Raw genomic sequence first — 70,671 nt, forward strand, 5'->3', positions numbered from 1 at the left:
GAGGAAAGCGTGGGGTCCCTCCTCCCACCCCAATCCCTGGGACCCTCAGGATCGCTGTGGAAGGCTCTCCTTTGACTTGTCCTGAGCCAGGCTGGGAATCTCACAGGATGGAGATGGACTGCTGAGTGCCTTCATGCTTTGCATTTAAGTCTAAAACCCCTGTGTGTTTATTTTTGTACAAGATCCAAAGGAGTAGGTGGGGGTTTGTTCGAAAAATGGGATATTGAAATATTCTTACACCATTTGTTGAAAAAAGTATCCTTTATCCACCAAATAGCAATCTTGACCTCCCCATTTGGTCGACCTCACCACCAGGTCCTTTGTGCTTTCCACTCATTCATTTAATAAATACTGAGGGACAATCAGACATTCACATGCAAAAAAGAGGAAAAGAAGAGGAAAAAAAAGTCCCTTGATCCCTACCTCACACCCCATGCAAAAATCGAGTTGCAGTAGGTGGCGGGGTCCTGGTGAGCTATGCCCAACTTAGGGAACGGGGGAGGACTCTTGGGCACTTGGCTTAGCAGAGTTCTGACTCAGGACCAGAAAGCAGAGGTTATGAGAGACAGAATTGACACATTGTACTTTATCATGGTGAAAGACTTTCTCCAAGGAGGGTCCTGCTATGAGAAGGAGAGGCTAACTCGCAGACGGAGGAAATGTCTGCAAATGACAAATCTGAAGGAGAGTGTCCAGGGTACATAAAGAACTGCCTGACTCAACCTGCAAAAAGGACTCAGCCAAGAGGGGGCCGCAGGCCTGCACAGTCCCTCCACCAGAGAAGAGAGGCGAGGCAGGCACGAAACCGGGGAAAGGAAGACCAAAGCCAAGCTGGTATTCCAGACCCTGACACGGCTCAATAAAAAGAGGACATACCGAGGGCTGACGAGTCCACGGAGCAACTGGAACTCCGGAGCCCTGATGGAGAGAACACACCACGGAGTGGCCCCCGGGTGCTCTTAGGAAGCCGGCCGCCCTCTTGCCCGCTCACCACAGGACTGGGCTGTCCCGCTCGCTCCCGGGCTGAGGTCTGTGCGGGACCATGTGGCGGGCCCTGCAGCTGCTTGACCACAGTCTCACACAGAGCACAGCCTGGTTCTGGCGCAGGTGGAGGCGCCACCTGGGGTCCATCTGTACAGGGGACTGCGAGTGACACCAAGGGGCAGGACAAAGATCTGTGTGACCTCTCATGGCTCCTCAGGCCACGGTGCTGGGTGAGAGAAGCCAGTCCTGTCTTGCGAAATCCTGTTTATATGATTTTCTCCAAAAGAGAACACTGTAGTGAACAGATCAGTGGTGGCTGGGGTGGGGGGGCTACAGAAGGCCAGACTGAGGGGAAGTGGGGGGGACCTGTTCCGGACCCTGATTGTGGCATCAATTTACACAGATTTGAATAAATGAGGAAACTCATAGAACTCTTTCCCCAAAAAAGTGGCTATGGGTGCGATTTTTAAAAAGATGACGCAGGGGCTGGAGTTTTTGGATAGTTTCTTCCTGTGACCCACACAGGCCACCGCCTCCCCTCGGGTGCCTTTGAATGGATGAGAAAAGGGTACCACCTCCCATGTGGGATGAAGCCTGGGCAGGGCCCCGAGCCTGGCCCGTGGAGGGCTGATGGCATTGCAGCTCAGCTCACCCCCAAGCAGCATCTTTGTGCAGTGAACAACCTACACGACTGTCCATGTGGGTCCTGCAGCCCCCATGTTTTCTTCCCAGACTCTCTTCTTTCCCTGCAGATGGAGCTCTGACTGGCAGTCTCGGGGGGGGGGGGGGGGGGGGCGTGCATTAGCCCTGAGTAGCCAGGCTGGGGCTTCTAGCTAATGGCTGCAAATGTGCTCAGTGCTGAGGCTGCAGGCTGGGGCTTTGGGGGCCTGCTGCTTAATGGCTGGCCTGTCAGAGAGGAAGAGGGACGGCAGGTTGGCCGACGCTGGCCAGGCTCAGACGACGGAGGGTGGGGAATGGGGGAGGGGCCTCCCCCCTTAACCTTGGGCTGTGGCCACCTGGCCCCTCTGGGGCGTGGGGGTCACAGGGCCCAAGAGCCGACGATGAACATTTCTGAGCACCTGCTGGATACGGGGACTGCGCCCAGGGCTCTCCACCGTGGTCATGACAGCAGAGGTGCCCATGCGACTGTGGTCCTGGCCACAGGCCCCACCCGCCTCCCTGAGCCCAGGGGACGAGGGGGCTTCCCTGAGGTCACACAGCGCGGGCTCCGCGTGGCACAGCCTGCAGAGCCTGGGACCCCGGTGCCTGCACCCCCCGGGCAGCTGGCCTGGTCACCCCCACGGCGTTTCCCTGAGCCGTTCCGCAGCTGGAAAAGGGCACTGTGCTTTTGCACCTGAAAAAGAGGCCCCAGTCCCCCAGGGGCCATCCCAAAGCAGGGCAGGTGTGTTGTTTGTGGTCTCCGTGGGCACACACCAGAATCCGCGTGGTATTTCTCCGTCCAGCAGACAAGGGCTTCGCGTTTGTACTTGAAGAGTCGGGGGACAGTGCTGGGACGGAGGGGAGAGCTGGGAAAGGGGGACCTCTGTGGAGCGCCCTGTGGGGACTTCCAGGGCAGCTGCCCAGGACGGAGGGGGGCGGAGCGGGCAGGCGGCAGGGGTGGGAAGGTCCCTCACAGCTGCGGTGACGGCGTCCTCCTGCTGGGCACTCCCATCTGCAGCACAGTCTCCCTGGCTGCTGGAGGGTGGCGGAGGCCACAGAGTTAGGGACCTAGCAGGCCGGCGTTCCTGGAGGTGGCTTGCCGGCCACACAGGTGGCAGGTGCCCCTCAGATCCCGCTGACGCCCAGGCCTGGACGGCTGCCCCTGATCCAGGGCGGAGATGGGCGCCAGCCACAGCAGCTTGCACGAAGCCTGGCAGAACTTTCCAGAATGTGAACCCAGTTTGGTCTCCAGACCTGGTCCCCTTTCTGTTTCCATCTGCTGGTCGTGGTGACCAGAGGCTGAGTGTCAGAGTGAGGATCAGCCCGGGAGGCCCTGCGGAGACCCTGGCAGAGCCTGGAGAGGCGGAGAGAAGCAAGTCCCTGAGGGAGGGGGGGAACCCTGGCTATCTGAGACCAGTGCTTTGTGTTGGTCACCACCCAAATCCTCAGACACCTATTATAAGCCCATTTTCCAGCAAAGGAAATGGAGCCTCAGAGAGGTTAGGTAATTCACCCAAGGCCACACAGCCAACAAGGAATGGAGGTCTCTGGAAGGTTGGAGCTGGGAGCCTGTGCAAAGGCCCTGAGGTGGGGTACACTACAAGGCCTGTCCAGAGGCCAGCAGAGTGGGGTAGAGGAGGCTGGAAAGACCCTTCTCAGCGCCATCCAAATCTTGCTTCCTCAAGTAGATGGCTCAGGCCCGGCCTGCAGGATGCGGCTCCCTGCCCACTCAGTGACGCCAGGCTCGGTCCTTTACAGAGTGGCTGCAGCAGGGGAGGGGAGGTGGCACCTGCCAGGCCTCGGAACGCTGCGCATGAGCCGTCAGAGGAGCAGCCGGCGAGCGTGAAGTGACAGTGAGCAGCCTCTAGTGAAGGGAGAGGGCGCCGCAGACAGCCCGGGGCTCGGGCCTGGCACGACTGCCACTCTGCTGTCCCTGGGCTCCCGCGCCCCTGGGGCTCAGCATTGACAGGTCGCCCCGTTTCTGGCAGTCTCCGCCCTTCCAAGCCGCCGCAGTGCAGTTCCCACCCCGGGAGCCCGCTGGGGGGCCAGGCGGAGCCCTCGGGCCTTGGGGGACCCTCTGCCCACCCGCCGGCCCTCCGCCAGCCCGGCCACTGGTCTGCACGGCCGTCTCTGAGTCAAGGCCATGGTGGTGGGTGTGGAGGGGCCCTGGCCAGAGCCAGCCTTCTCAGAGGGACCCCCAGATGACAGCCCCAGAGCCAAGAGCAGCTCCTGGGGCTGGGACAGGCGGCCTCTGTCCACCCTCCCCTGCTCCCTGTCAGGTGCCAGCCTTTCCCAGAGCCCGGAGGAGGGTCTCCTGCCCTGGGGGGGGGCAGGGGAGAGTGGGAGACCCTGCCCGTGGCCCTGGCCCCAGCCAGCGGGACCCAGCCTGTCCCCGGGCACTGTGGCGGGCACGGAGGCCGGCCTCCCACAAACATCAGGCAGGAGGCAGGTGGCCAGGAGGTTCGCCCCTGCAGGCCTCGGCCAGCTCCCGGGCTGCCGCTTGGAGCTCTGCAGGTTGCAGCAGCAGCAGACACCGCGAGTGACAAGTGACAAAGGGGCTCCCCCTGGGGGGGTGCAAATGGGTGGGAGGCCTGTGAGAGCCACCTGCATCTGCCTCTATCCCGAGGCCCTGGTGCAGATGGGGACAGGGCGGAGGCCCCCAGTGGAACCTGTGGCCGACTGGGGCCTCCGCTGACCCCGAGCCCTGCTGCTGCCAGTCTGGACAGAGGCTGGACCTGACGTGGAGAGCCAGAGGCCCCCAGCTCTGTGAGAGCCCGGGACACCCTCAGGGCCTAAGTGAGGAGCCCTCAGGGGCTTGGGACCCCCTTTCACCCTGAGGACGGTCAGGCGGGGGCTGAGAGGAGGTGGGACACAGTGGGTGCTGGCTAAAGAGGGCACGAGGACTGGAACCAGGGAGCCGGGCGCGTCCCCGCCCCCTGCGGCTCTGCCCATGGGGCACCTTCTGACACCTGCGCCCTGCTGTGTCCACCCGGCCATGAAGACTCAACAGGACCCTTGACCAAACGCGCTAGGGCCTTGGACGCTGTGGCCATGTGCCCTCGACCCCCAGATCCTCCCAGTGGCTGGGCACTTGGGAGACGGTAGTTAGCAAGGTCACCTGGGGAGGGGACCTCTGAGCTGAGCAGGGGTCAGCCACAGGAGGATCTGGGGGTCCAGGGCACCAGGCAGAGGGATGGCAAACGCAGACCCGGAGGCCGGAGCCTGGTGTGTGAGAGGCAGAAAACGGGCCGGTGGCTCAGGGTGGACCTCACAGCGGCTGCTGTGGAGCAGGCAGCGCGGGCAGCTGTGAGCCCCAAGCCTGAGGAGTGGCTGGGGGTGGGCACAGGCAGGAGCCCGTCATTCTGCGACGTCTCCTTTCCCAGCCCTGCCCCAGGATGCTGCAGGGACGCTCTGGGGCCAGAGCCAGGGTCCCATCTGCCTGGGCTTCTGGCTGGCTCAAGGGCTAAGCCCTGGAATGTCACCACCATCGTCATTGTCAGTGGGTCATGGTGGACGCTGCTGCCCTCCCGCCAGGTGGGCCTCGGTCTCCTGGGGGCTCGGGGCTCTCTCCCCACTTCATAGACGAGGAGCCCGGGAGGCACCGGTTCTGCCGAGACCGTACTCTTGGCGCCTTCAGGCCCGGCCCTGCTCCCGAGAGTCCAGGCCTGGCTGCTGGAGCGTCAGACCTGGAGTCCGGTGAGTCCCCTGTGGGCTGGGGCTGGGGCTGGGCGGCCGGGTGGGCAGCAGTGGAGGGCGCAGGCGAAGGAGGAGAGTGTGGGGATACGGAGCGGCCTCCACCTGGAGCGAGAAGCAGTGTGCACACAGGTGAGCATCAGCGCACACGCGTGGGTGTGCAAATGTACGTGGCACGTACACGCACGTCCTGTGTGCACGTGGGCACGCCTGGAGCATGCCTACAGCACCCGCGTGGGACACCCGCCCGGACGCACACCCCTCTCCTGCAGGGTTGTGGTCCTTCATCCACCCCACAAACACGCTGGGCCATTTTTGCTGCGGACCCAGCCAGGAGGACCCTGCAGGCCAGCCTGACACCCCAGAGCTCACAGTCTGGGGGACGCATGAGCAGTGAGTGGTGAACCAGAATCTCTAAGGAGTGTCCCTCGCCCGGGAGGAGGAACACAGAGATGTGGGGGTGCATGGGCAGCCAACGAGGGGGCTGCAGAGAGGAGGCCCATCTCCATGGACGAGGGGCCAGGGTTCGGTCACCTGATCGGTCAGGAAGGGGTTTGGCTGGTCTGGGCAGGAAGGACGAGGCCCGTGTGACTGGACAGGAAGGGACATGTGAATGAGGCCCAGAGTGGCCTGTTGGGCCAGCAAGCGCAGGTGGGGGTCCGCTGGCCAGACGGGCCCAGGAGCACCCCCCCCGCCCACCCCAGCCCCGCTGCGAGCTCCTGGGGCCGGGCGCGGTTGCCCTCGTGCCCCTCACCCCTCTGCCCAGGGCGCAGCATGGCTGTCAGCCTAGCGGTCCCCGCAGGTCCCCAGCTGCAGCTGGCAGAGCCCAGAGGAGGCCGAAAGCAAAGCCCCCCCGTCTTCCCCACCCTCGACCCCATCGCCCCATCTGGGCAGCGGGTGGCCACCAGCATCTCCTGCTTCACCGGGGAGGCCGGGGCCAGCCCCTGTGGTCAAGGCAAAGAGCTGCCCCCGGAGGAGCCTTGTGCCCAGCGCCAGGCAGCAGCGCCCCCTCACTCCCTGCTCCACCCTGTGCGCAGCCCCCAGCACACACGGCCCCTGCCCTGTGCCCCTGTGCCCCACCCCCTAAAGCACGCACCTCCCCGCCTCGCCCACCCCGGGCCACTCCCCGGCCCCTGCCACACGTACCCCCTGGCACCCCACAGCCCAGCCAGCTCCTCCACCCACCAGCTCCCTCCAGTCCTGGGCAGGGCAGTGACAAGCCAGCTCGGCCTGGACACCACCCCCAGCTGCAGGGCTCATTGATCCAAAGATGCTCTTCCCTTTCCTCAGGGCTCCTCTGAAGGATGGGGAAATCAATGCTGCGGGAGAGCCGGTGTGGGGAAGGCGCGGGCAGCAGGCCCTGGTGGGCCCGGGCGTCACATGCTCAGAGTCCCCAACCCGCTGTGCCCACCTCCCAGGATGAGCTGGGAGGTGGGTGAGGTCCATCTAGGCGGGGGCGGGGGGGGGGGAGTTGTCTTTGGATATTTTGTTCTGATTATAAAAGCGACCAAAATAAACCCACCCAGCCCCCGGGGAGCCCTCGGCTCCATGCAGAGTGAACCCTCCAGCCTTTTTTCTCTCACTGAATGCACTTTTTATTTTTGCAAAAATGGGAGGTGTTCGACTGCTTTCTCCCCAACAGCCTGCCACTGATGTCCCTCGGTGCCTTTCCCGTCGTGGGCATCGCGGTGTGCAGGGCTGCCCCTCGAGCACTCCCGTTGGATGGTGAAGACGCTGCCCGGGGCTTGGGGCGGGAGTCTCGGGCCCCTTGGCTGTGTGACCTTGGCGGGAGGCCTGCACCTCTGTTCTCACGGGGTCCCTCTGTGCAGTGAGAGCCCCCCCTCAGCGGCTGCCATTGTTTTTTATCTTTGTCGTCATATAGAACAGTGTCAGTCACCCCCAGCCCTCTGTTGTCGGGTGTACAGGTGGTTTACCCAGCTCCCTTCAAGGAGGCTGCCGTGAGTATCCTTGTCAAGAAACCTTGGACAAATCCTCAGTTCCTCATCTCGAGTGACTTCTAGAGATGCACATGTTAGAGTACCCTCCAGAAGGTTCCGGGGGCACTTGAACGGGTTTCCCGTGGCTCCCATGCCCACGGCCACGTTGGGGTGGCTGAGAACAGCAGAAACTTATCACCTCCCAATTCTGAAGGTACAAAGTCCCCCTGCAGGTCCTAGGGGAGGGTCCTTTCTAGAACTCCCCAGCCCCCACCCACTGTGATCCCGGACACGTGGCCTGGGCACTCTGACCTCAGCCTCTACGGTCGGTCGGTGTCCTCCTCCTCCTCTGCCTCCTCCCCCCCTGTGCAGGACAGAGGCCCCACGTGGGTGATCCCCCATGACCCTCTCCAGACCCTCCACTTCCTTTTATTAAGAACACATGCCCTATTTCCAAATAAGGTCCCATTCAGGGGTTCTTAGGATTAAAACATGGGGTGGGGGCGGGGCTGCCGAATTCCACACTCCTACTGAGGCAAGAGGATCCTGTAGAATCCCCTCTTGGTCCTCAGAGGACAGTCTAATCTTTTTTGACACTTGCGATAGGGTAAAATGACATCTTGTTTTAAGGTGTTTCGAGATTAGAGGAGGAGAACCTACTTTTTCATGCTTTATGTTTCTTATTTTGTGAATCACTGGTCCATTTCCTTTCCGGCTTCCTGCGAGATCTTGTCTTCCAGGGCCAAGATGCGGGAGTGTTACTAGACCAGGACGCTGAGCCTTGACCATCTCATGTGACTCCCTTCCCCAGTGGTCCCTTGCTCTGTGGATTTGCTCATAGTAATGTCCAGAACTTCCAAACATTCTTGTAGTCACGGCTTCCGGAGGATTTTTACCATCAGTTGAATAATTAAACAGGCTTTTCACATCACATTATTTCCATCTATAGCACTTTTACAGCTCCACATGTATATTTAAGTTTTTGTTTCGTCTGCGATTTATTGTAGTCATGGTGTGTGTTAGGGTGAACGGCCTCCTCCCCCGGCCCCCAATACTGACCGGTTGTCTCAATATCCTTAAATAAACGCCCATCTTTCCTCTGCTGCTTTTAAAAGATGTCCTTGTCATATATCCAAGCTGACGTCGGGTTCCAGTGATCTAGACATGGTAATGTGACACTGTCCTGCTAGAGGACCAAGATCAGAGTTCACCAACAACCCCAGACAGCACTGGTCTGTATCAAAAAAAAAAAAAAAAAAAAAAAAAAAGAAGGTAGGTTCCCAGTGCTGGAGGTTGAGAGGAGAGGCCAGGCCAAGAAGCCCTTATGGAGTGGAGACCTACAGAAAGGCCAAGTCCCCCGGAGCCGGAGTTCACAGCTCCAGGCCTGGAGCACGGAGCAGCCAGGGGAGAGGATTCAGCCACCAAGGAACCGAGGTGACAGCACAACCCCGGGAGACTGTGCATGAAAACAGGGGCGGACTGGAAGGGAAACAAGACCTTCCAGGAAGGAAAGCACAGCCATCGGAGTTAAAACATTCCATAAGACACAGCTGAAGACTCCTCGTTACCCGCGGGAAGGACCTGGGGACATCACCCAGAATGCACCCGCAGAGAGACAGAGACAGAGAATGGAAACAGAGACACTGGGAAGAATCAGGAAGCCTCAGAGAAGCGCGGGAGGGGACAGAGTGTGGGGATGGCGGAGAGGTCGGATTCCACTGGACGGGCCGCAGATCTAGGGGGTGCAGCTGGGGATGGAGATTCCCTCACATGTGGGGGCCCCGGGTTCCATCCCAGAACCGCAAAGAAAAAAATAAAACCCAAGGACACCAAGTCCAAGAGGGGTAAGAGTGGACCCCACCTAGGGGGCTCTGCTGAACAGAGCTGTGGACGAAGAAGGACCCCGAGGGGACAGAGCCTGCTACCTAACAACCCTCAAAAAGAATCCTCAACGCGCTCCACAAGTCCTTCAAGCCACACGGTTAGTATTTCTAACACCATCCTCATTTTAAAGATGGAGCACCAAGGCACGGGGAGTGTCACCTGACATCTCTGGGTGATTTCTGCTGCCATAAAGGCGCGGAGGGCTCCACAGGATCACGCCCCTGGCAGCGAGGTGCAGCCACTCCCGCTTTAAGAGGACATTGGCCAAGTGTGAGAAGCCCAGCCTGTTTCCCCCTTCCCTCTGGACTGGCCTGGACCCATCACCTGGAGCAGAGACGGTGTCGTACAGCCTTCCAGGCCAGACCCCAGGACCCTTGCAGCTTCTGCTTCTGCTGTCTTAAGCGTCCCAACGCCCGCCCACCAAGGAGCCCAGGGAGGCTTTGAGTGACAGGGGACCACCCAGCCAGTGGCAGCGCCTCCCGGTGGACACACCGGAGAGGTCATCTGGAGCCCCCACCCCAGTTGTTACAGGCTGAGTTGTGTCCCCCACTCAAATTCAAGTTCTGGAGGAGCCTCAGTACTTTAGAATGTGACCGGATTTGGCTTTAGGACTTCTAAAGAGACACTCAAGGCAAAATGAGGTCCTGTGGGTGGTACTGATCCTAGTGTGACCAGAGTCCTTATAAGAAATGATTAGGGCACAGACAGCACGGCACCGTGTGAAGACCCTGGGGAAGAGATACTTGTGAGCCAGGGGGAGGGTCCACAAGAGGCCAACAGCCTCAGAATTGGGAGAAAATCAAACCCTGTTGTTGAGAGCCACAGCCAAAGGGGCCCCAGCAAACTTCCAGCTGCCAGCAAACTTCCAGCTGCTGGCTGATGATTGGTTCACAGCGGCCCCAGCAACATCTAGCTGATTGGCTCCTCTGCGGTGATGTTCATTGGGCTGTTTCCCTGCCCTTCAGACTGCCAGCTGATGATTGGCTCACAGCGGCCCCAGCAACATCTAGCTGATTGGCTCCTCCACGGAGCTGCTCATTGGGGGACTTCTTTGGCTCCGCCCACACAACCCAGCCAATCAGCCTCAAGAGCAGGAGGATTGTGGGAGGTGGTGAGGGTTGTGTGGGGGTGAGAGGCTTGTGGGAAGCCAGTGGTGGCAGTTGGGCTCTGAGGGTTTTTTCCTGAGGAGCTGTTTTGTTTGGTGTTTGTAGTTCTAAAAATAAAGTTAGTTTCTTTTGACAAGTGGCTCCTGAATTGTGCCCAGCCAGACTGCGGCATTTGGTGGCTCACACGAGGAGCGACTGAGGGTAAGTAAACTGCTCGCCCCTGAGGGCAGGGCGAGAGGATGGGTAGCCATTCTAAGTTTCCTCTTTTGTTTTGCTTCATTTTTGTTTTAAGTTGCCTGTCCCTGGAGATGAGTGAGACAGAAGAAAAACCGCTCACATCTGAGGAAAAACTATTTGCGTCTGAGGAACAGATAGGGAGAAAGGACGGATGCACATTTCAGGAGGATAGAAAGGCTGATATAATGAATTTTTGTTCCATTTTTATTGCATTCTGTCTCGGTTTTGTTTGGCGTCATCTTGTTGGGTTGTATTATAGTAGAAATACGGGATCAGAAATTAGTAAAAAACAAACCGAAAGACTGTTAAGTAAATTATTAGAGGAAGGAGGCTTCCCAGTAAAATCAAGAGCAGTCAGGGCATATGTTGATACAATACAAAAATGTAGCCCATGGCTTTTTAAGGAGGAGTTGTTAAATATATCACAGTGGAACCATCATGGTGAAGATTTAAAAAGAATACAAAAGAACAACCCAGGGACTCTGCCAGTTGGCACATTGCCATTGTGGACGTTCGTATCTGGTTTGCTTAGTCCAAAGCCTTCAATTCAGACAAAGGTAGAGGAAGGAGAAGACATATTGATTCAAGTAAAAGAGAAGGTCTCTCAAATTAGTCAGAGGAAAAGATTCAAGTAAAAGAGAAGGTCTTTCGAGCTAGTGAGACAGAGGAAGGAAGTTTAGAGCAGAAAAAGCCATCAGGGGAAAAGTTACAACAGGAGACTGCTAATAACACCTTTCTATCAGAGAGCGTAAGTGTCCAACCAACAGCACCACCTCTACAGGAGACTGCTACTAACAGCATTCTATCACCAGAGGGCATAAGTGTCCAATCAACAGCACCACCTCCATATGCTAGGAGGCTCCCAACCCCCGCAGTTGATAGTTGGGATCCTGAGACAGGATCTCAAGTATTAACATGCCCTGTATTTGAGGTAGGAGGACAGCGAATTTACCAGGGTTTAAATTTCAAAACAGTGAAGGAGCTAAAAGAGGCTGTAACAACCTATGATCCTCAAGCCCCCTTCACTGTAAGCTTGGTCGAATCCATTAACAACTTGAACATGACACCAGCAGATTGGGCTAAAATGTGTAAAGCTGTGCTAAATGGAGGTCAATACCTGTTATGGAAGGTTGCCAATGAGGAATTTTGCAAGGAGACAGCTAAGCGAAATGCAGCAGCTGGTTATCCTCAGAGAAATCTAGATATGTTGTTAGGAAAGGGACCTTATGAGGATCAGCAGCAACAAATTGCATATGATCCTGGCGTATACTCACAAATTGCTGCAGAGGCGATTAGGGCATGGAAGACTTTACAAGGACATGAAGGTTTACAAGGTCAATTATCTAAGGTAATACAAGGAACTAATGAACCTTACGCTGAATTTGTAGATAGGCTTATTCAAACAGCTACCAGAATTTTTGGGAATACAGAACAAGCAATGCCACTAATAAAACAACTGGCCTATGACTAAGCGAATCGTTGGTGCAGAGATATCATTAGACCATGGAAACAGGAAGATTTAAGCACATATATTAAATTATGTAGAGACATTAATGAACAAGAGCAAGTCATGGCAGCTGCAGTAAAACAGGCTTTAGATGCCAGAGACATTAATGAACAAGGGCAAATTGTGGCAGCTGCAGTAAAACAGGCTTTATATACCAGGCCAAGAACATGCTACAATTGTCAACAAACAGGACATTTTAAAAGGAATTGCCCCATAGGAGGAGGGTTTAACAAAACTAGGTATCAAAGGAGTAGAATACTGGGTATTTTCCCACGATGCCGTAGAGGGAGACAATGGGCTAATGAATGCCGTTCTCAAACCACCATAGAGGGTACTCCATTACATTGGGCTAATGAATGCCGTTCTCAAACCACCATAGAGGGTACTCCATTATCAAAAAATGAACAAGGACAAGGTGTTTATCCACAATATCGTGGACAAAGGCATCGGGCTCCGTTGCCAAAAAATGGACAGGGGGCCCCAATGCTCCGGGGCCCCAAACCACAAATATACGGAGCACTGGAGGAACCCAGCAACCCCATCAGGGTAGTGACCAGGACACATTGTCCATCAGATCCCTCATCAGACAAACCAGAGGGAGCGCAGGGTTGGACATCTGCGCCTCCGCCAGATCAGTACTAACTCCAGAGATGGGAGTTCAAATCATTCCCACAGGGGTAAAAGGACCTCTTCCCAAAGGAACAGTAGGCTTATTATTGGGATGCAGCTCTTCTACTCTAAAAGGACTTTTGATAAGTCCTGGGGTAATTGATCCCGATTATGAAGGTGAAATAAAAATTATAGCCAGTTCTCCAAAGGGTATATCAATAATTTCACCAGGAGATAGAATAGCACAGTTACTAATAATACCAAGCCTACATGATAAATTTTCCAGTCATGCTGTAGAAAGAGGTTCCAAGGGATTAGGCTCCACAGGTGTAGATTGGGCTATGCTTTCTTTAAATTTAGATTCTCGCCCCATGCTAAAACTAAATATTCAAGGACATGAATTTAATGGGCTACTGGATACAGGTGCAGACCTTAGCATCATCTCTCGTCAAGAATGGCCAAAACATTGGCCATTACAACAAGCCACTCAAACGCTTCGAGGCCTAGGAGTGGCGACTAATCCCCATAGAAGTGCAATGGTATTAGATTGGAAGGATCCTGAAGGATGTGAAGGAACTATACAGCCATATGTATTGGATCATCTTCCTGTAAATTTATGGGGACGAGATGTCTTAGATGAATTAGGTTTGACATTAACAAATAACATCAATCAAAATGCACCCACTATTATGGCTAGACAAGGTTTTAGGAAAGGAAAAAGATTAGAAAAACAAGAACAAGGTATAGCAGCACCAATACAAATAGATCAAGGAACAGACAGACATGGGTTGGATTTTCACAAAGGGCCACTGAGACAATAAAAATTACATGGAAATCAGAAAGACCAGTATGGGTTCCTCAGTGGCCCTTGACTAAAGAAAAGATACAAGTAGCCCATGATCTGGTCAAACAACAATTAGCGGAAGGACATATACAACCTTCTGTATCTCCCCATAATACTCCCATTTTTGTCATCAAAAAGAAATCTGGTAAATGGAGATTATTGCAAGATTTAAGAGCCGTTAATAATGAAATGGTCATTATGGGACCTGCTCAATCGGGGATTCCTCAATTGTCTGCTTTGCCAAAAACCTGGTATGTTTTAGCTATAGATATTAAAGATTGTTTTTTTTTTCAATTCCAATTCATCCTGAGGCCAGTCCACGTTTTGCATTTACTATCCCTGCACTGAATCATGAAGGTCCTGATCAGAGATATGAATGGAAAGTACTCCCTCAAGGGATGGCTAACAGCCCAACTATGTGTCAAATTTATGTTAACAAAGTAATCCAGCCACTTAGAAATCAAAATCCTGAACTACAAATATTTCACTATATGGATGATGTATTATTAGCACACAAAGCTAAAAACACATTGCTAGAATGTTATGCCACACTTACAAACTTATTAAAAAATTATAATCTAGAGATAGCAATAGTTAAAGTACAATTAAATTTTCCAATTAATTATTTAGGAGTTCTATTATCCTCAACCATGGTCCGTCCACCAAAAATTCAAATACGAGTAGATCAACTCAAATCACTTAATGACTTTCAAAAGTTATTAGGAGACATAAATTGGATAAGGCCTTATCTAGGTATACCAACAGGAGAGTTGGGACCTTTATTTGATATCCTAAAAGGTCCATCAGATCCAAATTCACCCCGAATGTTAACGCCTGAAGCAAGAAAGGCATTAAAAATCATTGAAACATATATGGAAAATATGCATTTGGATAGAATTGATATAAGGTTGCCTTTATTATTTATTGTACTACCAACAAAAAATATTCCTACAGGAGTATTTTGGCAAGAAGGTCCATTATTATGGATACATTTATCTTATTCTCCTAATACTATTCTTACTAAGTATCCTGAGGCTGTAGGACAATTAATACTCAAAGGAATAAAAACAGCAAAGGGAGTATTTGGAATTTCTCCCAATAAAATTATTACTCCATATACTATGAATCAAATTGATGAATTAGCTAATGAGTTAAATACTTGGGCAATAATCATGTGCAAATCTAATGTTTCATTTGATAACCACTTACCATCTAATCCTTTATTGTCTTTTTGGTCATTGCATCCTGTAATTTTTCCAAAAATGACAAGAAAAACACCTATCATGAATGCTCCAAATATATTCACTGATGGGTCAAATAATGGTACAGCAGCAATAGTTACACCTGATCAAACTTTTACATTTTTAGTACCCAAACAATCAGCTCAAAAGGTAGAGCTTAATGCAGTATTACAAGCTTTTGTGATGTTTAAAGATTCTGTATTTAATTTATTTTCTGATAATCAGTATATAGTTAATGCTATAATATCCCTTGAAGATGCTGGTAGGATTTCCCCTTCTTCTACTGTTTTCTCTTTGTTTTCCACTATACAAAGTTTAATCTGGGACAGAAAAGATCCATTATTTATAGGACATATCAGGGCACATACAGGATTGCCTGGAGCCCTTAGTTTGGGCAATGATTTAGCAGATAAAACTACACATGACATACATATTTTCTCTACACTAGAAGAAGCTATAAATTTTCATAAAAGGTTCCATGTCAATGCTAATACTTTACAAAAGCATTTTAAAATAACTAAGGAACAAGCTAGACAAATAATAAAACAATGTCCAAATTGTGTGACCTTTTTACCACAAGTTAATCTTGGAGTCAATCCTAGAGGATTGATACCTAACCATATTTGGCAGATGGACGTCACACATTTGCCAGAATTTGGAAAATTAAAATATTTGCATGTTACAGTTGATACTTCTTCTGGATTTTTGATGGGCTCCCTTCATGCCGGAGAAAAAACTAAAGATGTTATAGCTCATTGCTTACAAAATTTTGCCACTGTGGGCATTCCAAAACAGTTAAAAACAGATAATGCCCCTGGTTATACTTCTACCTCTTTTAAACAATTTTGCTCATCATTTGGCATTACTCATATAACAGGAATCCCATACAATCCACAGGGACAAGGCATAGTTGAAAGAGCTCATCAAACTATTAAAATGTACTTATTAAAGCAAAAAGACAGATTTGGGAAGGGGTATATATTCCCCAAAGATAAACTTAAAATAACCCTTTTTATTCTAAACTTTTTAAATTTGGATTCATCAGGACTTAGTGCTGCAGAAAGGCATATGTGTCCAAAAAATGTACATAAGCCCAAGGTACTTTGGAAAGATATTCTAACAGGACAATGGAAAGGTCCTGACTCAGTAATTGTCTGGAGTTGGGGGTCTGTTTGTGTGTTTCCACAGGAAGAACAGCAGCCAATTTGGATTACGGAGAGATTAACTAAAGTCCTGACCCAGTGATTGTCTGGAGTCGGGGACCTGTTTGTGTGTTTCCACAGGAAGAACAGCAGCCAATTTGGATTCCGGAGAGATTAACTAAAGTCCTGACCCAGTGATTGTCTGGAGTCGGGGGCCTGTTTGTGTGTTTCCACAGGGAGAACAGCAGCCGATTTGGATTCCAGAGAGATTAACTAAAGCGATTTCTACAGACCAAAAAGAAGATGATTTGGCTCAAATCCATAACAGCTGATATCCAAAACTCCAATTTGGCTATCCTTACATCTGCGACAGAACCAGGATGCTTTTTTCAATATCTATTTTATTATTGCCCTTTCCCATATCATGAAGTTCTATTTTGTTTTTTGAGCTCATACAGACCTAAGTTAATGTTTTGCTGATCAGTTCTATTTTTTGTTTTTGACTATAGAGTTTTTAAACATTGCAATGGAGATTTCACCTGTAAAAAGTTATAAGGCCTTTACTATTATGTTATGTGTTGTATGTATTATATTATGTGTGCACACTTGTGTTTTGTGTTATATGTTTGAATGTACGTATGTCCATATATCATATATGATGAGCGCTCATGAAAAAATGGATCCAAATTTTTTTTTATTCACGTGATTTAAATGGTTTAATTTAAATTGGGTAATATTAAGAATTGTTTTAATATGTAAACAAAAAAGAAGGTTAACAGATCTGTTTGTTTACTTTCACCTTTCCTTTTCATTATATTTAATAATTCTCTTCAAGATAATGTAAATTGTTAAGAAAATTGTTTTCTTTTAGTGCCTTCTGGAATGTTACATAATTTTTTCTTTAGCCATTATTGCCAGAATTCCTATCTTCATCCCAGTGCCGGTGAAGACAAAGATAAAACTAATCTACAGTTTCTTCAATAGCCATCACTGAACTGCTTGCAGAACTTGCCTAAACTATGTGTCACTTGTATGCATTGTGAACTCACTTGTATGCGTTGTGAACTATCTGTTGGTGCAGCGACTTGTGGTAGTGTTGGGGTATTTTTGCTGATGATGTCATCGGTGGTACAATTTTTCCAACAAGAGCCATCAATTGGCTTAGTGTATCTTCCTCCCTTCTGCTTGTCATGACAAAGACCTCTCCACAGGTGTGGCTGTATACTGGACCGGTAGTCAATGACGGGTAAGATCCAATTACAATGGTACCAACCTAAGACAGGAGGCTGACGCTCTGAGGTCAGCTCATCCGAAGACGGGTAAGGACCATATGTAGTATTGGACAACCTAAGGCAGGCACAGTCCCCAAGCCACATGCTTGTTGTTTAAACAGAGAGGGGGAGATGTTGAGAGCCACAGCCAAAGGGGCCCCAGCAAACTTCCAGCTGCTAGCAAACTTCCAGCTGCCGGCTGATGATTGGTTCACAGCGGCCCCAGCAACATCTAGCTGATTGGCTCCTCCACGGAGCTGCTCATTGGGGGACTTCTTTGGCTCCGCCCATGCAACCCAGCCAATCGGCCTCAAGAGCAGGAGGATTGTGGGAGGTGGAGAGGCTGGTGTGGGGGTGAGAGGCTTGTGGGAAGCTGGTGGTGGCAGTTGGGCTCTGAGGGTTTTTTCCTGAGGAGCTGTTTTGTTTGGCATGTGTGGTTCTAAAAATAAAGTTAGTTTCTTTTGACAGGTGGCTCCTGAATTGTGCCCAGCCAGACTGCGGCACCGTGTGGTTTAAACCAGCCTGTGGCTCCTTGTCGTGGCAGTCTAGCAAACAAAGACACGTGGAGCCCCAGGTGACAGCGCCACATGAACAGCCCTGGGCAACAGCCACAGTGCACCTGCCAGCTGAGCCTGGCCCCAACGTCGGAATCGCCAACAGCGGGTCACTGGGCTCCAGGTGACACCGCGATCAATCGTGGGACCAGGACTGGGCCCAGGCAGCCAAGGAGTCCAGAACTTAGGCTTTAACCTGATACCACCCTGTCACAACGGGACGGGAAGAAGATCAGCAGCCACAGAGGCCAGAGGACATTGCAAGATAGTTAAAGTATGTGCCGACCTAAGCTGTCTTTAAGCTAGATTGTCTTTCAAGAGTGATGCAGAGTAAACACATTTCAGATGAACACTAAGAAACTTCTAGAGCTGGTTGCACTGGCCACGCCTGTCATCCCTGCAGCTCAGGAGTCTGAGGCAGGAGGATCGTAGGTTCAAAGCCAGCCTCAGCAAATTAATGAGGCCCTCAGCAACTTAGTGAGACTCTGTCTCTAAATAAAAAATAAAAAGGGCTGGGGATGTGGCTCAGTGGTTAAACCTCCAGGTTCAATCCCTAGTGCCAAAAAAAAAAGAGAGAGAGAGAGAAGAAAACATCTTCACCACTCATGGATATTTTCTGGAAAAACAAGTAAAGGATCACCTGAGGAAGAAAGAAATGAATCCCTGCATCAAGTGTGTGGTGCAAGAAGCAATGAGCAAAAGTATTGAAAAACAGGTAAAATCTAAATATAAGGATGCTGTTCAAATCCACAGTAACAACAAATGTTGATTAAATCCAGGAATTAAAATACTAAGAATTAAAATAGTAGGCAATCATAACATGGTGATGGGAGGCCACTCCAAGACCTTGGACTGCCGAGCAGGAAAGTGGAGAATATTGATTTAGATAAAGTCAGTTGTGCACAATAAGAATTTTAAAATAATCTCTAAAAGGCAGAAATGAAATGTATAACTTTAGAGAGGAATGGGGGGGATTAAGACACGATCGATCTAATAGAAAGCAAAGAAGGGGAGGCTGGGAGGAGCTATGGACTTTTGCATGTGAATTTTACGTGGCCGCATTTGTAGAACCATTCTACAGTTTAAAAGTTTTGCATTTGCTTCCCTTGGGTTTTAAAGTTGACAATTACATTATCCACAAGGAAGTATAATTTTAGCAATCTCTCTCCCTCTCTTTTAGCCCTGTTCTTTAATTTATGTTTCTTGTCTTATTGCATGGTCCAGAACTTTCAGAGCAATACAACCTTATTTCTTAAGTATCCTTGCCACATTCCAGACGTTGCTAAGAATACTGCCAATACAGTGTTACTGCAGAAACACATGACATCAAAATCTTATGGCTTGAGAAAGGTTTATTTCTTGCTCAGACTAAGTCTGCATGGGTCCAGGCAACTCTCCAAGACAGCCATGACTGGCTTAGCTTTGCATATCCACTAAGGAAGCCTCTCATGCTTGCCTGGAGAGGGGAAATAGAATCACAGAGCCCCCTTCCAGCAAAGAAATTTTTTTCTACCTAGAAGAGGCTCGTTTTACTTCAACTTATTTATTTATTTATTTTTGGATAAAGTCACATAGCTCTGTCCAATCCCAGTAAAGCTGCAAGTCTAACTGGACAGGAAGACAGGGAAGGTCCTTGAGCGTGGAGGATGTCACCAACACCATGCCAAGAAAGCATCCCTTCACTGCTAATTGTACACTCGGGTCCCTGAGAGACACTAAAAGTCACCTTGAAAACTCCTTAGGCCTTGGGGATCTAGGGAGTGGCACAGGGACGACGAGTGTTGCAGTTGCAGGCCCTGGTGGCTTCTGTTGCCAGAGAAGTCTGAGTGTGCATCAATACTGTGAGGTCTCTGAATCCTCATAATGAATCTCCCCCTTTCCTGAGATCATTTGTGTTTAGATCTTTTTTTTTTTTTTTTTTTTTTGTGACCCAGAGTCTCAACCAGGATAACCAGGATAAGTTGCTGGTTTATGTGAAATTGAAATGGGTCTGTGGTTTTGTGCTATCGCCAACTCTTCATCTTAGGGTTATGCTATATATTCTTTTTTTTTTTTTTGGTACCTGTTATTGAACCCAGAGGTGCTTACCCACTGAGCCACATCTCCAGCCCCTTTTAAATTTTTATTTAGAGACAGGGTCTTGCTGAATTGCTTAGGGCCTCACTAAGTTACTGAGGCTGGATCTGAACTCATAATCCTCCTGCCTCAGCCTCCTGAGTCACTGGGATTATAGGCATGCGGCCAGCTGGTTATGATATATATTTTTTAGTTGTTGATGGACCTTTATTTACTTATATGTGGTGCTGAGAATCAAACCCAGTGCCTCACACATTCATATATGCCAGGCAAGTGCACTATTGCTGAGCCCCAGCCCCAGCCCATATGCTATATTCTTTTTTAAAAATTTTTAGTTATAATTAGATGCAATACCTTTTTTAAAAAATGTTTTTTAGTTGTTGATGGGCCTTTATTTTGTTTATTTGTATGTGGTGCTGAGAATTGAACCCAGTGTGTCACACATGCTAGGCGAGCGCTCTACCACTGAGCCACAGCTCCAGCCCCAAGGAAGCAATACCTTTATTTTATTTATTTATTTTTATGTGGTGCTGAGGATGGAACCCAGGGCCTTGCACATGCTAGGCGAGTGTGTTACTGCTGAGCCCCAGCCCCGGCCCATATGCTATAATCTTAATGTGATTGTGAAAGTGTTACCTTTTGGGCTGGGGTTCGATTCTCACCACATATAAATAAATTAAATAAAAGTCCATCAACAACTAAAAAAAGAAAGAAAGAAAGAAAGTGCTACCTTTTGCCTATGTCTTGAGACAGACTATTTGAAAGAACCTGTCTGTCCAGGGTGGTGCAGACCTGCAGTCTTAGCTACTCAGGAGGCCGAGGGCAGAAGATCACAAGTTTGAGGCCAGCCTTAGGAACCTAGCAAGACCATCAACAACTTATTGAGACCCAGACTCAAAATTTAAAATACAGAGGAATGGGGACATGGCTCAGTGGGTAAGTGCTGCTGGGTTCAACACTTGGTACTGAAGAACAACCACTGAAACCCAGGGCTTCTGTAGGCAGTAGCTCTTTACCCACCATTTAAATCTACTCTGCAGGGACAGGGTTTGGCCTTTACCTACTTGCTGAGTTAGTTTTGTTCATGCATATTTCCCCCAAAAATATCCACTCATTCATATTTTCAAATGTTTTTTCACAAGGCTTTACTAATATTATTTAATTTTTAAAATTTCCCTTTACTGTGCCTTAATGCTTTCTGCTTATTTTCCTTGGGTCTGCTAGAACTCTAATTTACTAGACTTTAAAAAAAACAGGTCATAGCGTTATTCTCTATTTCTCTTTCCTAATTTCTCAGATTCCACTTTTTATCTTTCGTGGCTCTTTCCTTTCCTCTCTTAGCTCTCCCTTGTTGGTCTTCTTCCTCCTCTCTTGAGTTGGATCCTAACTTATTGACTTTCACTGTTTCTTGTGCGTGAAATTCCTACAAGGGATGTGCGCATGTCCTCCTTGGAACATTTTAACCGCTTTCCCACGGTTTAGACAGGCAGTATTTGCAGTGTAGTTTCTATGAAATACTTTGTCATGTAGCTTTTATTTAAAGTTATTTACGAAAGTGGTTTTTAATGTTCAAATGGTTGGCTTTTTAATTTAAACTTTTGTTAATCATTTCTAGCCTAATTGCACTGCGGTCAAAGGAGGGGGCTCCTGCCGTATCTGCTTTGGGGAGTCTATTGAACTCTTTCTTTATGGCCTAATATATGATCAATTTTCATAAATGTTTGATGGGCTCTGGCAAAGAAATAAATAAGGATCTTTTAGTTGTAGGCTGCAAAGTTCAATCATTAAGTCAACCTCATTATTTGTGTTCTGATCCTACCAATCATGGCGGGGGGGGGGGGGGTGACTATTTAAATGTCTTATACAGAAGTCACCTCCTCCCCGTTTGCGGTTGGCTTGTTTTTTCCCTCCTGTGTCTACGTTATTGTCCTTCTTGTTTGGACACATTGCTGTGTAGGTCAAAGAGGGTCATGGCCATCAGATTTTCACTGTGACTTTACCCTTTGTGGGTACAAATGACCTGTTCCCTCTTGTGATTTTTGCTCGTGTTCCTTCACCTGACATAAATATTGCCTTTGCTTTCAGTTGATTTGCATTTGCCTCATAATTTTACCCAAGTCTTTATTTTTAACCTTTTCATGACCCTTGGTCTCAAGTGCATTTGGATTTTCCTCTTAGCTATTGTTTTATGCACTCTGAGGGTCTTTGCTATTTTACTGGGGAAATCTAATGCATTCACATTCATTGTTAACGCTGACAGGCTGGATCCCATAAGAAACCTGTCTCATCGTCTTCTGATTCTCCTTCTAGGTTCTTCCTTTGGTTTTCTGTATTAGTTTTACCCACCAGTCTTTCTCTGTGATCTTCTCCAACTTTGGTGACTGGATGTTCCCAGTTCCCACAGAGAATCTTGCATTTGAAGCTGCTTCATCGGCACCATGGAAGGGAAACACATGCCTGGGGCCTCTCATTAAAGTGAGGTCAGGTCCCCTCCACTTTAAGATCTATGACTACATGATCTCAAACTTTAGATCCAGATGGTGTGATTGTTTTTGTTGCTGTGTTTTCTTTAGTTTTGAGATGAGGTCTTGCATTATGCTGCCTAGACTGGTCTCCAACCCCTGGACTCAAGTGATCCTCCTGCCTCAGCCTCCCAAATAGTTGGAACTATAGGCATGTGCCCCCTTGCCTGACTAAATTCTTATTTTTATATTATATTAAGAATATTTTTTGAAGCTGGGCTCAGTGGCACATGCCTGAAATCCCAGCTCTCCCAGAGGTTGAGGCAGGAGGATCACGAGTTCAAAGCCAGCCTCAGAAATTTAGTGAGACTCTAAGTCAAAATAAAAAACCAAAAAGGGCTGGGGGACTGGCTCAGTGGTAGAGCTCTTGACTAGCATGTGCAAGGCCCTGGGTTCCGTCCCCAATACCAAAAAAAAAAAAAAGTGCATGTTTTTCAACATTGTATTAAGTCTGGAAATGACATTTGTTAACTATTGTTTAGACTTGGTGTTTTCTAACTGGTCTCAGTGGGATGGCCAAACTTTAAAGCCACAGGACGATCCTTTTAAGAGTCGCAAGTGACGGGAGCCCCCCTCCCATAGCAAAGGCCTCAGAATTGCCTAAATCCCCGTCGCAAGCCTCCCTGGCTGTCGGCAGTCAGTGTGACCCAATCCAAAGTAGCCTGCTTGTTCTTCCATAAGTAACCCTCTTTCCTAGAGGCACAAGCTCCGTTTTTCATTATTTGCATAATTTACGGGGCTCAGTGGACGTCTCTCTCTTCCCAGAATTCAGTGGACCTTCCAACTGCTCATTCAGGCGGTTTGTCCTGGGGCTGTGGTGTTTCCATCCATCGCCCTCTAATCCCCCCATGAGCCTAGGTGCGCCTCCGTGGCCTCCCAGTCCCCAGCCTCGGCCCTCACTGCCTCCTCTCAGCTGGTTTCCTCTTTTGGTGTCTAGGAAGGGTCTTGAGCCTGGCCTGCCCACCCCTGTCGGCTTCCCACACCACAATTTCTGCTTTCTCTAATTCTACTCTGTGTTTGCTCTTTCCTTTGCAATCCCCGGCCGGAGTTGTTTCTTAGGACTGTGGGGACAAGTGACCACTGTGGGTGGGGTGGGGGTCACAGCAACAGAAATGCATCCACGCAGTCCTGGAGGACAGGAACGAGTGTCCAGGTGTCAGCAGGCTGGGTTGTAGCCTTCATTGGGCTCCAAGGCCCATGTGCTGAAAGCCTGGTCCCCAGGTGGCCATATGGGGAGGCGGTGGAGCCTCTCAGGTGGGGTCTAGTGGGAGATCTCGAGGTCTCTGGGGCATGCCCTTCCAGGGGACTGGGATTCTGGGCCTCCCTCCTCCTTGCTTTCCTCTCTGGACATGGGGGTAGCAGGTTTGCTCCATCACCCCCTACCCCGATGACATGCTGTCTCGCCAGGTCCAAAGCAACAGGGCCAACCAGTCGTCGACTGGACTCTCTAAGACTGTGAGCAAAGGACGTCTTTTCTCTTCATCCAGGTAATAGTCTCAGGTGTGCTGTCACAGTGAGGGAAAGCGGGCCAACGCGGGCTGGGGCGATTCCCTCTGTGCCTCTCTCCTGGCTTCTGGTGGCTGTCAGCCATCTTCGGCCTTCCTGGGCTGTAGCTGTGGAACTCCTGCCTGGGCCTCCATCTTCCGTGACCTCTAGGTTTCTCTTCTCCTGTTTGGGTCTCCTTTTCCCTGTAACGGCTCTGGTCAGTGCGTGCAGGGCCACCCGGTTAGCCCAGGAGGACCTTGTGTGGAGATCCTCACCCCAATCACATCTGCAAAGACCCTCTTCCCAAATTAGCTCACATGACAGGTGCTGGGAATTAGGAGGTGGGCATCCCTTTCAGGGGAACAGCCTGGGACAGCCTCTGCGTCCTTCTTTACCTCCTGGTACCTGGGCTGCTCTGGTGGGCTCCGGCTCCTGTTCCCCCAAGGCCATGGGTCCCCGACGTGGCCTTCTCCTGGCTCCCTGGGGAAACCGCGCTCCTGGATGCGGTTCCTTCTGGACGGTGTTTTCCATGGTCCCCTGTGACAGTCCCCTGTGACGCTTTTCCTTGGGAACTTCCTTCAAAAGACACACCCATCCGCCTGCACCACTGCAAACAGGCTGTGTGCAGGCCTCCTCTGGTCCCGTGTCTTGCTGTGTGTCTGTGGTGAGCCCTGCCCTCTGCGTGTGGCTGGGCAGCAGAGTCAGGTGGCTCCCTGCGTCCACCCCAGGTCCCCGGGGTCTCCTGCCCCCCTCCCCCGTGCTGAGCACAGGCGGCAGCCACTCCGGCCCAGCCATCTGGCTCTGGGCCTTGGAGCCCAAGGAGCCCTCCACAGGCTTCCTGCCCCCCCCCCCCCCCCCCCGCTGTGTTTGCTTCCCAGAATGCCTTGCACCACAGAGCCGGCTCCCTGCCCACCTTCCCTGGATGGCCGGGGGACGTCATCCCCGTTCCTTTGTCAATCTGTGAGGCAGGCGTCCACTCTGGGTTCAGGCTGGCACAGACTCCAGGCTCTGGGCAAAGGACGCACGGGGAGGCGTCCGGCTCCTCCCTGCCTCTGTCCCTCACTGTGCGCTGTCCTCCATTCCTGTCACTATCAGGGGCTCCTCCAGAGCTCCTCCAGGTTCCAGAGGCACAAGGTCAGCAGGCCTTTGTCCCCACTGAGGGTCGACCCTTCTCTGATTTCGTGGTCATTCAGCACTGGCTGGGGGGGTCTCCTTCCAGGTTTTTAGTTGTTATTCTTGTCACCGGGGTGAGTTTAAGCCAGACCTAGTCACCCAGTCACCTGTCCCAGCACCTCCACACGGGACAGCCTGGGGGCAGCCCAGGGCCCACCTGCTTCTCTGCGCTGCGGGGCTGACTTCCCCTGGGGAGAGGCCCTCCACTGGGCTTCCTGCCTCCAGCTTGGTTCCTTTAGTTTGTGGCGTTGTTTGGTGAGTGCCCTGAGAGGCTCCTGCCAGCTGACCACCTGGCCAGACAGAGGCTGTGCCTGGGTCCTGGAGGCTGGCTCAGCGGGGCAGGGCTGCCCGGAGGAGGCCCCTGGAGTGGGGCTTTGAAGGGTGGGTAGGAGTTTGGTGACGATGGTGCGGGGCGGGGCCAGAAGGGAGGAGTGGGCTCTGGGGTCTCTCAGCCCCAACCATGGACTCCGCTGCATTGTGGAGAAGGCTTCCCTCTGGGCTCTCAAGGGGGGACGTCCAGGGCCTGGATGGTCCCAGGGAGCACGGGTGGGTCTGCGAGTGCCCACTGAGCCCCTGGGGACTTGTCTTGGGCAGGGCAGCCAGGTCTTCCTGGCAGGGGCGCAGCTTGGGAGGGGACGAGGCCCAGCTCTCGTCCAGTCTTCGCTGCTGCCCTCTCTGTCTTCCTCTGGCAGCTGTGGCGCGGTCCCAGGGTGGCAGCGCGGTCCCTTCTCCACGGGCCCTGCTGCGGGTCTCCTGGACGCGAACCCACAGCCCTCTGCGGTGGCGGCTTGGAGCAGGCCCAGCTGGGCTTTCCCCATCCTTATTTGCCAAGGCCCATGAATAATTAACGGCGCAGTAATGAGAAGGGCTTTTAATAGAACCTGCTGCTATCACTGCGTCTCTGCTCCCGCCAAGGGCTTCCCCAGAAGGACTCGCGCTCACGTGGTGTGCTTCCTGCCACCGGGCTGAAGGTTCCCTGCCCCAGAGGCCCCTGGCACCTCGACCGTTTCCTACCCTCCTCCCTGAAGCCTGCCCGGGTCCCCTCTGGGTCCCCCTGGGGCAGGGGGTGACGGGCGTGAGGCAGCCTGGCTACCTGTGGTGCCCTGATGCTTTGCCTGTCGCTGGGACAGGCAGGTCCCTCTATTAGGGCCAGGGCAGGAAGGCAGCCGGGGACAAAGTCACCCAGAGCTAGGCTGGGAAGGGCCTGGCCGGGCGGGCATGGCAGAATCTGGGGAGACGGACAGCCCCGCCCCCTGGCTTCCAAGTTCCTCTGCAGGAGAGGGACGAGGACGTCCCCACCCCACCAGAAGATTCTGAGGAGAGGGGGAAATGCAGGAGCACAGCTCACCCAGGAGGAAATGCTCCCACCGTGCGGGGACAGGAGCCACCAAGGGACCCACACGCTGTGGCCTTGGTGACACCACAACCTGGGAAGCGCCGCGGTGTCCAGAACTGGGGACTGGCTTGAAGGAGTGTGTCCACACAGTGGGGCCCGCGCTGTCTCTGAAGGCGCTGGAGACCAGTCCTCCAGCTGCCCACTGCCCAGGAGCCCCGGAGATGCCGGCCCCAGGCAGAAGCTGCAGCCCTTAGCCCTGGGGCCGGATTCCGCTGACCCACAGGACAGCTGCTGACGGGGTCCCTGAGTAGTGGGTACAGGGCTTCAGGGCTGGAGGAGAGGCTGGGGTTCTGCTGGCAAGCGGATGGACCAGGCTGCAAACCAAGCACGTCCGTGACCCCATCCAGTGCTCCAAGACGGCCCCCCCAACCCCCCCACCCCCCCGCTGTGGGCTGGGAGCCCACCTCTCCAACAGGAAGAGGTGGCAATGAATACCGGTCCTTCAAATTCTTCCCTCTGGTCTATCTTAATTTCAAAACGATCCACAACAAACCTGTATTACTTTTGTAATTGGAGAAAACTGTTGCTTTTTAAGCTTTTCTTTTTCCTACACCACGATCGGGGCCATGATCAGGGCCACGATCAAGGTCATGGTCAGCCTGCAAAGCTGGGGATTCAGAGGAGGGTCAGCTGGCCTCCGGCCTCACTCCAGGTCTGCGAGGAGGCCACAGGCTGGGCTGACAGGCAGGTCCCTCACGGGTGTCTGATGCCAAGCTGAGCCCTCTGTCCCCATCCATCCCCTGGGGTCCCACCAACCCCCAGCAGGGGAACAGTCACCATGGGGACTGTATCAGTGCCACGTGGCAACTACGGGAACTGGTAGTTCTGCCCGGGATCCCCCAGGTCCCCAAGGGGTGGGTGGTGGAGCCAGGGCACCAGCTACCAGGAAGCCCCTACCTCCTCGAAGGACTGTGGCCACTAGTCAGGATGTCCTCACTGAGAATCCAGAAAGATGGGTGGTGAGAGCTTTGAACAGGAGCTGGAGGTGGGCAGTGGGCAGCCCCCAGCCCACTGGGTGAAGACGGGGGCCATGGGCTGCTGGAGGCAGAGGGCTGGGTCCCAGGAAGGAAGGAGGACAGCCTTTAAGGTTGACTGAGCCCCTGCAACGGCCAAAGCCTGGACGTTCCTCCCGAGTCCTCTCAAGGCCTGAGGCCGCGCCTGCTGCTCTCCCATCATGCAGAGGTGAGAACCGGGCTCCAGGTCCCAGGGCCCCACAGTGGGCACCCTGGGTGGAGAGGAAGGGGTGGGGCAAGGCCAGGGCGTCCCAGGGAAGGGAGGTGCAAGGTCAGTCTGGGGGACAGAGCGTCCTGCCATGCAGCAGGGGCCACCTACCTCCCAGCCAGGCCTAGGGCCCAGCTGAAGGTGAGCAAGGAACTGGATGGTCTAATAGGGTGATAGACAAGTAGGGGGAGAGTGGGGACAAGGTCTCTGCTGGATGGTTGCTGCCAGGAGCGCTCAGGAGAGGTCAGTTCCCTGGAGGAGGGAAGCCCAGCTGAGTCCTGAAGACCACACAATGAGTCTGAGGTATGGAGACCAGCATGTGCAAAGGCTCAGAGGCCTGGAAGGCAGCTGGTCTGGCTGCAGCAGAGGAGGTGGAGGGGGTGAGCTGCCGGGGTGAGTGAGCGGGAGCCAAGGGATGGCACTGACCTGGAAAGGGTGACAAGGGGGACTTTTATCAAACCCACAGCCCCCTCGCAGGGTGCAGGGCCTCGGAGAATCCTGGAGCCATGAAAAGGCTGGGGTGGCGTTCCAGGGAGACGTGCGGGAGCTGAGGGGCCTGGGCCTGGAGAAGTGGTCATGCCACTCCCTGCAGAGGAGGAGCAGCTGCAGCTGAGAGGAGAGGAAGCAGGTGGCCAGACGCAGAGGTGCCCGGATGGCAGGGGAAGCCAGGAATTCACTGGCTCTGCGGAGACCCCTGTGGACAGCAGAGGGGCTGCCTAGGGTCCAAGGACCCCCTGGAGGCCGTGCCCTGCCCTGGCTGCTGGGGCACTACCCGAAGCTGAGGCCTGGCTCACGCGCCCAAGGACACACAAGAGGCCGTGGGGCCTACTGGCCCCCTCAGAGGCCGTCCCGCCCGCCCTCCCCCACGTTCGTGTGGCTCCTGGCACTCGGGCTGCCAGGGCCTCCCCTCCCCTGCCACCTCCACCCAGAGACAGCAGGTCATGGTGGCATGGCCTCCTGGGGCAGGGGTGGCAGCTGGCCCAGGACCAGAAGCTGGGTGGGCGGGAGAGAGTGCATCACAGGCTGCAAAGAGGGAGGGGACTGTCCTCTGCTGGGAGAGGGCCACTGGAAATTAGAAAAACTGAGCCCCTTAATTCTTGGTGAGGTTCAGAGAGGTGGAGGACTTTGCCTGAGATCACACAGATCGTCCCAGGACTGGATCCCCAGTCTCTGCTCCCCCCTGGGGTCTTGCCTGACATGGAGTCCCTGAGTCCCCAGGACTGGCCTGCTGAGCCCTCACTCTCTAGACCCTGGCATGGGACGCCACACCACTTCCAGCCGTTTCTGGGCCTGACACACGGGCCTGAGAGCTGGGGACAGGGATCAAGTCTGGGCTTCGGAACCCAGGACCACTGAGTGTGTGGGCCACTCAGGGGGGTGGGGAGGCCTCTGCAGGTCCAGGCCCCGCTCAGGAGAGGCCTGGCAAGGAGGTGAGTCGTGCTGAGCTTGTTGATGGCCCATCCCTCCGGGTGCCCCCTCGGCCCTTTCCTTCTGAGTGGTGAGCCAGAGGACCTGGCCCCACAGGCCTGGGGGAGACGGGTCTGCCCTCGCCCCACAGAGATGCAGACCCTAGGCTCAGAGGCGTGGGGATGTCCTTGTTAGAGGCCACCCTGAGAGGCCACCAGGAGGCCCAGGTCAGCTGCTGGGCCACAGCCGATTCACGTCAGCCCACTGCCTGCCAGTGCCTCCAGCCAGACCCCAGGAGACCCCTCTGTCCCCACCACTGTCCTTATCCTCTGAACCTTGAAACCTCACCCAGCGCCCACTCCCCAGGGCTCAGGGCCCATGGCCAGGAAGACGACCCTCCCCTCGGAGCCTGGCCGCATCTTCCTGGTCTGGGGTGGACATAGGTCCTTGGATGGGAGGACTAGAGGGCAGGCTGTGGGGGAGATGGGGTGGAGGAGGGGACAGAGGGACAACACACCTGCTCCCCCAGCAGTGACAACTGGGCAGAGAGAGGGGGAGGCGAGGACAGAGACAGGCCAAGGACAGAGAAAGGGGGGGGAGTGGAGAGAGCAGGCTGGGGGGAAGGGAGGGAGGAGGGGCCACGGGGGGGGGAGGGGAGGGGGCAGCGCGCCCAGGAGGGCCACCCCCAGCCAGGGACGGTGCTGGGGAGGGGACCTTGTGAAAATAAATATTTATAAATGGAGAGTTTCTAAATATTTTTTGCACTTCCCTAGTAAATTATTCATCTGTGCAGCTTCTGTTCCTGTCTGCTGGGGAGCCGGGTCTGTCCCCGTCCCCAAGCCCCTCTCGACCTGGCCCTCCTGTCCTGGCTCGCACCGACCCCTCCGACCCCTCCCCCGACCCCTCTCCTCTCCCCCTCCCCTCTCCCTTCACCTCTCCCCCCTCCCCTCCCCTCTCCACCCCCTCCCTCTCCCCTCTCCACCTCCCCTCTCCCCTCTCCACCTCCCCTCTCCCCTCTCCCTCTCCCCGCCCTCCCCGCCCCTCCCCCCACCCCCACCCCCACCCCCGCCTCCGCCTCCGGGGCCCCCTCTCTTCCTCAGGTTGGCAGGAGAGGAGGGGCCGCCACCCCGAGGTGACCGGCTGCCATACTCTGGGTCCCTCCTCCGCCGTCAGTAAGAGTGACCACATCAGTCGCGCGGCTGCGACTCAAAACCAGGCGCGTGGCCGCGGCTGTCTGGCACCCCCAACCGGGACCGCGGGACCTTCCTCCAGGACCAGGACCTGGGGCCCAACCGCGGGGCCGCACCTGCCTCCCCAGCCCGAGGCCGGCCCTCGGCTCGCAGCCTCAGGTCCCCGTGGCCGAGCCCTGCTCCCCAGGGTGCTGTCCGGGGTCTGGGCGGTTGGGAGGCTCCTCCCAGGACCCCCAGCTATGGGCACCCGCCGGGCAGGAGCTGAGACGCCCCCTCCTCAGCCCCAGGCACCCAGCCCCCTCCCGCCCCAACCCCCAATTCTGCAGCGCTTCTGTCCCCAAGGAGGGTCACGGGATGCTGGGACAGTGTCCCCTGCCCACAGAGACCCGCGTGTGCACCACAGCAGACAGAGCTGTGGGGTTCCCTGGGACCTGCAGGTGGTGGGGGACTCTCCCAGGGTCCCAGGCTTTGGGGTGAGGAGCCTGGGTGGCAGGCCTGGGTCAGACCTGCCCTGCCCTCCACTTTAGCCCCTCTGTCCTTTCCCCTCTGGGAAGACATTCCCAGGGTCCCTTCAGCCCCCACTCCCTGAAGACCCTTCTTGCTGCTCTCCACAGCAGCCACTGCCATCTGTCACCCACTAGTGCCAGGGGCGGGGCCTGGGACCCCGCTGGCTCCTCCCCCCCTCCCCACCCCTGCCCCCATCCAGGCCTGACTGCTGCCCAAACACAGATGGGGAAACTGAGGCTCGCAGTGCGGCCTGCTGCAGGTCAGGTGGCTGGACGGTGCAGGGGTGTGCTCTGGCCAGGTCCACTGTGAGGACATGGAGGGTCCTCACCTGCTTCCTCAACTTCCCACAGGGGACCTGAGAGGACCCGGTGGTGCCTTGAGGAAGGAGGGGCCCTGGCTGTCCCAGCTGAGCCACCTTGGGCTGGCCTGCTCCTGCCTGTTCTTACCTGTGGGGAGGAGGGAGGGGGCTGTCCTGGGAAGGCCGCCCTCTGGCTCTGCCCACAGCTCTTCCAGGGCCAGGGACCCTGTGGCCTGAAGCAGTGAGTTTCAAGCTGATCCTAGGGGCAGGCAGTGTTGACCACCTGGTGGGTTTATTTTAAGAAAGATTAAAAACAACAACAACAACAGGTAGAAGCAGGAAAAAGTGTGAAAAAAGAGTGTGAACCCCCCCACAGTGGATGACTAGGAGCTTCCAGAACTCTCCCTCCTTACGTAACTTGCTCCCCCAGCTGCCACTCCAAGGGCAGCCGACAAACAGAACAGATGCTCAGGAGGATACTTCTGTCCTTCAAACAAGCCCTCCAAGTGGGTGAGGCTGTACCCAGAGTGCCTGAGGAGTGGAGCTCAGAGAGGGTGAGCAACTTGCCCAAGGCCACACAGCCAGCAAGAGACAAAACCAGCCCACTTTCCAATCCATCTGACTCCAAAACGCAGCTCCAGCAAGACCCTGCTCTCCTGAAGAAGCCACGTGGCACCCACGTCACGGTTCTCACCTCTTTCCTGCTCTTGTTCAGTGCCAAGCCATCCCCAGGGGTTCCAGGGGAGGCAACAAAGGCTCACATAAGCTTGTGACCATGACCTAGAGTCACTGGGGGTGGCCAGGGTGCTGTGGTGGTGGTTCTGCTGCTGCACTCGCCTCTCAGCGGGGCGTGGCCATGTCTGTCACTCCCTGATGGATGTTGTCCCCCAGGGGTTGAAGCAGGGTCCCTGTGAGTTCCTGCCACCTGTGTCTCCCCCACCCTGCCCAGCCCCAAGCTCTGGGGCCACCCCCAGGGGCTCCTGAGGTTCCGTGGGTGGAGACACAGACTCTTGGGGCTCCCAGGAGGTGGAGGGACAAAGAGGGACAAAGAGGCCGCCTGGCCCCATGAGCTGAGCCACCCCTGGAGCCCAAGGAGGAGGGGAGCGGAGTCCGTGGAGCTGGTGGCTGGTCCCAAACCCTGCTCCCTGCCAGGCTGGCGACTGCGAAGGGCGGGTTCGCGCCCCACCCTTAGCAAGAAAGGCAGGTGTCCATCCCGCCCATGGCAGAGGGCGCGCTTAGAGCCGGTCAGCTTCTGGGGCGGGCAAGGGCAGGGTCCTCCAGAGCCACCCGGGGTGAGGCGCAGCCCTCTTGTTACACTATTTTTTTTTTTTTTTTTGGTTCCAGGGATTGAAGCAGGGGCGCTTACCTGCTGAGCCACATCCCAGCCCCTTTTTATTTTTTATTTTGAGATACAGCCTCGCTAAGTTGCTGAGGCTGGTTTTGAACTCTCGATCCTCCCGCCTCAGCCTCCTGAGCCACCAGGGTTACAGACGTGCGCCACCACACCTGGTGGATTTCTACCTTCTCACAGTTTCACTATTGTTCGGCTTCCTTATGGCTCTAGGTGGCCAGGACTCGGGGCCCTGGGTGGCCAGGACTCGGGGCTCTAGGTGGCCAGGACTCAGGGCTGTAGGTCACCAGGACTCAGGGTTCTAGGTGGCCAGGACTCAGGGCTCTAGGTGGCCAGGACTCGGGGCTCCGGGTGGCCAGGACTCAGGGCTCTAGGTTGCGCGTGCTGCCTGGACCAGCTGCTGGGGGAGCACCGAGCAGGAAGCACAGACCTGTCCTGCTGGCCCCAGGAGGAGGACACCTCATTGTCCTCATGTCACCTGGGGAAACTGAGGCTCAGAATGGCAAGGTCCCTCGCCCAGGAATACCAGCATCTGTCACCCCTAATTGCTCTAATGTCACCTGCCACCTAGCATTCCATCCCCCACAAATGCCACTTTAAAGAAGGCCTGCTGTCAGGACTTGAGAGAACCGAAGGATTCTTTTTTTTTAATTATAGAAAAATGCACCTAACATAAAACCTATCGTCTTGACTTTTTCTTTCCTTTTTTTGGTCCCACTCTACCTCTGAACTACATTGTGAATCTTTTAGAATTTATCTTGCAGCAGGGTCTCACTGAGCTGCCAAGGCTGGCCTCAAACTTGCGATCCTCCTGCCCCAGCCTCCTGAGTCCCTGGGATCACGGTGGTGACGGTGCCTGGCTCATGGTGCCCGGCTCATGGTAACCTACCGTCGCGTGTGTAACAGCAGCAGTAAGTACATTCTCGTCGCGGTGCCTCCACCTCGCCGCCTGTCCGTGGAACTATTCGCCCTGCAAAGCTGACGCTCTGTCCCCTAAGCACTAGCCCTGCCATCTCCCTCCGGCTCCTGGCGGCCACCTCTCTGCCTTCTCTCTGACTTTGCCACTCTAGTCCCTGGCAGAGGAGGACCCTGCCACATTGGTCATTTGTGACGGGCTCCTTTCACTTAGCACAATGTCCCCATGCGTGCTAGAGCGGGTGTCAGTCCCCTCCTTTGGTGAATGAACACACTCTGTGGCGCGCACTGATTCTGTGTGTCCCTGTGTTCAGGGTCACCAGCCGCCTCGCCTCCTGGCCATCGGGAATGACGCAGCTGCCCGGCCAAGTGCGCCATCTCTCTCCAAGGCTTCCACAAGGGACAAGCGCCGCATCACATGGCGATCCCATTCTTGATGTTTTAAGGTCCCGCCATTTTACGCTCCCAGCCCAGTGTGTGGGGCAGCCTGTCACCCCCTTTGTCCCCTGGCGTCCTAACAGGTTGAGGTGGAGCTCCCTGCCGGGCTTTTGGCTCTGTTTCTGGCCTCTCTGGTGCTGAGGATGGGGCCCACAGCCTCCCCCTGGGAGGCGAGCTACGCCCCCGACCCAGCACCCAGCACCAGGCACCCAGCACCCAGCACCAGGCACCCAGCACCCAGCACCAGGCACCCAGCACCCAGCACCAGGCACCCAGCACATCAGCTGCTTTGATCTGCACTTCCTTAAAAATAAGTGAAGGCGTAAGATGTCTCAAATGCCACCAGTGACTTGGGAGTCCTGCGGTCCCTGGACCGGTGACTACGGGAGGAGGCAGCGGGCAGGTGCTGCCTGCCCTGGGGACACTCCTCACGTCCAGGCAAGCCAGCGGGACGTGTGCCCAGGGAGCAGCCTGGCCGTCCAGCTTCCCCAGGACCTCGGCTGGGCCTGTCCACCAGTGACCTGGAGTCCCCACCCAGGGCTGGGACACAGAGTGGAGGAGGCGGGACCCTGGGGGGCAGGAGGGGGTGTCATCTGGTGCCTCGGGGCTTCCACAGCCAGCCCAGGGCAACTGTGTGCAGGACATGAGGGTGAGAGCCCCACCGCGGCTGTTCACCAGCCCAGGCTCTGTCCTCCCACAGGGACAGGATGACACTGCACCCTGTGGACACCCTCCTCCCACCCTGAGGAGGGCCACTTCCCCCATCCAGGGGAGGGGTCACCCTCACAGAGAGCTTCTGGGGTGGGGAGGTGGGCCCCGGCGCCCATCCAGAGCTCCTCCCCTCAGGTGGGGCTGCACCCTGACTCCCAATGCCTGAGCCTCCGGGGTCCTTCCCTCCCCACTCCTGCTGTTTGCTGGGTGTCACCCCACTCCGCCACTGAGGGGCAGAGGCCCTTGGGCAGGGGAGAAGGGAGGAGGGAGGCCCGAGCCCCAACCCGGGCAGTCCTTGGGGCTTGGGGCTCCCGCTGTCTCCAGCCCCAGGACACAGGCTCTGGGCTGCTGTCACCTTGACAGGCACGTGTGCACTGACCCGTGTGTCCACACTGACAGGCAGGTACACATAGCCCCGTGCTCCCCGACACAGGGACCCACAGCGCGCTCCCACGATCCTGTGCACACCCTGGCGCATGCTCAGCAGAGGTTCACGGGCACACAGTCTGGGGACACACATCGCACACCTGCAGATGACTCTGGTCTCGGGCGGTGTGGGCCCCGGCTTCTCCCCAGGCTGCAGCCTTCTCTCTGCGCCCTCTGCCCTGAGGACACCCTGAGAAACAGGACAGACTCCTTTAAAGCTGGCCCCAGGGCCTTGAGGTTCCAACAAACTCCCCAGCGCAGGAGAGGTGCAGGAGAGGTGGCCCAGGACTGTGAGGGTCACAGGTGGGCCTCCAGGGAGTCCCAGCTTCACAGGGGCTCATCTGTGACCCTTCCCAAGGGGCTTCAGTCCCCAGCTCAGCTTCGCCATCTGCACAATGGGTGTGACGCTGGCCACCTCCCCAGCGGGTGGGTGGGGAGAGGGGTCTGAGAGCAGCCAGCCCTTCCTTCCCAGGGCCGAGCCTGCTCTCCGCGCCTCTCTGGCTCCCCCAGCCACTGCCACCAGGAAACCCGTCCGTCTGCTCCGGTCTGTAGAGACCTGCTCAGGTCTCTACACCCGCCCCCCCAAACCCACAAACAAATTTGCATATATTTAAATCTCCTCTGTGGGCTCCCAGGCTCCAACCCCCCTGCTCCCCCCCAAGAAAAAGAGAGAAAGAAATTGCAAAGCCCGTCATTTGTCTCCGTCCCCGCACCCCATCTATCAGGGCCGCCGAGCCCGTCGCCTCGAATGAGGCGCGAGCCCAGGACGGCCGCTTTAATGGGGCGCCGCGTGTGACTGCAGCGGCGGGCGCAGCCGGCCGGCATTTGCATACATATTAAACGGAGCAGTAAAAAATGCAGACATGCAAACCATTTGGACGGGCTCCTCAGCACAGCCTGCCAGGAAATCAATCTTCTGGTTTCTTAAAGGAAACATGCTCGGGAGGAGGTGGGATGCCACACAGCCCGCAGGTCCTGGGAGGGGGAGGCATCGCCCTCTGTCTGTCCATCTGTCCTTGGGGGCCCTTCCCAGCCGCAGCATCTGGGTCCCCATTCCTGAGGGGTGGCTGTGGGATTAAGGTAGATCTGTCTTGAAAGCACTTAGTTCTTTGCTGGTATGCAGTAAGTGCTCAATAAATGGGGGCAGAGTGGAAGGTAGGTGGAGCCGGGTATTGTGAGCACGGTTTTCCCACTGACCTGATTCTCCCAGTCCCAACTCTGTCCCACAGGTAGTGTGACTCTGAGGACCCAGGGATGGCCCACCCGGCCCATGAGTGCCTACTGCCCTGGGGTCCCAGAAGCTCCCTCTGGCTCAGCCACCTGTGGCCTCCCAGCAGCAGGCCCTCCCGGGTGCTGAGGCCCAGGCCAGGCCAGCATGGGAGACCCCGAGCAGGTCCCCACCGACGGAGCACCTGTGGGACCAGGTGGCTTAGAGCCTCGGACTGTGAACGCCCTTGGCAGGGGAGCCCTCCTCCACAGTGCCCGGCGCTGCCAAGGGAGCGCGTGGGGAGAGAAACAGCTCCCCACAGGGCCCACAGGCATGGTACCCAGGAAGGTCCTGCGGAAGGACGGAGGGAGGGAGGAGGGAGAGAACCCAGGGGCTTTGGACCAGCTCAAGCTTGGCCCTGGTGCCTGAACTTCACACTCCGGAAGGCAAGGGACGGGGGTGACCAGTGTCCCAGGGCTGGCTGGGCAGTGGCGGTGCTGGGGGTGAGGGGGGCTCTCCCCACCCAGTGGGAACCACTGTGCTCTTGGATCCTGGGGTTTGGGAGAAGAGGCCAGGCCCAGGCTCTGCCTTGGGTTGGGAGAAGGACTCCTGTGGTTCTGAGCTCCCCAGCTGGTGGCAATGTGACCTCCACGGTGTGTCTGAGTTGCAGTCCGGTGCTATGGGAACAAAAAAGCCAAACCTACAGCTTGGGCCCAGCTCGCGGGCATCTTACTGTGTGACCTTGGGCAAGGCCCAGCCGTCTCTGGGCCGGGTGGCTAACTAGCTTCCTGAACCCCTTCCCTGACTCTCTGAGAGTCCCTCTTCTTCACCTCTGACCCCCAGGCTCTAGGGCCTCTGTCCCTCCACCTCCCACTGTGACCGGGGAGGAGGAAGCCGGCAGGGCGGGAAGAGGGAGGGTTGGCGTTACAGGAACCGGTGGCCTATTGCTCAATGGGGGAGCCTGGCCCGGGGCCTGCCGGTCCCACCCCCACCGGCCCCCTCCCTCCCCCCTCCAGCGCTGCATTGCAAACATTCCTCGCCAGCCCGGCTGCTGCGGCCCAGAAGAGGGAGCTGCCGCAGGAACACTTAACCCCTTCACTGCCCGAGCAGCAGGCCCGAGGAAGCAGCTGGTGGCAGCCACCGGTCCTTCCGGGCTCCAGTGATCTGGTCAGGTGACCTGGTGGCAACCCCGTCCCAGAATCAACAGGGTGTTCCGTGGTCTGAGTCTTGGACTCACTGGAGACACTTCCAGGCTCCCCCACCCCGCCCTGTGCCTGAGGCATTCTGTCTCCAGGGTGGGAATGGGCACTACCAGAGGATCCCCACCAGGAAGTGACCAGGAGGGCGGGCCTGAACCGAGATGAGGGGCTAGACTAAGTGGGAGGGGGGCTTCCAGGAGGAAGTGACACTCAGGGACCCTCCTGAGGAAGAGAAAGGTCGGCTTGTTTTGTCTGGGGAGAGGGAGGCCCCAGGGGGGACCAGGCTGTGCTGGGCCCCAGAAAGGCCTGGGGGCCACTCCCAGCTGGGGACCTACTCTGAGGGCAGTGAGAGCCGCAGAAAGGTTCCTGTGGGAAGAACAAGGACAACTTTAGCCCCCAGAGTTCCTCAAGCAAAAGAGAACTAAATAGGAAGAGAGACAGAACTCACTTTCACGTACAGATCAAATAGGATCCAAGACCGGAACACGGGAGCCACGCCAAAGTGCCACCAACAGGACACGTTTCAAATGGCAGCCTGGCAGCTGGGCCTGGCACTGGGCTCTCCTGCAGCCTGAGGCCTCTCTGAGCCCGGCCCTGCCAGGCTAGCGTGAGGCAGCAGAGGAGGGTCAGCAAGGCCCCCACCCAGACACCACCCCTGCCTACAGCTGGAGCCCCGCGGAGGAGCCATTTAGTCAGTGTCGACGACGACGTTGGGAAGAGCTGAGGTCATCTAGGCCCACAGTGTCCTCACTTTACGGATGAGGACCCTGAGGCCCAGGGGCACCTGGCCCAGGATCCCACTGTGGAGGCAGGTGTGGTGGCCAGGCTGCCCACCACAGGTGACCTGGGTGTGGCAGCTGGTAGCTGTAGCCAAGATGTCCACAGCACATCATCTAGAGAGGGCCGCCTGCCGGGGCCTCCATGCCACAGAGCAGGACTTGAAGCCCCCTCCTTCCCACCGCTCAAGAGGCCTCCGGTCTCCTCAAGGGGCAGAGGCCAAGAGGAAGAGAGATTCAAGTCCAGGGAACCAAGAACCATTGGAAATTGCAAATCTCCCGCCAGTCTCTCTCCAGTGCTGGGGACCGAGCCCACACATCCCTAGCCCCCTCCACTCTTTCCCTTAGAGCTTGAAGAAGGGGGATAAAGACAAGTTATGGGAAATGTCTGGATTGTACTGTTTTTGCTGTAGGAATGATTCCTCTTCCTCCTCCTCTGCCTCTTTATTAATGGAAACCAACATACCAAGGAGATGAAACAGGACTGTCTGACGGCCAGCCCGAGTCCCCAGAACAGACTGAGGAGCAGTTCTCAAGCCCAACTTGGAAGCTGATGTGTGAGGAAACTCAGGCCCAGGGAGGCTGGGGAATCTGCCCACAGTCACACAGCTCTGAGGGGTGGAGCCTCAGGGCCTCCCTGCTGATGCCCAGGCCCCGCCCGCCTGGCTGCAGGATCAGGCCTTGGCTCCTGCACCCTGTCCTCTGAGTGTTGTCTCCATGCCTGGTCCCTTTGTTGGGACAGCAAACTCAGAGTTGCCCTAAGTCCTATGGAGCGTGTTGAGACTCCCGAGGCCAAAACACACCCAGGATGCTCCTGTCTTGAAAATCGTGCCCCAACAGGACAGGAAGGGGCTGGGCAGGCTCCCTGCCTCTACATGCCCCCAGCCGAGGAGGGGCTGCGTTCCTTCCAGGCTCTGGGGTCACCACTGCAGGAGGCCCAGTCTGTCCTGAGAGTGGGGATCTACTCTGTCATTGTACCCTTCCGGCAATAAGACTCCTTGTATAAGGGTCCCTCACACTTGGGGTCCAGCAGCTGGAGCCCCTATGGGGGTGATCCCTCAGAATCCTCATTTCACATTGCCTCACTCTGCAGCAGGGCACAGGGCTGTGGAGTCACCTGCCTGGGCAGCACAGCCAATGACCAAGGGTCAGCCTGGGACACACATGTTTGGGTGCCAGGCGCTTGCTCAGTACCACTCAGCCTCCCGGCCAGGGAGCCCTCTCTGTCCCAAGCTAGAGATGTGGCCGTTTTCACAGTAGTGAGGCTCCGGCCACCCCAGGGTCCCCTGGCTCGCTGACTCCTCGCCTTGCTAATGTACTTAACCCCCTCCTGGAGATGAGATGAGTATTTCATCTGTCTATTTATTATTTGTTCATCGCTGGCATCTGTCCATCCTGAGTTCACTCTGCGCTCATCGCCCCCGCTCAGCTCACCGTCACCAACCGAGTCTCAGAACTTCCAGAAGAGAGCTGCCCTCGTGGATGGAGCTGTCATGACCCAAAAATTACACACCTCATGCATTTCGTGGAAACGAGTGAGCTGACCTAGAGATACTGGTGGAGCAGGCTGCTCGAGAGCTCGGGGTGCGCAGGGCACGATGCCCTGACCTGGTCAAGACTGAGGCCGGGGCTGGGGATGTGGCTCAAGTGGTAGCGCGCTCTCCTGGCATGCGTGCGGCCCCGGGTTCGATCCTCAGCACCACATACAAAGATGTTGTGTCCGCCGATAACTAAAAAATAAATATTAAATTAAAAAAAAAAAAAAAAAGACTGAGGCCCCGACAGCAGGGCTGAGCTACCTCTGCTCTTGTTACCCGAGCTGGGTGAGGCCCGGGGATTCCTGGCCTCTTCCTCTTCTCTTCCCAACACAGGTTAACAGCTCCGCTCAGGTCACTTGTGTCCACTGAATGGCAGCAAGCAACTGTGGGGACGAAGCGATGGTTACCATGGTCGCCAGCTTCCAAGATGGTCTCCGAAGGGTTCCCATCTCCTGACATTCACAGCCAGTGTAGTCTCCTCCCACAATGATCAGGGCTGGACTGTGTGACCAATAGGATTCAAGGGAATTACCATATGCATATTGCCATCCAGGGCTGGGTCATAAAAGGCCTTGGGGCTTCAGTCTTGCTGTCTTATGTCACTCACTCTGGGGAGGAAACTTCTTGGGAGAAAACTTGAGCAGCCACATGGAGAAATTCAAGTTGCAAGGGATAAGACCTTCATACCAGCCATGTGAGTGAGTCACGAAGAAGCCTTCAGACGACTCCAGCAGCAGATGACAGCTTCACTGCAACCTCAGGAAAGACCACAGTAGGACTAGCCCGTTGGACCACGTCTGAAACCCACAGAAACTGAGATAATAAATGCTTATTGTTTTAAGCTGCTAAGTTTGGGGTGATTTGTTACACAGCAGGAGGTGACTAATACAGAAACAGACTTTTTAGTTGTGAAGGCCTTCCATTGACTGGGTTCCCAGAGTGTGTTCCCTGGCATACAGACCCCAGGCTAGGCTCTGGAAAGCCACTGTCAGCTCAGGCAGATGGGGACTCACCCCCTGCTGGCAATCTCAGGCCGAGGGCCTATCAAGGCAGAGCCTGCCCAGCAAGGAGGCTGCTGTCTCGACTCTCCATTTCTCACGAGTCTTTGGCCATGGAACTCGGTATCAGAGCCTCAGAGATCTCTTTGGGACACATACTCAAAGTGTCACAGAGGGTGGCTCCTAGAGCACTTGAGTATGACTGGTGGCAACTGATAAAGGACAAGAGGGTTGGTCTGCCAGGGTGGGACCTCTCTCAGCTCCTTTTCCAGCTAAGGGTCTGGTTTGCCCTGGGCCACCTCTGTCCCACCACTTCACCCAATGGTCAGGGCTCTGCACCGGCGACTGGCCATGGACCTCTGCCCATTTGGGGGTTCAAGTCGGAATCCCCAATCTTGGAAGCCCTAGCTCTTAGGAGCTCAGCAGCCCGGTGACCCGGGGGCTGCTGAGCACCCCCAGGGGTCTTCTCCGTCCCTGGTGTTTGCTGCCAGCTGAGCTCCAGGGCCCAGAGGTGGGTGTTTCTCAGAGGGATGTGACTACAACGGTCTTAAAACAGCCTGGAAATAGGCGGATGGAGAAAACTCATTTTGTAGGGAACTTTTTAAGAGCGGATCCACGGCCTTTGGGGAGGAAGGCGGCTGAGGCCACGTTCCTCAGGCCCCTGGGCTGCATGGGTGGGAGCAGGCGTCCCGCCTGGAAGGCAGAGGTCTCCTTCTCGTGTTAAAAACATGATTTTACCCTTGGGTTGCTTTGGCTTTCTTGGCAAGGACCCGCGGGCTCTCTAGCTTTTCCGGAACCATCATTTCTTCCGGACACCAGTGACCAGCCACCTCCCTCTGACCAGAGCCCAGTGCGCACAGGGGCGGGAGAGAACCCATGACAACACTGCTGCCCAGTGTCCCCACCCGGCCCCGGCCCAGCACCTGTATCGCCGGGAGCCCCCCCAGGTCCACCGCAGCAGAATCCGTATGAGCAGCAGCCGGAGGTGGCTCAGGGCAGACGGAGCGGGGCGCCCTGGAACCGCTTTCTCAATGCAGCCTCAGCCGCTGCTCATCACTGGCCACCTGCCTTCCCGTCCCCCTCCCAGGCTCCCTGTCCCCCTCCCAGGCTCCCTGTCCCCCTCAGACAGCTTCTCAGAGGGGCCCCAGCTGAAGCTCCCGAGAGCCGTCTTGGTTGCTGGCCTCCCTCTCATCACCCAAATCCAGTGTGATGGTCATGGCCGATGGGTGGGGAGCTGGGCGCTGAGGTTGGGGTGGCACCAGCCAAGATGCCCAGGCTGTAAGGGCACTTGCAGCCCAGCTAGGTGCAGTGCCCCCCCCCCCCCGCGTCAGAGAGCAGAAGCCAATTCCCCAGGGTCACACAGTGGTGAATGACACTCAGAAAGAACCTGGCACCCAGCTTTGCGAGGACTTCCCTGACAGAAGGTGAGAATGGCCAAGGGGTGTCAAAGAGCTGCCCCCCAACAACCGGCTTTGCCAATGCTTCTCAGCCTGGGTATCCTGGGGGCCCTCCAAGGCTCTCTGGATATGTACAGCCCCTCAAAGTCCCCGGGGGTCACTGCACCTTTCCGCAGGCCAGGCTGCCCCAGGCATCACGGGGTACGGTGTCTTGGGCAGGGATGTCAGCCCGGCCGGCCGTCACACTCCAGAGCTGGGAGCTGAGTGGCCCTGGGTGACCCCAGCAGCTCACTGCTCAGCAAACAGGCGGCAGCCGGGCAGTGGAACCGGAGAGGACGCCCTCAGGAATCTGCCCCGTAGAGGGGCGCTGGCTCCCTTAGACTGGCCGGAGGGGTCACCTGCTTTCTTATCTTTCTCTAGAAACAGGCTGGGATGCGGCCCACCCGCTGCCCTTGCCTAACACAGCCAGACCCTGGGTTCCAGCCCCAGCCCTGAAAAAAGAAAAAAAATAGTAAGGACTTCCCCACCCCCGCTGGGGCCAGGGGGTAGTGCAGAGGACAGGGCTGGTGGTCACAGGCTGCGGGTGGGAAGGGCCCGGTGCAAACATCCTCGCCCACGTCCTCCACGCAGGCTGTCCCGGGGGACAGCATGTGGGCTCCTGTGGGCAGGTTTGCGGGGAAGTCTGCCAGCCGCAGACACACTCACTCACTCTTGCAGAAACCTGCAGGAGAGGAGGGGCCTGCCGCCAGGAAGCTGCAGGAGGCCTGTGCGCCTCCCTCCATCCGGCCAGGCTCGTCCATGGGGCGCAGCCCCCCACCTGCTCCACCTCACCACCTCAGGGGGAGCCCGGGGCCAGGGTGAGAGCGCCGAGAGCAGCGGGCACAGGGCTCTGCAGTTTGCAGTCCCTGGACACTGCCGCTCGCAGTGGTCACCTCTGGGCACATATTTGGGGACTGGTGTACCTTGGGGCCTGGGGATCAGGAGGGCGGGTCCAGAGCCCTGCCAGGGAGGCGCGGGACGCCCAGGGCAGCCACGGGATTTCCAGGGCACCTTGAGACAGCCTGCCCTGAGGGAGGACCCAGCTCACGGAGCTCACAGTGAAGGACCCCGCTCTCGTGTCCACGCGGCCAGGGCGCTCCATCAGGCCAGGCCTGGGCTCTCCCGGAGGCCTGGAGCGTGACGGCCCGTGCTTTGCCCCGTTTTCGCTGGTCCCTTGAACAGTCCGCCTCCCCCAGGAGACACGTGCCTCCACCTGCCATGTGGCTCCTCGGGTTGTGCCAGGGCCTGCGGCCAGCACAGCCCAGCCCAGGGCGACAGAGGGCCCTCCTTCCTACGGGACCTTCAGGGGTTCATCTTCTCGCACAGGAAATGATCACCGGCCAGCAGCACCTCGAGGAGGCCTGGGGGGTGTCCTGGGGGCAAGGGTGGGCACCACCAGATCACAGACCTGCCCACAGCTGGGCATTACGGGCCTAGGGCTTTCCAAGAGCCGAGGGCAGTGTGGGCCGGCGGCAGGTCTCCTGCGCTCCGGTGTTCACCAGGATTCTTTTACAACCAACGACTCTTAAAGTAAGAGGATGGGGGACATGGGTAATGGAAAACTGTTTGTTTTCTAAAAAGGAAACTTTACATCTGTGCAAGACAGGACCAACCCCGGCCCAACTCCCCTCAGTGGGCCAGCACGGCGGGGCCAGCACGGCCCGGACCAGGAACTCAGGGTATTTGAAAACCAATTGCCAAAGAGCCCAGGTGAAGAGGGGGTGACCTCCAGGGGTCCTGCCTTCCTGCCGAGCCCAGGACCTGGCAGCCAGGCCAGCCGTGCAGATGTGGTCTTTTGAGAGAGCCTGTTAGAAGCTTTTCATCTGCAGAGACACTGACCAAAACACATGGGACATTCATTTAAGACAGATTAAAAATTGCAGACACTAAAGTCCATGTTCAGGATACCCTGGTGGCCGGGCACAGTGGGACAGCCATGTGCCACATAACGGTGTTTCAGTCAATGATGGACCACCTGAAGGACATGGGCCCATGAGATTATATTGCCTGGCCAGGTGCAGTGGCCACACGTGAAATCTGAGCAACTCAGGAGGCTGAGGCAGGAGGATCACTAGTTTGAGGCCAGCCTCAGCAATTTAGCAACTCAGCGAGACCCTGTCTCAAAATTTAAAAGGGATGGGGGTGGTCCTGGGATGTGGCTCAGTGGTAAATTGCCCCTGGGTTCAATCCCCAGTACCAAAAAAAAAAAAAAAAAAGATTCCATTGCCTAGTGGCCATTTAAGTTTGCATAAGTGAACTCTGATATTCTCACAAAGGTGAAATCGCCTAGGAACACGTTTCTCTGAACATGCATCTGTCACTGAGCAAAGCACAAGGGACGGCACCGCTCTTCCGGCCAGGCGGAGGGAGACGGCCTCCACACACCAACTCAACTGAACTCATAGCAACCTGTCTCCATTTCACAAAGGAAGGCCAAGGCTCAGAGAGGTTCAACAAGGCCACCAGGGTCATTCAGTGGTAGAGCCGACTCTTAAGCATAACCATCAGGGCTCTGATTTATAACCTCTGGCCTCACCAAGACCCTGGATGCCACCCCAGAACCACGAGAGAGAAAAGCAACAGTGACCAACCTCAGGCATGAACTGCCTGGGTCAGGAATCACGCAGCAAGGTCAGGTGCAGGAGGGGACCCAAGGGACAGAGATGGGAAATCTGAATCAGGTCACACACACCAAAAAAGGCAAACTGGGCGAGTCTGGAGGAGAGAAACGTCCCCAAGACCGAGCTGACTCTGGCCGGTTGTCATTCAGGACCCAGGAAAATAGGGAAGAGGCCGGGGGCACATGCAGTCTGCCTCACTGGTTTTAGTGGGAGGCTTGAGAAGACAGCAGGCACCTCTCAGGGGACGGGAGGGATCTCCCAAGTGGCCACGTGAGGGGGTTAGTCAGAAATTTGGCTCCTTGAGCTAAACAAATCCAGGGCTTCCTCTTAGCAAGCCATGTGTCCTCCCTGACCCTTAGTCTCTTCATCTAACAAATGCATCTAACAAAACTGTATCATGCAGCTTCTCTACACCGGGCTGGCTCTGGGTGCTGGGGACTCAGCAATGAATGGGAGAGGCCAGACTGGGACTCTCTCCAGGCTCATGCCTAACAGGAGGTGACAATGAGTGTCGAGACAAACAGATTCAGACACAGGGTATAAGGAAACAGCAGAGGCCCCAGGGTGCTCTCTGGGCGATGGTGAGGCTCCAGATGAGTGTCCAAGCGGAGGCCGAGTCCATCACCAGGCACAGGGTGAGTACTCAGTCTGTGGGAGCTGCTTCTGTTACCATCTCTATCACCATGACCCCAAGGAAACCTGGCTGCCTGGGAACCAGTTTATCCCTGTCACATCCAACACCAACCTGGCGTCCAGAACCATAGAGAAGCAGGTTTAAATCTTCCTGAGACCTCTCAAAGAGGCACCAGAGGGGACCCCCTGCACGCCACACACTAAAACATTCCCAAGATGCTGAGCCCAGGTCACAGGGAGGTCCCCGAACATCCTCCTCCCTCTGCCTCGCTTTATCTGTACCCGACAGGCAGGGTTGCTGGGCCTGTCCTCTGGATGGACTGGGGGGATCCAGGCTCAGTCCTCACTGGCCACAGGCCCCAGGCACTTGGCTTAACTCTGTGCCTCAGTTTCCTCATCTGAAAGTGCAGGTAACCACAGCATCACCTCCTAGGGGTTGTTGAGGGGCTTCAAGGGATCCTTGACACGTGCTCAAGGTGGACAGACACACGGCCAGGCTAGGGTGGACCAGGAGTCTTTGCCTCCTCCCCCTTCCCCACCTGCTTTTTGCTTCTGACCCCAGTAGGAGCTCAGGGCAGTTCCCCTGCAGGTCAGCCTGGCTGGCTAGGTCCCAGCACTCCAGGACAGCCCTACCCACTGCCCCATCCAGCAGGGAGAGGCCAAGATTGGGCAGTCGCACCCCGAAACTTCCTAGAAATGGGCAACAGGGGCTGGGACCGGCTTCCTGCCTAAGAGGACACGGGGCAAGCCAGGCCTTCTGTGGCATCTGGGGCCTGGGATGTGCTGGCAAGAGCTGGCTCTCCGCCAACTGAGGCCACTGTCTGCCTCAAGCCTGGGCAATGGGGCCACCGTGGTTCCTGCCTCTGCTGGCTCCCAGGCCCCAGAGCAGAGGCTCTGATGTCACACTTGCCAAGCACCATGGACACACATGGCCCCTGACCTCCTGGGGCTCACAGTCCTGTGGGCAGGGCCAAGAATCAGGGCCCAGGAGGGTCAGAAACCCAGGGAGCGCTTCCGGAGGTCGAGACAGGGGAGGGAAGTTAGAGCACCAGGGCACAGGAGAGTCAAGGCTTGGCCCAGCTGGACAAAGGCCTAGCCAGGAGAAAGGGGGTATTCCAGGAGCCCAAGACCTTCCCTTTACCTCCCCAGCAGGTGCCATTTACTAGGCTGCAACCCAGACACCAGCTCACTGGGTCCCCACTGTCCCCTGGGGGAGGGCAGAAACTCCTCCTCTCAGGGGAGAACAGTGCCAAAGCAGAGGCAGCAACTCTCTGCTCTTCTAGAGCCCAGAGCCCTGGCTCGTGGCCTGGGCAGGAGGATGGAGGCCCCACGGGCCCAAAGCACGCCGGTGCCTGCGGAGGGTCAGGAGGGCCTGCCATGGCCACCCCGTTTTACAAGTGAAGTCACTGGGGTTCAGGGAGGGCACAGCATCCTCCAGCCCCACGGTTCTGGTCTATTCCCTGGGACCCAGGATAACCCAGAGGTGCACAAGTGCTCCCACTCCCGGGTGGGGCAGGAAACAGCCAGGGACGGGTGACTCGGGGTCAGGAAGGAGCCCCCCCCATGGGTGGCAGAAACTGACACCAGGCAGGGACAGGTGGAGGAATGTGGGTGGGGACGGGGTGGGCCTCATGGTGCGCCGGCCCGGCCCGCAGCCCCTCGCTCCCGCCCAGGTGAGACCCCGGCTTCCCGGCAGGCACCACCTCCAGGGGCGGGGAGAAGGCCCCCGTCTCCGGGCCGCCCAATCGGAGGCTGCCCGGTCCCACGGCGGAGGCGGCGGCCCAGGCCCCCGGGAGCCGGGACCTGACCCCGACCCGGCGCCCCCCGCCCCCGCCCGCCCCCAGCCTCATTAGCACCGACGCCCGTCGTCCTCCCCTCGCTTTCGGAGGCTCCAGAATTTAAAGGTTAAATCCTAACCTCGTCTCAGCAGTTTCTCCCGGCTTTGCCTCCCCGGCGCCGGGTGCTGGTAATTATATGCATCTCCGAGCAGCCAATCAGCTGTCAGGCTGACAGATACTGATCTTTTCGTTTTATTTTTAGCTCTGTGCTTCCCCCTCTAGTTGCAAAAAAAAAATTCTGTTTGTTCTGCGTGCTGCCGCCTCGCTCAAGCCCTGCAGCCGGCTCTCATCTCCGCCAGGCAGGCGCGAGCAGGCGGCCGCGGGGCTGGAGCCCGGGTCCCCGCCCGAAAGGGGGACAGAACGTGCCCACGGCCCCCAGCGGCGGCCAGCCTCCGGGCGCAGCCGCTGGGTTGGGGTGGGGAAGGGAGAGGCTGGGCCGCTGCACACCGAGCCCCTGGATGCACAGCGAGCCCAGAGGAGCTCTTCTTAGCCTCGGCCGGGGAAGCAAGTCCTACCTGCGGCTGGAGGCCAGGAGAGGGGCGCACGTGCAGGGGCAGAGACAAAGCTGGGCCCAGAGGAGAGGGAGCTGGCGAGCCGTGGCCCCTGTGAACCCTCCTCCCAGTACTGAACAGAAGGGTTTGGGATTGTCACCAGCAAAACACTGAGGGGGCTCCCTAGAGAGTTCCAGCCAGGCCCGCAGGGCTCCACTAGGTACCGGGCTGATGCATCTGGTGCTCTTGGGAATCCTTTTGAGGGTCATTCTGGAAGGTTCTATGGGCTTTCCAGGGAGCTGGCAGGTGTGGGGGCCTGATTGATGGAAGGCCCCTGTCCACACAGCTGATGGCAAGAAGGGGACAGCACTAAGCAGTGACAGAAATGGTGGGGACCTTTCCTTCTACCTTCCCAGCATGCTGGGGTTTGCAAAGTCTTCCCCTTGTCCCCGTGACCTCGGTGACATCCCCACAGCTGACCCAGGATGAAGTGAAATTGAGGGCAGCCAGTCCAGACAGGGCAAGTGTCACCACTTTTGTTATTGGTCCTGGAATCGGTGGGGGCAGTGTAGCCTAATGGTCTGGACTTGGGGTTCCAGGCCTGGGTTTGCTGTTTACCAGCTGTGACTCTGGGTGAATGAGTCAAGCTCTCTGGGCCCCAGTGCCCAGAGAAGTGGGTCCCAGTCCCACCACCCACCTCATAGGAAGGCTGCAGAGAGTGGTCAGCTGTGTGGCGGCATCCCTGCCCAGGCACCAGGTGGAGTGCTCTGTGAGCAGGTATTATTAGCTCCTCTGGGGAAACTGAGGTTCATGTGACTCATAATTGGCAGAACTGGGACTAGAACCCTCCCTCCCTTTTTGGCTTCCTTTTCTCTGACACTACAGATGGTGCGCTGAGAAAAAAGCGAAGGGAGAAGGGAATTAGAAGACCCAGCGAGATGGAGGGAGGCAGAAGCACCGTGATCAATGACTTGGGCTATAAATTTCTGCTGTTTTGCAAAGTGAGCACACAACCTCTGAGCAGCCGAGCTCGCTAGCTATGCTCAGGAGAAACCCAGCAGAGTCCGCAGCAGCTTTTGATGCTAGGAGCTGGGAGGGAGGGGGCTGCAGAGGGCAGGGAGCCTGCGGAGCCGGAGAGGGAGCCCCAGGATCCCGGCTGCAGGAGGTAGCGGGACCTCACCTTCCTGGCCCTCCAGCCACTCTCTGTCCCAGGATGGCAGCAGGAACCCGGGCTGCCCCCGTGTCCCTTGCTTCCTGGCTGATGGCACCACTCCTTCCGTGTGCTCCTGGAGCCTGTGGAGGAGGCTCTTGAACCTCAACTTCCTCATCTATCTGTAGCATGGGGTAATGTTGGCCGCCATGCCCAGGACGGGCTGAGGGACCGGTGAAGTCTAGGCCGGGAAGGCCGAGCGTGGGCGCTGTAGGCCACAGCCGTCGTCGTCGGTTCTTCATATTATTGTTGGGAAGATAACCAGAGGCTAAGGGGCTGGTAACTGGTAGCCTAGAAACCAGTTTAATTATGTCACGGTGGGAGGCCGGGCTCCCTCTGAGGGGCAGGGGTTCCACAGGGAGACTGCCGCCTCAGCCTCCACCAAAGGCAGCGCAGGAGGCTGGGAAATGAGGCCAGAGGGAGGGAGGAGCCCAGGCCCGGCCCTGGCCTCCACCTTCCTGGAGCCTTGCTGGTGCTCCTGAGGGGAAACAGCCAGATGAGGACGCTGCCCCATCCCGCTGGAATCAGGGTGTCCCAAGAAAGCGGGATTCGGGGCACCACCAGGTCAGGGCCTTCCTCACTGCAGAAGTGCACAGTCCCCAGCGTTTCTAAGCCACTGTGGACCCTGGTCTGCTGGCAGGGGAGCGTCCGCATGGCTATTTGTCAGGGAGGGAAAAAAAAATGCAGCTGACCCCTGAACTCTGGGACCCCGGGACAATGGCCAAATAAAGGGGAGGCCAAAGAATGGAAGAAGGCCAGGAGCACAGGGAAGCCGGTGGGGCCTGGGGGCGAGGGGAGGCCCAGACCGGCCATAAATCAGGGCCCTGGGAAAGATGCCTTGGGTTTGGGTGGGCCCAGGCTCCCGGCCCAAAGGTAGTGGAGCAGCCTTCGAGCTCCAGGGCCCCCCCCCCCCCCCCCCCCCCCCCGAGGTGGAGTCCTGTAAACAGAAGCTCTTCCCTGGATGGATCCGATACAGATGCTGGGTTAGGTGAGTCACAGCGATGTGACAAACAGCCCCCAAATAAGTTTCTATCCCCGCTTCAGTCTACGGTGGGCTGGGGGGAGGAGAGACGGGTCCTGCTCAACTCTGGGGCCCTTTGCTTTGTTACCCTGTCCTTCTCCAGGGCCTTCACCTCTGCAATACCCAGGTGGAGGGGAGAGCAAACTGGAGGCCAGCTTGCAAGGATGTTTATGGACCGGGCTAAAAGGGCGGGGGCGGGGCCACCACAGCCGCTCCCAGCCCATTGGCCAGGGCTCAGTCATGTAGCCACTCCTGGCTGCAAGAGAGGCTGGGAAATGCAGTCCAACTGCATGCCAAGAGGAAAACCCTGAGCCAGGGCTTGGCGAACGGTAAACACTGTCCGCTGGGCTGAAATGAGCTGGTGCTCACCAGCAGCTGGGTGGCCCCACCACTGAACTTGTGTGTGCAGGCTCATTTGTTATATGCACTTAGGGACTGTCACATTAGGGTCAGGAGAGGCATCTGAAGGCTGGTCCCAACACTCCTTTGGAGATTGTAAAGTGTGCGTGTTTGTGTGTGTGACAGAGATGGGGAGGGGGCTGGTGTGGGGAGACCTGCAGAGCGTTCATGGAATCGCCAACGTCTGAAGCACAGTGGCTTACAGAGAGGAGCAGTTTCAGAGGCCTTGGAAGGCAGCATGTTGATCCTTGGACCCTACTGCCCATGGCAGGAGGTGGAAATAAGATTGTCCTGCTGTGGCTCCTCTCTCCACCAAACACACCCATAATCTCTAGGGTCAGGGCAGAGAAGGCCCCAGCTGGTCCTCAACAGTGGACTCATCAGCCACGTCTGTTGTCTGATCCAAGAGCAGCCATGGGGCCGTGGGGTGTGGTGTTGGAGATGGGCTCACATGTACAGATGGAGAAACCGAGGCCAGGGCCACATGGAGAGTCTGGGCGGAGCCAGGATTGGCATTCAGTGTCCACCTAGTCAGGTTTCTGTGCAAGGAAATGGGCTGTGTTGGTTCTGAGCTGCAAAGAGGTTTATCATCAGGCAGTGGGGAGCTCAGAGAGGAGGGGAAGAAAAGCAAGCAGAGCGAGGGGTCCTAGTGTCCACCTCAGGGACTGATCATCAGGATGAGGAATGTGCTCTGTTCCCAGGGAAGGACGGTCCATGACCAAGCCAGGGCTGCAGGCCCAGCCCTTGGCAAGGAAGGACAGGGGCATCTGGACTGACAGCCTCCCCCCACCCCACCCCCGGTTGCACACTTGGGGGAGCTCCCCATGAGGCAACTGGGGGGCTCTTGCCAGAAGGGGAGGTGTGGGTGCTGGGCCGCCAAAACACCAGATGTCTGCTCTGGCCCCTGCACCAGGGTTGTGCAATCGAAACCAAACAACCATGGGCCGGTTTCCTGCAGCCCAGAGCAGTGGCCTGACTAGGGGATCCAGTTGGAGCTCGGCCAGGAATCCAAGACAACACAGACTCTGGGCAGACCTGCTCTGCCAACCTGGAACCTGGGTCCTGGGCCCTGCAGCTACCCCAGGACGCTCGCAGCTCCCTGAGGGCCGCAAGGCAGGCTGCTCATTTGTTCAGACCCAGGCTGGTTCTCGGGGGCCTTTCCCAGGCCAGTTAATGGAGATTTCACAAGCCAGGGGTACACAGCTGGGGAAGGAGCTGGGCCAAGGCTGAGATCCAGGTGGGAATTCATTCCTGGAGGGCCAGGGGCCAGGAGCAAGCCCAGCAGGGCCGGGAGCCAGGGAGGGCTGCTGACCTCACCAAATCCTCAGCAGGGGCGAGAGGCTGAGACTGACTGACTCAGTGTTCAAGCTGGAAGGATCTAGAAATCATCAGAGAGGAGGATGGAGTGATGGTCAGTTTCCTGTACCAATTTGGCAAGCCTGCAGTCCTCAGTTCTTCAATCAAACCCCAGTCTCCGTGTTGTAGAGAAGGTGTTTCGAGGTGTGATTAGAATTCATGATCCGTGGGCTTCATGGATGGAGATTGTTCTGGATCATCTGGGCAGGCCACACTCAAGCAGTGACTTTGAAAGGCCTAGGAGTAGGGCTGAGGCGTCCCTGCCAGAGGGGAGAAATCCTGCTGGTGGGCAGCAGTGTCAGCTGCCATTTCCAGCCCCCCCTTTCCAGTGGCCACCTTCAGATTTTGCCCAGCCATGCCTCGATGGCACAAGCCAAGTCCTTGCAATAAATGAGCCACTCAGACCTCCCAGGGGTTCCCCTGCTTCTGCACTGACACAGGCGGGGAGGGGAGAGAGCAGGTTCCAAGGCCTCCCTAGGGACTGGGAGCCATGCCTTTACAAGGGACCACTAACTAGGTCAAGTTCCCCTTCACAGCTGGGAAGCAAAGGCAGCGCACCTGCAGGGGCTGCAGGGCCCATGGGCTTGGCTTAGTTCGGGGGAGGCCCGGCCCAGGCCTGGGCTCCCACTGCGGCCCACCCTGCAGCCTGCTCATTAGCAGACATCGCGGAGCTTTGGGCTACACAGACCTGGTGCTCATTATTTCTCCGAATCTTCGGAACATCAGGGACAGGGAGGCAGCAGCTCCCCTTGGACAGCTGAGGAGACCACTGGAGTCGCTCACCTGCCTCGGGGGCTGAGAGGGTCCTGGGATCATTGTGCCCCACTTCTCCCAATGGGCTGCGGGCAGAGGCTAAGATGCCGATGAGACCGTGAGCTTCCCTACAGCGCTTCTGTGGGGCCAATAACCGTGGACGGATCTGTGAAGGGGACTCCCAGCCCGCAACGCACGGACACACACCCTACCCGACTGATTACCCCAGGGAGGACTGTGCCCCTGGGCAAGAGATCCTCGCCTTTCAGCCTCCCTCCTCCAAGGCCAAGTCTGCAGAGGCTTCTGGCCTCCTGAAATCTCTCCCAGCCCACTGGCCGCATTCCCACCCTGTCTGCGGGGGACCTCAGGGGAGCGGGTCCTTCCCGGGCGACAAGGGGGCACGCCACGCAAGCTGGGAGGAAGGGTGGAAGGGACAGAAGGGGAGAGTCCCCAGCCCAACCACAGCCTGTTCCCACACGCAGCTGCGCCTGCAGGCATCTGGGTGGGACGTCGACAGGGGCGTGCGACCTCCGCTTTTATTTATTGATGGGACACCTGCACAGCCTGCTGCTTTGCTCCCAGCACCAGTGGCTGCTCACTCTTTGGGGGAATGCGGGGCTGTCATTACCCCCAGCATTCCTGTTTCACAGAGGAGGAAACCGAGGCTCGGAGAAGGCAACTTCTGGCCCAAAGTCCCGCCGCGGGCCCAGGGCGGGCCCAGCTTAGTTGCGCTCAGGCCCCACCCGCTCAAGCCACTCCAGCCACGCCCACCTCCCTGGCCACGCCCACCTCCCCAAACCTCCAGGTCCGCCGTGCTCAGCGGACCCTGCGTCGCCTTCGCTCGGTCTCCCGTCTGGGCGCCGCCAGGGCTCTCCCCTCCCTTCCTCCTTTTCTGTCACCAGCTGTCTGTCTGGTCTTTGGGGTCCCACCCCCCATTATCAAAGCAATAAACACTCGTGCTGGAGAGTTGGGAAAGAGCGGGGACCTCACACTGCGCTGCAATCGCTGTTCCCACGCCCGCCAGACCCGCGGCCCCAGCCTGCGTGCGGGTGGGTGGGCGGGTGCAGCCCGGGCGGCGGGGCGGGCTCCGCCCCCGCAGCTTTGCAGATCGTGGGTTGGTTAACCCAGCTCCTGCCACCCTCCCTCGGGACACGGCTGCAGCGTGCGCGGTAGGCCAGCGCCCACGTCCAGCCCCGAGTGCTGTCGTCACCACCCCCACTTTTCAGATGAAGAAACTGAGGCTCAGGTCGCCGGGCGACTCGTCCAGGGGCCTATGTCTGTCTGCGCTCAGCTTCGGCGCTTTCCAGCGGCCGCTGCCTTCCGCTCAGTGCCATGGGCAGGGTCTTGGCAGAGCCTTGGTGGTCACTCTGTCCAGCCCTGCGAGATGCGGCTGGCTTCTCGGTTCCTCCCGGTGCTAAGGGAGGAAGACAGCCTTGGGCAACAAGCGCTCACTACAGTCATCCACGGGCGATGTCACCTAATGCATGGGGCCCTCGCCGAGGCTCAACGGCATTTTTACAACTGCGATCCCAGTGATTTCCATACACCGGTTTGCTCCAAGCAGGGAAAGTGGGATTAACTGAGTCTGGGCGGTTTCCATGGAGCTCAATGACATCTAGATTCAGTTGGGGACCACCGGCTGTGGGGGAGGGAGACTCCCAGGCCTCAGAGGAAACATGGAAACCACCTGTGAGGCCGAGAGGCCCCCAAGAATAGCCACTAGAATCAACAAGGAGATCTAGGGGTCTGTGGAAAACCCCACAGGGACAGAGGCCAGAGGCCTGTCCACGCCCCCTGCACACTTCTCAGGCGGGAGAGTCCGGGCATGCCTATCCTGCTCTTCCTGGGCCCCACTGGACAGTTCCTCCCCAGGAACCAACTTGAGGTCAAGGGAAGGAGGATTTCACTAAAAAGCAAGGAGTCGTGGAGGCCTGGTCGTCCATCCATGCATCCCCTCGGACACTGCCAGGACACCCGGAGTGTCCTGAAGAGCAGTCAGCCGCCCCTCCCCAAGTCCCCAGACCATCTGGGACCACCCCCCGAGCCTCCCAAATTCGCAGGGGCTGGGCTGGATGAGAGCAAATGAATCACCTGCCTATATAACACCACCTCTGGGCTTCAGATTTGCTTAGACAGGAGCTTCAGCCACAATAAAAGGACCAGACGGCGTCTTGGCACAGCCTGTAATCCCAGCTTCTCAAGAGGCTGAGACCGGTAGATGATGAGTTCAAAACTGGCCTCAGCAACTCAGTGAGGCCCTAAGCAACTCAGTGAGACCTTGTCTCTAATACAAAGAAGGACTGGATGTGGCTCAGTGGCTAAGTGCCTCTGGGTTCAATCCCTGTACAAAAACAAAAACAAAAAAACAATAACAAGGTCCAGCACAGAGCTCCTGCCATGCTCAAATGTCTTGTATTTTCCCACTTATAGTGGCCCTGAAGGTACACTACTATCCTAAGGTCCCGATCCAGCCCCCACCGAGGCAGAGGTGCAGAAGTCAGAGGCCTGCTCTCTGGAGCTGCAGGCCTCCCAACCAGCTTCCCAGATGGCCCCTCCTAGTATTCATGTCCCTGTGTGGCCTCCTCGGACAGTGAATCAGGGCTGGTCTTGTGACCAGCTGAGCAGGAGGGAGATGACAGTATGCATCTTAGAGGGCAAGGTCATAGGGGGACTGTGGCCTGTGCCTTGCCCCTTGGAAGTCAGTTGCCATACCACAGGTCACCCGAGCAGCTCTGGAGAGTCCTGTTGGGGGCGGGTCCTGCAGCCACACTCCCAGACCCGCCCAGCTCAGCTGCTCCCAGTCACTGACCACAGCACCAGTGCGGGAAGCCACTCTGCTGTCTTAACTGCTACCTCGGGGGACTTTTGTGCTGCGTGAGATGAGCACAGCAGCGTGCTGGCCATGTGAGAGGCAGAGGGGAACGGGGAGGCCTTCCCAGACCCCAGGGGATGCCCCAAACTGCAACTAACACTATTTCTCCATCACGTGTACGTGGGACACAGCTGAATTTATGGATCAGACACACTGCGAGAGATTAACCACAACAACTAATGATACAAACAATTACAGCAGCGAATTGTAACACAAGTTACTGAAAGTTCATGAACAGTCAATTTCTGGAATTTCCCACTTAGTCCTTTTGACCGTGGTTGGCCATGGAAAAGGGGGGCTACTACCTTCACTGCTGGCCATGGTGGGGAGACAGGAAGCGCCCCTGTGCTGCAGGCCAGTACTGCGCTCGGTACTGCGTGGGAAAGCAGAGCCCGGGAGGCCCGCGGGAGCTCAGTTCCTGCGGGAAGACAGTGGCTAGGAGTCGTGAGTCAGGGCCTCGTTCTGCCTCAGCCAGAGCCCCCCAAGGCACAGGAAGGCCTCGCTGGAGGCTGCAAGAACTAAGGCCAGCGGGTCTGTAGAAGCAGCCAGGTGACACTGAGAGGTGCAGGAGACGCACTCCAGGCAGAAGGCACAGCCCGAACCAGGGCCCCAACAGGTGAGAGACTGGAGGGTCAGGAGAAAACTCAAGATGGTCGGTGTGGAGGGGACAGAGGGAGCAAAGGGGAGAGGGACACAGTTCCAGCTCGAAAGGGGAGGCACAGGCTCAGTGAGCCAGGTTAAGACCTTCAGCTCTTACGCTGCGCAGAATGGAGGGTCACCAAAAGCTCCAGCACAAAAATGGCTGTGTTTGAATGTTTTGCTATCAGGAACAGATTACTGACTCTGAGTGGCTTGAGCCACAAAGTTTGCTTAAGAATAAGAAGAATTACTGAGATGAGAAGTCCTGGGGTCAACCCAGAGCCTCAAGAACCTCTGTGCCTTCCACCCTTTTGCTCTGAAATCCTTAGGGTTTTTTTTAACCTCAAACTTGTCATCTTGTTGTTACAAAGTGGCTGCCACAGCTCCAGGCATTGCATCTCATACACCAACATCTGAAAGAGATCTTTCCCTGTTGGGTGGGTAGGCAATCTTCCTGAAAGCCCCCAGGTGACTTCCCTGTCTGTGTCATTGACTAGGCTTGTGGCACATGCTCACACCTGTCGGAATTGCTGTGAATGGACCATTCATGACTGATTCCCCGGGGCTGGCCTCAGTGCTGCTCAAACAAGACTGGGATTCTCTGAGAAAGAGAAGTGACACAATTGTGTAACTGTGAGTGCTTTGAAAGAGAAGGACTCGGCATCTTCTGAATTCTGCACATATCTGTCTGGCACAGCTGTGCCCAGGGAGAGGAGCCCTGCATGAGGGACCCTGCTGTGGGACAGGGGCCATGGGGGCAGCCTGCAGGAGGGAGTGGCTCCTAAGACGGTGTCCACATCTGGGCCACTCAGACCCTCCCTCACCCAGCGGGCCTCCCACCCTGTCTTAGGATGGCATCCAGCAGCCACCCTTGGTGGTGGGAACGCTGTCTCTGCTGCGCTGCGTGAGAGGAAAGCCGTGCGTTCTACTCCTGGGTCTTTGCCAGGTATACTTGCCCCCCCCCCCAGCCTCCAGGGAAACTCAGTGCTTGACTAGAACATTCTTGGGCCCTTCTGCCTATCGTGGAAGCCAGGGCTGTATTCTTTCCTACTAGGCTAATAAAAATTTCTGCTGGGTCCTTGACCTCGAAACCCAAAACCCCATTTCCCACCCTCTATTGCAACTCCTGATACCCATGTGCCAGGCTCTGGCCAGAGGCACACGAGTGGAAGTGACCTGTGCAACATCCAGCCCACTTCCTCACGGCCCCTTCCTGCCGGCTAGAGTGGGGACATGATGGTAGGAGCCACAGCAGCCGTTTTTGATCACCAGGTGGAAGCCATGTGTAGAGGGGGGCCCAGCAGCGAGCTAGCAGGAGTCTGGGTCCCTGACACCAACTCTGTCTTGTCCAGGATGATGCTGTGATGGATTTTGTTACAGCAGCTAACCCTGTACCCCGACCTGCGGTACAGGGGAAACAACAGCCTGGAGTCCAGCTTTGCTTTCAAGTAACGAAGGCGACGAAGGCGACGAAGGCGATGCCACCCGCACGCCAGCCCCCACGGGCTTCTCAGGGAGTGGGAGGCGGGGCGGCTGCTCTCAGAGAGGAAACTACTGCTGGGCGTGGCCTCCCAGGAAGGGGGCGGGGCCTCCCAGGAAGGGGGCAGGGGGCGGGGCCTCCCAAGAAGGGGCCAGGGGCGGGGCTTCCCAGGAAGGGGCCAGGGGCGGGGCTTCCCAGGAAGGGGCCAGGGGGCGGGGCCTCCCAGGAAGGGGCCAGGGGCGGGGCTGATCCTGGTGTGGACAGGAAGCCAGGCTCAGGCCGCTGCCCACGGTGGCAGACGCTCCTCTCACCGCAGCCCCCGGTGGGGACGGGCGAGCAGCATTCTCCGTCTTCTGAGTCCGAGCAGCGGAGTCCCAGAGGCCGACAGAACCCAGTTCCAGAGGCCGTCAGAACCGTGCTGGCACCTTACCCCAGTGGCCAGGCCCTCTCTTCTCAATGAGCAGAAGGCTTCTCCTCTAGAGAGGACCTCAGGACTGTCCCACTCAGAGGCCCAATTACCGCAGGGCTGGTAGACACTGTCCCCGTGGCTGCTTCTCCCTAAGGCAAAGAAGAGCCCGGAATCATTGGCCACCACCTTCTAACATGCCATGGAGAAGCTGCTTAGATGGGAGGTGCTCCTTTAAGTCGGTATGGGTTTCCTGCAGCTGCTGTAACAAATCACCACAAACTGGAAACGACCAAGCTCCTTATCCTGCAGTCCTGGGCCTCAGAAGTCCAAACTCAGCCCCAGGAGGCTGAAATCCAGGGGTGGGCAGCTCTGAGTTCCTCCGGAGTCTGTAGGAAAGAGTTCACTCAGCTGGCCTTGCCGGCTCCGGAGGCCCGGTCCCTCCTGGGCCTTGGCTCCCTCTGCCAAATGCAGCCTCTGCTTCTGCGGTCACAGGACCTTCTCTAACTCAGGCCCCTCCCCCTCTAAGGAAGACCCTCGTGTTTACATTTGGCCCAACCAGCTGGTCCAGAGTCATTCCCCACCTGGAGACCCTTAATTTAATCCTGTTGTCCGAGTCCCTTTCGGCACACAAGTCACCATCCTCAAGGGCTCCGGGAATAGAATGTGGACCCCTTTGGGGGACCTATAATCTGTGTCTTTCCACTCATTTTGCCTGCAGTGTGAACCAGGAACCTAGAGTGGCATCCGGCACGTAGTAGGGCCTCAGTGAGGATGTGGTGAATGTGTGAAGGAGACAGAGATGGGAACAAGAGGCCGGTTCACAGGGGATCTTCACAGCTTGAGGGCAGAACCAAGGCACCCAATGGAGGGGAGCAGCCAGTGGCCTCTCACCTGCAGCCGAAGGTCCCCAGGGAGAGGTGGCTGGGGCGTAGCTTCCTGCTCACCAAGGATGGCCCTGTGATGTGGGATCAGCAGAGGAGAGCCCAGGGGAGCAGTTGTGGCTGTCTGGGGGCCACTGGGAGGCAAAGCCCCAGGTGGCTGTGCCCGGGGAGCTGTTGTCTCCAGGTCCTGACCACAGGCAAGTAGGGTCAGGGCCCAGGCAGCCCAAGGGAGGAGCCAGCCACCGGCTCTCAGCCTCAGGTCCTGTGGTGCCGCGACCCACCTGTGCAGGGCTGAGGAGCCTGGGCTAGTTTTGCTGTTCAGGGATTTTCTTCTTTTCTTTGTTCTGTGGTGCTGGGGGTTGAACCCAGGGCCTGTGCATACGGGGCAAGCACCCTACCAACTGGGCTATGTCCCCAGCCCTCAGGGATTTCTTTTTTTTTTTAATATTTATTTTTTAGTTTTCGGCGGACACAACATCTTTGTTTGTATGTGGTGCTGAGGATCGAACCCGGGCCGCACGCATGCCAGGCGAGGGCGCCACTGGTTGAGCCACATCCCCAGCCCCTCAGGGATTTCTTAAAAGTAAAATTCACACAGGCACAAAGGCCTATTTACAAATGCACAACTTCACATGTCCAGTTTTATGAGCCTTGGTCCGCTTTAGGCTGCTATAACAGAATATAGAGACTGGGTAGTTTATAAAGAGCTGAAATTTACTGGCTCACAGATCTGGAGGCAAAGTCCCGGGTCTTAGCCCTGGTGTCCTCCCAGAGCCTCTTTCCTGTGTCATCCCATGGTGGAAGGCAGATGGGCAAGAGAGGGCCATGGGCAGGACGCCTCCTGAGATGACAAACTTACTTTCCAAATAATGGTGTCCATCCATTCCTGAGGGATCTCACCACCTCGGGAAGGTCCCATCTCCTGACACTGTAGCAGGGAGCTAGAGTCCAGTGGGGGACCCTCAGGGCGCACATGCCAACCATAGCAGTGAGGTGTCAGGATTCTGACGGGGACACAGAGCTGCACAACCCACACCCCTGTGCCGCAGGACACAGAGCCCCGCGTTGAAGTCCCACCTCCTGGGACATGTCTCTGTGTCCCCGTGACAATCCTACCCCAGAGGTGATTTTCCGATTTTTTTTCCCCACTGATCAGCTTTGCCTGCTGTAGAATTCCTAGAAACAGAATCACAGCATTCTTGCTCCCTGGGTCTAGCGTTTCCCGTGGATGCCGTCCATCTGCGCTGTGCTGCGTGTTAGTGTCCACCCCATTTCATCAATGAGCAGCCCCCGTGGCCCGGGGCGCCCCAGGGTGTGGACCATTCTCCACGCTCCTGCTTGTGAACACTGGGAGGTCTCCAGGTGGAGGATATTGTAAAGAAGCTATCAACATACTCGGACAAGCCTTTTGGGGACATATGCACTGATTTCTTTAGAGAAAATACCTAAAGGTGGCGTCCTAGGTCAGAGGTGTGTGTGGGGGTGTACATCTTACATTGTGGGTGGCCAAGGAAACTCTTCCCAAAGTGTTTGTGACCATTTGTGTTCCCACCAGCCATTTACAAGAGCCCCAGTTGTTCCACATCTTTGCCGACATTTGGTGCCAGCAATCTTTTTAAAAATTTTAATCATTCTAGTGGGACTGTAGTGGCATCTCATGGATTCTAATTTGGAGTCTAATGATGTTGAGAACTCTTAAATGTATTAATTGGCCTCTCACATACATTTCTCTATGAAGTGTCTGTTCAGATTTTTTTCAGCATTTTAATTTGGGTATGTGTCCCTTTATTGGGGTGTAGAATTATCTATATACTGCAAACACCAGTCTTTTTTTTTTTTTTTTTTTTTTGGTGGGGGGAGATTGAACCCAGGGCCTTGTGCATGTGAGGCAAGCACTCTACCAACTGAGCTATAGCCCTGGCCCTGAACACCAGTCTTTTATCAAATATGTTTTGTAATATTTTCTTCAAGTGCACGGTTTTACCTTTTGCTTAACAGTAAGCAAAATTTGGGATATCTCTCTCTCTCTCTCTCTCTCTCTCTCTCTCTCTCTCTCTCTTTCCAGGGATTGAACCCAGGGGCACTTTATCACTGAGTCACACATCCCCAGCTTTTTAAAATATATATATTTTATTTAGAGACAGGGTCTCACTGAGTTGCTTAAGGCCTCATTGAGTTGCTGAGGCTGGCCTTAAACTCATGGTCCTCCTGCTTCAGCCTCCCAAGTCACTGGGATTACAGGTGTGGCCACCACGCCAAAGTTTTGGATTTTGATGAAGAAAGTTTATCAAATTTTTAAAATATTTTTTTTAGTTGTAGATGGACATAATACCTTCATTTTATTTGTTTATTTTTATGTGGTGCTGAGGATCAACCCATATGCATGCTAGGCTTGCCCTCTACCACTGAGCTACGGCCCCCTCCCAGTTTATCAATTTCTTTAGTGTTGATCGCTTTCCATGCCACTTGAAGGACCCATCTGCTGGCAGGCTTGAGGGTCTTTCCCGTGTACTTCCAGAAGGGCTGTAGCTTTAGCTTTCTATCTGGAGCCATCTTGAGTTAAATGTTTGCATACATTTTTGAGTTGAATTTTGAAGTTTGAGTCAAGGCTCATCTTTGTCATTTTAGGGTCCAGTTGCTCCAGAAGCACTTGCTCAAAAGGCCCTTCCCGTGGGGATGCTGTGGTCCCTCTGTCAACACAGTGTGTGGTGTGGCTGGGGTCAGCGCCTGGGGTCAGCGGCACCAGATCTGTTCTTTTCACCTTCTCCTTCCGTCATGAAATCAGGTGCCCCAAGTCCCCAACCTATGGCAAGACTTCTAGAGCTAACTTGGCTTCTCTGCATTTCCACACAAATATTAAGACCACCTTGATATTCGTGCACTTCCCCAAGGCTGTGGGGATTATCCCTGGAATGGTGCTTGACCAGACGTCCATCCGGGAACAACTGACCACTTAAGGACACTGAGTTGTCCCATCCACGATCGGATAACCTCTCCCCATTGATCTTAGGTCTTCATTCACTTTTGTCTTTTGTTACATTTATTTCCAACAATAAACTAATGACTAAAAGCTAATTTGTTTAATTTTTCGTTTGTTAGTGTTACTGTGATTTAAAGTTTGTAAATTTCCCCTAGAGATACACAACCCTCAGTGACACCCAGATCTCAGGGTCCCGCCAAGTTCAAGCTGTTACAGTAGCGTCCCGGAGTCCTTGGCGGCTCCTGCGTCTGGCTGAGGTGAGCTCGGCCAGCTCCTGCCTTCTCGCTGGGCCTCGGGCCCTTCATTCTTCCCTCCTGGCCCCTTGGCTCTCGTGGCCCTGCTTGGCCTTCGGGACCATAACAGGCAGAGGCCGCCACCCTGGCCCGGGGCAGCCGCTCACCTTGTCACTCCTAAGCTAATGTCAGCTGAGGGGCCTTCGTGATACCCCGTTCACTTGATAAAGGTCCTTTTTATTTCTAGTTAGTGAGCGTTTTTACATGTTATGGCTGGGCCCTGGATGTCCCCAGAGGCTCACACGGCGAAGGCGTGGTGCCCAGTGCAGCGTGGTCCGAGGTGGGACCCTTAGGGAGGGATTGATTGGATCCTGGCTCTGGCCTCACGGTGACCCATCAGCTGGTGGCTCCATGACTCCATGGCACTGCGGGGAGGAGGCTGAGCTGTAGGCTGGGGCTTGGTTGGAGGAAGGGGACGTGCCCTGGAAGGTCATACCGCGTCAGGCCCCTTCCTCCCGCCATTCTGTTCCTAGCCTCATGCAGTGAGCGGCTCCAGGGACGGCCGCGCCCTTCCACCCTGAGGTCTGCCCACCCAGGTCCAGAGCCGAGCTCGCAGGCGTAGACTGAAACCACGGCCAAAGCAAACCTTGGGGTCTACCAGTTGTTCTTCTCGGGGATTTTGTCACAATGATGTGAAACTCACTAACTCAGTCTTTATTATGAATGAGTATGGAGTGCTATAAAAGTTTATCTTTTGAAATGATCATATGGTTTTTCTCCTTTATTTTGTGAACATAGTGTACAACATCAATTGAATTTCTTAGTGTCACACATTACAGTCCTGAGATAAAACCACGTGGTCTTAATGTAGCATCCTTACAGTGTTTTGCTGGATAAAATTTGCTGATACCTAATTATGAATGTGTTTGCCCCTGTGTTCCAAGGGGTGCGGGCTCAGTGTCTCTGTGTTTCCGTTCTTTCCGGGTCTGGCAGGTTTGGGCGTCGGGGCTGCTCTGGCCTCACCTAATAAGCAACAGTGCTTTTCCTCTCTCTGATTTCTGAAAGTGTTCATGTGTCGTTCTGCCTTAATAGGTGACAGCATTTACCAGTGAAGCCATCTGGGTGTAGAGGTTTCTAATTTAAGTTTCTGATTTCTGTTTTAGTCAGCTTTTCCCACTGCTGTGACCAAAACACCCAAGAAGAACAATTTTTTTTTGAGGGGAGGGTTACTGGGGATTGAACCCAGGGACACTCGACCACTGAGCCCCATCCTCAGCCCTATTGTATATTTTATTTAGAGACAGGGTCTCACTGAGTTGCTTAGCACCTTGCTTTTACTGAGGCTGGCTTTGAACTTTCGATCCTCCTTCCTCAGCCTCCTGAGATGCTGGGATTACAGATGTGTGTTTCCTCCAGACATATCCTACCTGCCTGTGGCTACCACCCAGTTAGTACCTATCTGGGGACTAATGCACTTATTAGGTTAAAGCTCTCATAATTTTACCTCTAAACTTTCTTGAATTGTCACAAACATGAGCTTTGGGGGGGACTCTAATATCTAAACCATAACAACTACTAATTTAATTTTCTTAATAGAGACATGAAATGGATCAGAAGAAAATATTCAAGAGGTGATGGCCAGGTGGGTGTGTTAGCACATGCCTGTAATCCCAGCTAACCAGGAAGCTGAGGCAGGAAGATGGCAATTTTGAGGTCAGCTCCTTCTCAAAATAAAATATAAAAATGAGTGGGGAGGGCTGGGGTTGTGGCTCAGCAATAGAGCACTCGCCTAACATGTGTGAGGCACTGGGTTGGATCCTCAAGCACCACATATAAATAAACAAAATTAAGGTATTATGTCCACCTACAACTAAAAATATGTTTTTAAAAAAAATGGCTGGGGAAGTAGGTTAGTGGTAGAGCACTCGCCTACCATACATTAGGCCCTGGGTTCAATCCCAAGTACAAAACAAAAACAGACACAAAACAAAAAGAAATGGTAGGGGCTGGTTTGTGGCTCAGCCGTGGAGCACTCGCCCAGCACGTGGGAGGCCCGGGGCTCCATCCTCCGCGCCACATAAAAATAAATAAATAAATAAATAAAGGTCCATCAATAACTAATAAAAATAGAAATAAAAAAGAAAGAATGGCCAGAAATCATCCAAACTTTTTGACTCAAGAGGTCAGACCACCTCAAGCAGGACAAACACAAATAAAACCACACCCAGTCACATGACAGTTAAAACTGCCGAAAATGAAAGTGAAAGAGAAAATCCTGAAAGAAGCCAGAGAAAAATGACCCGTTACAAACAGAAAACAACGATCTGAAATTCCACTCATTCACCATCAGAAGTAATGGGAGTGGAGACAAAGCGCTGAACGGGGAAAGCGTCCCCACAAGGTGGGCAGTGCAGGCCCTTCCCCTCCCCTCACCTGAGGGTCCTGACTGTAGAACAACACGAGGCTCCTGAGTGGAGGGGAGAGGGGAAACGGAGGCCTGCCTGGATGTTTTTCCTGCCTCCTATTTCTCTGGAGATATAGAAGTTGAAGAACCTGCAACCCAGAAAAACCAACAGGGGCAGACACACACGAAAGTCCCAAGAAAACCCTGCGCTCTCCAGCCAAGACACCGGGAAGGGCACAGTCCAGCAAGTTGAACTTTCCAACAGCAACAGCAAAAACCCCACCTGGACCAGCATCACAGGGAAACCACAGCCCCACGCCAGCTGCTGTCAACAGAAGGACACTGGGAGCGAGACACCAGGGCCAACCAAGTCCCCTTCTCCTTCCTCCTCTCTCACCAGGACATCAATTTGCACCAACAATAAGTCACAAGGGAAGACTCACTCCCACCCCGTGGCAAAGCAGCACCCTTCCTCTCACCTTTGAAGTGGCACCAGGGGAAGCCTGGGGAGGAGCCAGGACTTTGACCACTTCCCAGCAGGACTCACCCTGCCACCTCCCAGGGTGTCAGTGGAAACCCAGGGGAAGCAGCAATGAGGGGCCCTCCCCTCTCCCCCACACACCAGACAGGCAGTGTCCATGGAGCTGGTCTAGGGAGCCCAAATGTCCACCCCAACCAGCAGGGGCATTTCTTATCTCCACTTAGAGACAAGAGAATCTGATGGGAAACACTGGGTTTCCGTCTCCACCTGCTAAGACAGTCCTTTCTCCACTCCACCAATATGTTGTCAAAGGAGCTAAGACAGAAGTTGTAAATAAAACCCAGAGTCCCAGAAGGTCACACCCAAAATGTCCAGAATGAAACGGGAAATCACTTGTCCTACCAAGAATCAGGAAAATCTCAACTGAAGTGAGAAAAAAAGGATAAACAAGGACTGACCCCAAGACGACGCAGAGTGTTGGAATCATCTCACCAGGAATGGAAAGCATCAAAATGCTTCAACAAGCAATCACAAATACACCTGACACAAATGGAGAGAAAAACATCTCAACAATAAACAGAAGATATAAATTAAGAAAAAGTGGAAATTTGGGAACTGAAGATATAATAACTACAATTTAAAATGGACTCCATGGGAGCCACGTAGAATGGAGGATCTAAGGAAAGATCTGTAAACTTGAAGATAGAAGAAATGACGCAATCAGAACAGAGGGAAAAAAAACCCACAGAACTTTGGGAAGGAGAAGATAAAGAGATCATGATTGAATAAGGGCAAAAGGAATGATGGATGAATATTTCCAATATTTCTAGTGTCCATGGAGCTGGTCTAGGGATCCCAAATGATACAACCCTAGAGATTCACGAAGCTGAGCCAACCAGAAACAAGATAAGCCCAGACAGAGAGGGTAAAGAGAGCTAAATGGAGGTAAGGGTTCTATAGTCACTCAAACTGGCAAAATGTCAACACAAGTACATTGCAATAAACTATGTGTGTACAGGGTGATAATTAAAGAAGCCCTTAAAATGTTAGAGAAAGGGATGTTTTTTTCAATTTAAGTAATCCACAGGAAGTCAAGGGAAAAAGAAGAGGGAACTTAGCAAGAGAGGAAACAAACATAAAACTAAAAATATAAGGCAGGGCTGGGGTTGGGGCTCAGGGCAGAGTGCATGTCTCACACATGTGAGGCCCTGGGTCAATCCTCAGCACCACATAGAAATAAATAAAACAAAATAAAGATATTGTGTCCATGCATAACTAAAAATAAATTTAAAAAATATATAACGGCAGACTTAAGCCCTAATAAATCAATAATTACATAAAATGCAAATGGCCTAAATTCATCAATCAAAATAGAGAAGTAGTAGGGTAAAATCATTTATTTATTTATTGATTGATGTATTTATATTTGGTACCAGGAATTGAACCCAGGGGTGCTTAAACACTGACCACATCTTCAGCCCTTTTAATGTTTTATTTAAAGACAGAGTCTCATTAAGTTGCTTAGGGCCTCAATAAGTTACTGAGGTTGGCTTTGAAGTTGTGATCCTCTTGCTTCAACCTTCTGAACCACTGGGATTATAGGGGTGCACCACTGTGCCTGGCTAGTAGGGTGAATTTTTTAAATGACCCAACTATAAATGTAAGAAATTTACTTCAAATACAGATTCTCTTTAATTTGGATTATATTCCAATAAACCCATTGTAAACTGAAAATAATATAAGTGGGAAAAGCATTTAAAATACCTAACTTACCTGACATTGGAGCTTAGCAACACAGTACACTGTAGAATGTTGGTGGTTCACTCTGTGATCCTGCAGTTGACTGGGAGCTGTGGTTCGCTGCCACTACCCATCACTGTGAAAGTGTCATCCTATGGATGACAGGATTCAATGTATGGTTTCTATCAAGTCCACATTGCTTCCACAGCATTGTACAGTCCAAAACTTAAGTCAAACCATTGTAAGTCGAGGGCTGTCCATGTAACCCAGGTAGGCCAAAAGCCAGAGCGCGGATGAAGATATTCCTTCTGCAAAATCAATCAAAAGAAAGATGCGGCGATATTAATATTAGATAAAGAGCAAAGAGACTTCCAGAAACAAAGAGAGACAGTAAATAAGGATGGAAAGTCCTAAGAAGACACAGTCGTTCTGACGAGTTCATATCAAACAATGAAGGTTCTAAATATGTGAAGCAAAACAAAGAGACCTGGAAGGAGACCCAGCTGGGGCCACTCCCCTCTCAACAAGTGACAGAACACCCAGACGCAAATCAGCACAATAGCACCATTGACCACCGGAATCCAGTCGGTATTTTAGAACCGTCTCCCCAACAACCACAGGACACCTGCTCAGGTGCTCACACAACATCACTAAGATACGCTATCGTCCTGGCCTCAAGGACACCTCCACAAATTCAGAAGAATCGAAGTCATACAGAGTGCATTCTCAGACACACCGGAATAAATGCAGAGACCAATGACAGGAAGATAACGGGTGATCTCCAGACACTTGGACGCTGAACAACACAAGGCTAAATAACCCGTAGGTCAAAGGAGAAGTCTGGGAGAAAACTGAAAACAAAAAACAGAACTGGGATAAACCAAAGCCTGCCCGTCGACCTCTGTGGGATGAAGCTAAAGCAGCGCCCAGAGGGAGATCTGTAGCCCTCGCGTCCAAGGGGGAGATCTGTAGCCCTCACGTCCCCCTCACACATAGAAAAAGCCCGAGTCATCTTCTAATCTCCACCTTAAGAAACCAGAAAAAGGCAGCAAAATTAAATAAATAAATAAATAAATAAATAAAGCCGACATAAACAATAGAAAGTACCAACATAAGAGCAAAATCAATAAAATTTAATTCAGGAAAATAAAGAAAACCAGATGAAACAAAAATCTGGTTCTTTGAAAAGATCAATAAAATGGTGAAAGATCTAGCAAGACCAACGAAGAGAAAGGGGAGAGAAGACACAAGTTATCAGGGATGGATCAAGGGACATCGGCATAGACCCTAAAGACGTCAAAAAGATTATAAGAGAATGTTATAGACAAGTTTTTACATAAATTCGATAGCTTAGGTAAAATGGATAACTCCTTAGAAAACACAAGCTATTACACACAACTCAGACAACACGAAACATCATGTAAATGCTGATAAAGAATTTGAATTCATCAGAAGAGAAAAAGAACACTCTCCACCTCATTTGAGGAGGGCTACTTAACTCTAGTACCAGAATCAAACACAGTACATTAAAGAAAACCACGTAATATATTCACATACATACTCTCTTCATCCCTTATGAGTATAGATGACCAAATCCTTAACAAAATGCTACCAAATAGAATTCGGGAATATGTAAAAAGAATTAAACGTCACAACACAGTGGGTTTTACTCTAGAGATGTTAGACTAGTGTGATATTTCTAAATTAATAAATATAACCTACCATAAAACAGGCTGAAGAAAAACCACCGGATCATAGTAATTGATGAAAAAAATCATTTGACAAAATGTCACACCCCTTAATGAAAAAGCATTAGGAAAATTAAGAAGACGGGGGACTTCTTCCACCTGATAGTAAACGTCTCCCAACAGCTCTATGATTCACATCATTTAGGGGTGATTGGAAATAAGGTGAGGAGGGCCACGCCCACAATCTGCCTGTGTGTTGGAGGATGTTGCAAGAGTAGAAGGCAAAAAAAAAAAAAAAAAAAAGGAAATAAAATTCAGGTGAACCAGAAAAGGAGAAATAAAAATGTTCTTCTTTGCAGATGACATGGTGGTCTGTATGGAAATTTCCAGGAATCTACAAAAATCTCCCAGAATTATAAATGAGTTCAATAGGGCCAAAGGACACTTTTTTGGGGGGAGGGTACCGCGAATTGAACTCAGGGGCACTCAGCCACAGAGCCACATCCCAGCCCTATTTTGTATTTTATTTAGAGACAGGATCTCACTGAGTGGCTTAGCGCCTCACTTTTACTGAGGCTGGCTCTGAACTTACAATGCTCCTGCCTCAGCCTCCCGAGCCACTGGGATTCTAGGCCTGGCATGCCCGGCTAGGACACAGCACTAAACTACAAAAACCCAAATCAAATTGAATGTATGTACTAGTAATGGACATGTGGAAACTAAGAGTAAAAGCATAATACTATTCACAATCACTCAAAAGTCAAAACATTTAGGGATCAGTAACAGAAGATGCACAGGACTTATATGTTGAAAACTGCAAAACACTGATGAAAAAAAATGAAAAATAAGCAGAGAGATGAACTATATTCATGGATTGGAAGCATCAACAGTATAAAAGTCAATCTTCCCAAATGAATACATTAGTTTAATGCAATTCCTCTCAAAATTCAAGCAATATATATTTTTAATATTTAATTTTTAGTTGTAGTTGGACACAACACATTTTATTTTGTTTGTATGGGGTGCTGAGGATCGAACCCAGGGCCTCACACTTGCTAGGCGAGCGTTCTACCACTGAGCCACAGCGTCAGCCCTCAAGCAAGATATTTTGAGGATACAAACAATATTATTCCAAATTAATATGGGAAAATCAAAATAGACTACTTAAAATAATTTTGAACACTAATAATGAAGTAGGAAGAATCATTCTACTCAGTTTTAAAACATGATACGGCTACAGTGGCAGAGACTGTGTAGTGTTGGTAAAGGGACAGACACAAAAATCAGAAGAATGGAACAGATAACCAAAAAAAAAAGACCCTCAAAATATATATATCACATTTATAAAGGTACAAACTCAATTCAATAAAGCAAGAATAGCCCTTTGAACAAATGGTGATACAGCAATGGTACAGCTACAGGTAAAAGAGATGGTGCCTTGGACTGAGCCTTATCCCTTGTTCAAAATCAGTTCAGGATGGATGCAATCTTAACTATACAATGTAAAATCATAAAATTTTTAGAAAAAAAAATAGGAGAAAATCATTATTATCCAGGGCTATGCAAAGAGTGCTGAGACTTAACACAAAAGCATAATCCATAATAGAAAAAAATTAGCAAACTGAACTTTTTCAAAATTTAAATTTTTTGTTCTACCAAAAACCGTGATAAGGGATGGAAAGCAACCTATGGATTAGGAGGAAATGGAGCTGCCCCTCAGTATCCTCAGGGGACGGGGTTCAGGACCCCCAAGGATACCAATAAGGTCCCTTTATAAAATGATGTAGTATTTACAAAGAACTTATGAACATCCTCTGTATAGTTTAAGTCATCTTTAGGTTACTTATGACACCTAATTCAATGTTATGTAAATAGTTGTTGTAATGTGTTGTTTAGTGAATAATGACAAGAAGAAATGAGCCTGTACACATTCAGTACAGATACAGTTTAAAGATATTTTTGTTCCTCAATTGGTTGAATTTGCAAATGCAGAGCCCCTATATTTACAACCAGTATTTGCAAATCCCCTAACAAACCATCTAACAAAGAACTTACATCTACATAGTGTAAAAATCCTCAAAACTCAATAGTAAAAAAACAAAACAAAACAAAAAAAACAAGCAGTCCAATTAGGATATGGGCAAAGCTTGTGAAAAGACAGTTCACCAAAGAAGATATACAGGTGACAAATAGATGTGTAAGATGTTCAACCATCCATCAGGGAAATGCAAATTAAAGCCACAGGGGGATATTGCCATTCACCTACTAGAACAGGTGAGACCAAAAAAACCAAAAACCAAAATAATAATAATATTAAATGCTTGTAAGGATGCAGAGAAACTGAATTGCTTACACATTACTGTTGGGAATAAAGATTTGTAATCACTTTAAAATATCATTTAGTAGTTTCTCAAGAAATTAAACTTATATTTACCATATGACCAGCCATCATGCTCCTGGACATTTATCCCAGAGAGTGAAAAACATATCCCCACCAAAACCGGAATGTAAATGTTCACAGCAACTTTATTTGTCATAGCCCAAAGCTGAAAATTACCAAAATGCCCTTCAATAGGTGGGTGGTTAAACAAACCATGGATTAT

General features: G+C 54.2%; 2 long non-coding RNA genes across 3 annotated transcripts; one reads left to right on the top strand and one right to left on the bottom strand.

Annotated features, from left to right (window-relative positions):
* Nucleotides 1-25,911: 25,911 nt before the first annotated feature.
* LOC308641474 lies at nucleotides 25,912-28,010 on the bottom strand. Its single transcript, XR_014020463.1, has 3 exons — nucleotides 27,654-28,010; nucleotides 26,726-27,257; nucleotides 25,912-26,635 (listed from the first exon to the last, which is right to left on the bottom strand). It is a non-coding gene; the product is annotated as an uncharacterized lncRNA (long non-coding RNA).
* A 3,961-nt stretch (nucleotides 28,011-31,971) lies between these two features.
* Nucleotides 31,972-42,376, top strand: LOC308641475. 2 transcript variants are annotated; one of them, XR_014020464.1, is made up of 3 exons: nucleotides 31,972-33,867; nucleotides 33,917-39,590; nucleotides 39,743-42,376. It is a non-coding gene; the product is annotated as an uncharacterized lncRNA (long non-coding RNA). The 2 variants fall into 2 exon arrangements; XR_014020465.1 differs by having other exon boundaries at nucleotides 31,972-33,839; nucleotides 33,875-39,590.
* The last annotated feature ends 28,295 nt before the right edge of the window (nucleotides 42,377-70,671 follow it).

This window comes from Spermophilus citellus (genome assembly GCF_964194105.1).
Source record: "Spermophilus citellus genome assembly, chromosome: 2".
NCBI classification, from domain to species: Eukaryota; Metazoa; Chordata; class Mammalia; order Rodentia; family Sciuridae; genus Spermophilus; species Spermophilus citellus.